The sequence below is a fragment of the Lygodium microphyllum genome, chromosome 1 (assembly GCF_053477565.2).
Source record: "Lygodium microphyllum isolate KBCC chromosome 1, Lygodium_microphyllum_v1.1.10, whole genome shotgun sequence".
In the NCBI taxonomy this organism is placed as follows: Eukaryota; Viridiplantae; Streptophyta; class Polypodiopsida; order Schizaeales; family Lygodiaceae; genus Lygodium; species Lygodium microphyllum.
Window position 1 is genome coordinate 130,222,338 of NC_141135.1, and position 72,089 is coordinate 130,294,426.

Genomic DNA, 72,089 nt, shown 5'->3' on the forward strand with positions numbered 1-72,089 from the left:
AGCCCAGATTCATAGGCATGTCTATTGTGTGCCAAAAGACCAAAGATGTCACTGTATCGCCCCCTATGCTTGCACCAACCTATATATTGGATTTTCCTTTTTAACGGTTTGAAAAATCTATAGTAGCAAGACGCATATCGACTCTCTCACGGATGCATGTGTATGGGCCGCATTATGCATTCAGATGAAAGATTGTTTAAATGGTATTTTTAGTTGCTTTTGAAGTCAGCATCAACGCCCTGAGAGGCACAAGCATCTGGCGTAGGTGGAGGCTCCATGATTTAATAACAACCTGATTACCCATACCTTAAAAAATTTCCTGTGACCTTTTTATTCGAGAGGGCTTCTGCTGCCAGTCGTTGACAAAGAAGCCTCACAACAGCAGCGCAGCCTCTCGCAGCCTCCCATGTCTCCATTTCTTCTGCTAGACATGGACTCATCAAGAAGCATCACACATGCTCATGGCATTGGGAATAATTAACTATGACTAATATTGGAGTGTTATTTTCAGCTCTGATACCAACTGATAAACTGCAAAGCAGAGGGAGACTAGGATGGAGAAGTAGAGGTCTGGAGCTACATGCTCACCTCATATTCATTCACTTATCTTCTTAGAGTCAACTACAAGTGTTACCCTCTAGTGATAGATAGACTCAACTTAGGGACACTTTACACCTGCTTCTAGTTAGATACATACGACCATATGATAAGGCTTAGACTATGCCTTAGCCTTATTTCTCAACAAGAGCTTCTTACCCATTGCTTGCTTGCTCAAACCTTGCTTCTTGTCCTTCACTTCAGCCTTCGAAATCAGCCTCTCTCAGTGGCGTGGCTCTGATACCATGTCAAGAATCGCGTGATTGGGGAACTTGCTTGAGCTACTCTGCCAAACATACACTGTATACACAAGAGGAAGCTCACTCAAGAACACAAGAAGAGAGATGGATGCCAAAACGTTTTCTTGCTAGTTTCTTCTTCTTCTTCTACACACTATACAATGTACACAAAGTATAGATAAGATACAACATAAAGGAAAGTGGCCTACTAAGTCAAACAATGCATAACCGACTACACTAATCGACTGGTGCTATGTCTTTTCGAGTTGTAGGTAGATGTAACAAACTAAATATAATTAGTAATAAGTTAGTGGCCAGGTGAGTATCATAATGACCACCAACGTGCTAAGTGTAGACATGTGGACCCATCTAGCCAGGCGGTCCATCATCAATGTCCGCATGTGTTGAGCTTGCCATCCCAACATCACTGACATATCCATGTCATTGGACATAGAACCATGACTGCATAAGTGTAATGTCCCCGTACCCTATAGGAATCCCCCTTTTTTATTTTTTTCAAAAAATTTCCCACTCCCTCCCCCCCGTCAGTACATCAGGGAGAGAGAGAGAGGGAATGAGTAGGAAAAGGGAGAGGCATGCCGCCCAAGTGGCGGCATACAGCTGCACCCCCCCTATAAGACCACTCTTCCCCCTCGTCGTCCACAAGCCCCCCCCCCCCCCCCGTTTGCTCCAGGCAGCCCCCTAGCCCCTCTGACTGACGCTACAGCCCCCTGCGTACAGGCCCCCCCTCCTCGTTTGGTTGACAACTGCTGGCCCCCATGGACATTGTAAGAAGGAGAAAAGAAGGAGGAAGAAGAGGGAGAAGAGAAGGAGAAGAGAAGAAGGAGAAGAGAAGAAGAGAAGAGGGAGAAGGGAAGGAGAAGAAGAGAAGGAAAAGAAAAGAATAAGAAGTGGAGGAGAGAGAGAAAGAATAGGAGGATAAGAGAAAGGAAGAGGAAGAGAGAGAGAGGGAGCAATAAGGACAGGGAGTGAGAGTTGGTGAGTAGCTGCTTGGAGCCACACCCAAACCACCCTCTTGGCAAAGGGCCCCATCCAGCGGTCTTTCCTAACGGATCCTGTCGTCCCGAAAATCGTTAAGGTCCGGACTTCCCAATCTCCACGAGGTGAATGGCTCCCAAGAAGAAAGTCGCGGGAAGCGTAGGTGCCCAAGCTACCGATAACGCTGGAGAGGTGAGTGGAGCGACCAACGCAACAAACATGAATCAAACCCAGGTTCTAAGCTTTAAAATTATTTAGGTACTAGAGATGAAAGGATTGGGAATGTGCATGGAACAATAACGAGTCTTAGGATTCTATTTACTCTAAGTACTAAGTTGCATGCACGAAATGGTAGAGTTTGGAATTCGCACAAGATTTTAGGCACGAAATGATAGCTTTTACACACATAAAATGATAAGGTTATCGCCTTACTTCACATAAAATGATAGCTTTTTAACTAGTTCAGTGCATGAATAGTCATTTAGAATTCACGTTTCACAATCATGGTTAAAAGAAACACATAAAATGTTAATTTCTGTTCATGAGATACACTTCCATTGTTAGACAAAACCTTAGACTTTCATAGACGCAAGTCACATGTGATCCGGTGCATTAGGAATAAGTATAATTGCCTGCAAATTGTTTTATCAATCTTGCTGTGGACTATCGCAAATGGATACGTTCCTAGCTTAGTTGAAGCTGGTGACCTAACTTAAATGGATTGTTGACCCAAGTTATGCTTGGTTGTTTGAAAAGGTTGTAAATCCCTTGAGCAAGTGTTTTGATACATCCAAGTTAAATTCTGATTGTGCATGCAATGGGATTGCGATGCCTTGAAGCAAGAGGTTGTGCATTTAATTGTTTGTTAATGTGGTTTTGATGATAACCCAAGTGGGGTGTGTTTGATGATTGCATGGCCGGGTCTGAGATGACTTATTTCCATGGAAACAAAAGGGATGTTTTCCCTAGTGATTGCTTTTAAGCTGGGTGCTTCAGCTGTGATTGATTTCCTAAAGGAATAATTAAGGAAGGATGGCGCTAGCTACCCTCGACGAACCGCCAAACCCTAACCAAGGGGGTTGTGAATCCGCGCCGGGAATGTGGACCGAACCCACCACGAGAGGTCTCTCTGTGGAAATTACTTGGCGTACGAGGACGCTTGGGTGCCAGTGGGGGCTCTGGCCGTAAAACCCAATGCCTCAGAACCCTACACAAGTGTTCTACGTGACTCAAGATGGGATCTCGAGGCCTTGATGCTAGTTACGAGGCAGAATCTTGGTAAGATAAACCTTAATTCTCCTATATGGGAAAGAGACAAACATTAATCCGAAGATAAGTTAAGGAAGTGTTTTATCTTGTTTTATCTTGTCTTCGTGTTTGTGCCCTAAATTACGGAAATGAACATGTGACTAACGAGTTAATTAAGGAGGCTGCTTTTATGTGTCAAACATAACGTGGTAGGTAATTAGATAACTAAAACAACCCTCGAGGGAAGCGTGGTGGATGTGACCAATGGGTCTATCCTACAGAAGGGTGGTCTCGGTTAGCCGAGAGCTTTCCTCAAAGGAAATGTTAACAGGAAATTTTAGTAAAAAGTCGGTCTATGACCTTAGACAATGTTGACCAGGAACCTGGACTTTAGGTTGATCCTAGTGGGAATGGTCGAATAAGTTCCGTTGCAGGGAGACTCGAGAGATCCTAGTTGGCAAACCCTGTGTCATTCCTTGGGAGTGCCAGGCGACGTCTTCTAGATATATCTCTCAATGGACTACTAAGACGTGTCCCACGATTTGAGGAGCGAGCACATTACAGTTGGTATCAGAGAAAAACTTCTTAATTATACATGATTGATTAATGTTTGCTTCATGGACATATCCTAAACATAAATAACCTAAGTGGTATGGCTTGATTACTCATATTCTCATCTTAAAATAACAACTTGCCATAACTCATAGGGTTCAATAGGATTTATTCCAAGTACAGGACTCATTACCTTAAGAGGATCTTCCTAGGATATCTAGTCATCCTCAAAGGTTACAACAGGCTCCAAGCATTCATCATTATGTGGTTCATAATATGAGCCAAAAGTGGAGTTTAGACGGCTTCATTTGACAGCACGTTCTTGATTCTCAAGGGCCAACTCAGGGAAATCTGTTTGGATGTGTCCTAGTTTATTGCAGTGGAAACATCGGCGGTTGGGGCATCTCTTACGGATGTGTCCTATCTCTCCGCACTTGTGGCACCTCTTGTCTTGATCCCGTGAGTCATCTTCATCATAGTTGCCTAGTCCCTTGGAATTAATGGCCAATTAATATGTGGTCCCGTAAGAGAATTAGTTGAGCTCCATCCTCTTCTTCTTGGAATCTGCTGATCAAATCCTTCATACCCACTAACCAACTGAGGGGATTAAGAAATAAAAGTGGTAGGAGATGGAAGAGGAATGAGTAAAAGAGGATGAAGAGATGGGTATGCAAAATCATAAAATGAGGAATAAGCTAAAGAAGGATTAGTTGAAATTTTAGGTGAATCAGTTAAGAAAGGTGTTAATTGATAAGCAAGAAAAGTAGAAGGTATATTGATAGATGGGGAAGGACAAGGTAGAGAAGGGGAAAATACTCAATCTTCAATGAAAGAAAAATAGGTAAAGATTGTAATTTGAGGAGCACCCTGAGATTGGAAAAGGATAGGTAAGATGACTACTGAGTTGGATTGATAAAGGGGAAAAAAAAGCATCATAGCGATGGGCCATTTGTTGATAATAAATAAGCTAGGAAAACTGAGGGATCTAAAACAAATCGTCGATGGTAGGCATCAAAGAAGGATGAATCAAAGGGATGGTTCTTTAAAGAGCACCCTGCCACGGCACCATGAGAACCACGAACCGGCCAAGAGAGGTTGCAAATACATTTGCTGGCCATAAAAACCTGCAAGAAAACTCTCCTTCTCACCAAGAACCATGCTCTCCAAACACACAAGAGAGAGGCACACAAGAAATTGAGAGAAAGTCTTCCATCCTCACCCTCTTCCTCTTCCTCACTCTCCATTAAAGATAAGCATGAAGCACAAGAGAAAGAGACAAGAACAAGAAGGCAAGTGTTGTGCCAAATGAGAGAGGGAGAAATGAATCGTGACAAGAGAAGATAAAGGAAGAGAGAGGGTGTAACCACCTCAACCTCCCACCTCCCCAAATCCCACGGATGCAACCACCTCCTTTTCCTTTCTTGAATTATAAAATTCAAATTTGCATACATTGGCTAAGGTCTACGGACCTTTCAATTTTTGGAATGAGACAAAAGGGTTTGACCTTTCCTTTTCCTAATCAATATTTTTAATGCAAGCCTTTTGGACTACACATTTTACATTACTTCATATTTTATTTTTGACAAAGGGGTACATTTACAAAGTGTCGTTTTACAAAAAGTTGTTTCTATGTGAGCACATTTTTGTGCCTATATTTGCACTAATTTCCTGGTTATCATTCTTCCCACGCTTAAGTGTGAAGCGTCCCCGCAAACAAAATTGAAGAAGAACCACGATCAGCTCTTGGAAAAATCTTCATCTTCATCTTCATCTTCGGTTGTCAAGCTTCATTTCTTTTCTTCAATCTTCTTTGAATTGTCATTGGATAGGGAAAAAAAACACACAATAGAAAAACATAACTAGGTCGTAAAGCCTAGGTAGCAAACACCCAAAAAAACAAAAACACAAAGGATAGGGCTTTTCAACAAATTGAATGCAAGGCCAACGTTACTCTCAAGATAAGGAAGAAATAATAACCACACCATGAAGCGCATTAAAAACCCAAAGAAGATATATAAATGAAACACACCCATATAAAAGATATTGCATTAGAATTCACCCACCCAATTAATTTGGAAAAGGAAAGGAAAGGTGAGTTTTATTTACAAACAACAACAAAAATAAAGAGAAATTGACAAAGAACAAAGTTATTGGTATTCTTGTGTGTATTGAGGAGTTTTTAGTTTTGGTTCAAAGGTCATTTTAGAGAGGAACAGGGTGCACGTGAATTGTCTTTAGAGAGGATTAAAGGGTCAATTTAACTTTGTCATTTTAAACGTTTAAAAGTTTAAGATAACATAAAATTCAAGATGTCAAAAGAAGATAAGGTTGAAGAACTGCTTGCACCACGTTGTTGATGAGATAAAGAAGAACACGATATCGCCTATCGTTGACGCTTGTGAAGAATCGAGATGAGAGGAGAAAAGAGGAAGATGTAGCAGATAATTTCAAATGCTTGATGCCGCTCTAACCGGTATGATTTTCTACTGATCAAAAGTGTCATCGTCTTCAGATTGGAAGTGGTGCTATGTATAGCCGACGACTGCAACTGCGATGATGACTAAGCTACCAAGGAGAGTAGCAGAACAAGGCTGGCTTGATAGGAAGATATCAACATCTCTTGTAATGCTCGTCTCACATAGTGCTGATAGGGTTTGTGCTAGAAAAAATTTTCTATGGGAGCCGCCAATCAAAAGTTGCCATGGAGAGGGCAAGATCACAGTCGATAGAGCATGGCTAGTGCTTCATATTATTGCTCTGTTAAGGTAAGCAATAGACAAAGATGATATAAAGACCCCTCAAGCTCGACGTAGACAACATCACTAGGCAAGTTTTGGTGTAGCGTGCTTTGAACTGAGGCACGATCGATAAGGGAGAGGGGTATAGAATTGTTGGCTCCTCTTATGCAAGGAAGCAGCATGAAGCCTTTTGATAGCCTCATCGACTTCATCTCCTTCACTCTCCCTTGACAGCGTAAACAATTGTCTTCACCCTTTTTTATTTTCCTCTCAATTTGTAGCCAATGAAAATAGCATTCCATAGCCAAAATGTAGCTACAAATCCATCTCTTACAAGCTTCATAGCCACCTCTTTCCCGGCCAGTGCACCAAATGAAGAGTACCCTGCCACGACACCATGAGAACCATGAACCGGCCAAGAGAGGCTGCAAATACATTTGCTGGCCATAAAAACCTGCAAGAAAACTCTCCTTCTCACCAAGAACCATGCTCTCCAAACACACAAGAGAGAGGCACACAATAAATTGAGAGAAAGTCTTCCATCCTCACCCTCTTCCTCTTCCTCACTTTCCATCAAAGATAAGCATGAAGCACAAGAGAAAGAGACAAGAACAAGAAGGCAAGTGTTGTGCCAAATGAGAGAGGGAGAAATGAACCGTGACAAGAGAAGATAAAGGAAGAGAGAGGGTGTAACCACCACAACCTCCCACCTCCCCAAATCCCACGGATGCAACCACCTCCTTTTCCTTTCTTGAATTATAAAATTCAAATTTGCATACATTGGCTAAGGTCTAAGGACCTTTCAATTTTTGGAATGAGACAAGGGTTTGACCTTTCCTTTTCCTAATCAATATTTTTAATGTAAGCCTTTTGGACTACACATTTTACATTGCTTCATATTTGATTTTTGACAAAGGGGTACATTTGCAAAGTGTCATTTTACAAAAAGTTGTTTCCATGTGAGCACATTTTTGTGCCTATATTTGCACTGATTTTCTGGTTATCATTCTTGGAGAGATAATCTAAAAGATCCACCCTCAATTGGTTAGTGTTCTACACATGAGTAGAGGTTGTAATTTGTCATTGGTTCAGGACTATAGAATCAATCATTGAATGCCATAAAGTGTCAGGGCAAGCAGCCACTTTAGAAGAATAGGACTGGAACATTTCATCTATCCTCAACTCCAAATGGTTAACATATAAGGCAGCTTGTAAGACCACATCCCCTACATACCAAGGCAGATCTACATCATCTGGAATTAATAGATCACCTTGTAGATACATATAAGACAGCAGCATGGTATCCAAAGTCACAGAATCTTCAAAGACCATACGGAAAACTTCTATCAGCAAATCAGCAGACCAGGCTCCACTCCAACCATCCTCTAGAAGAGATAGATCTATCGTTGAGAGCTTAATATAGAAAGCCAACTTCTGCAGCTGATAGTGGACAAAAAAGGAATGATCGGGAGGAACATACTCTTGAAATTGCTCAAATGTAGACCATAATAAATCCATCCTGGACTACAATCTTTCCACTTTAGCTTGAAACAACAGACATAACATTGCCTGTCTCTGGAGAATTGCCAAGTTCGCAGGGGTTAAAGAATGAACTAGTTGCACAATAGGGCTCTGTGAAGAAGAACGTGACTGGACCAGATGCTTGTTAAGGTGCTGAATTTGGTTTTGGCTCTAGTCTAAGGTGGTATTTGTTATTTTAAGCTCCTTTGTCTAGATGGCTAACAAAGCCTGAAGCTTGTGATATTCTTTCAACAATCTATCTCGTTCCTCAATTAAATTAACCACTTGAGTGTTAGTGTCAGCCAATTGAGTGTGCAACCTAGAAATTTCCATTTTCTGAGCATGATTTTGCAACAATTTAAGGATATCCTCATTCGAGAACAGTTGTCTAGCAGTAGGGAAAGAGTCTCCCCGATAGGCTAACGGCAGAACCTTGCCCAAACTTTTAAGCATCAATTGGACAACGGTTCCTCTGACAGGACTAGATCTCTTACTATAAGAGGCTAGAAACTGATCACAAGTGTCAGTATCCTCTGGGATGAGTGGTAATGAGAGTGCAACGAACTTTGTTAAGCCTGATTTGCCAATAAGTTCGGACTCAAGCAATAAAGAATAATCGTGAGAGACCAATGGGATGTACTGGATTGGAGGAGGAGCTTGAGGCGCCATTCAGATAGATTACACACACACCACACATGCAGACAATCATAGTGAATGCCTGCAAAACAACAGAATATCCATAAAAAAGAAATCGATTAAAATAAGCATACACAAACGTGACTAATTGACCACCCCAAACAATCCACATTCTAGAAAAAATTCAGCATGACCTCTACACATATGCAACCAAAAGCTATGCAACAAACATGCACCCAAGACCCCGTATCAGGCATAAAAGAAAACTACAAACCGCACCCGTAATCGTATCATACAATCAAACCATAATACCTCAATAACCCACTCAAGACATAACCAAAACTTTGGTAAGCAATGACAGCTCAAAAGACTGCACATGCCCATCCTACGAAGTGCATTTATTGAAAAGGGAAAAAAGTGCAGTGAGGGGAATGATTTTAGTGAAGGGTTCATTTTGTTAAATTATCAACAATGGGTGAAATTTAATTAGGTTGTAAACCTTAATAAGAAAACGACAGTTTCTTCTTAAAATGTGAATTACAAATTATTACGGTGAAATGGTACTTTTAACGGATCTCGATCTTCGATACCCAGTCTGGGTGCATATTCATTAATTAAAAATTAAGCGTGTGTTTAGCACTTTTTGTGTAGTGCATGCATTCGTGACGGCCAGTTCATTTTTACTTAGATGTGTTTGTAGCACACAAAGCTCGTGCTAAGTGAACGGCTAGTTTATTTTTAATTGTTTAGAAAAATGTGTGTTTGGCATGAGTGGGCGTGGAAAAGTGGGTGATTTAAATTCATTTTAACCATTAACCGTGGTTAAGGGGTGATTTAAAAAATAAATAAAGCAAGAAATATAAATACCTGACAAGGATGTGTATGCAAGAGATGGAGGGCGCAAGAATGGATCCCGAGATGCAATGAGTCCAACAAAAAAGTAAAAGCCACTATTGAAAAAAAATTAAAATAAAACACCTTATTCTTTAAAAAAAATATGAAGGCGAGGTTAATTGGGTCATATTTGGTTTAGTTAATTTGGATTATAATTTGGGTATTATTATCATTATTATTATTATTTATGTGTTTTTTTTTCGTGGTTTGTGTTTGTGTTTTTTCTTTTTTTAATGTTTTATTTATTATGGTTTCTTTTAAACAAATTTAATAACTAGCTTTCCACAATCAACCCTGAGTGAGAACTCAACCATTAGGCTTCAACAATGGATTTGTATTTTTTAGGAAATTTTCATCCTATTTTTGAAATTTAAAATAAAATATCTATGAATCTAGGTAAAAATTTAACATTTTAGTCTAAGATAATAGGGTGATCATGTGTCAAGACTTTTTTAGCTTATAAAAATATTCCAAAAGTGGTCAAATGCATTGATGGAATTTTTTGTGATTTTTTTGAATTTAATTCTGATTATTCTTGATTTTATTGATTTTTTCTCAATTTTCAATGAATTTTAAAGGATTTTAATTTTTTGCAATTAATTCTCTGTATTATAACTAGAAAGACAAACCAAAAAATTTCCCAATTCAATATGGAATATTTTAGTGATTTTTTTGTTTTTAATTGAATTTTTATGAATTTTTTAGGGTGTTAGGTTCTTTTTGTGTTAATGGGTTTTTTTAAAAATAAAAAATAAAACAAGATACTTGGATTGCGTGTGAATAGCAGCGTGTGCTTGGACGGCATGCACCACCACACGAATAAGTCGAGACGCACGTCCTCGCACGTGAAGACTTACGGATGACTCCCAAACACAATATCAAGATCATGCAATTCTTGACTGCCAAGCAGTGATACCAACCCAACAAGAAGTTGTGGATTATCAAGTGCCCACTATCCATTGGCAAGTTGAATATGCAGGAAGGAAGCATAATGATGTCATATTGGATGGGGGTTTTGGAGTTAATATACTTCTTGAACATACATATATAGCAACCAAGCGGGATGAGTTGCCACCAACTCCATTTCATGTTAGGATGGTAGACCAAAGGAGGTTACAACCTCTGGGAATTCTCAAGAATCAAGAAATTAAAGTAGTTAGTTAGGGTAAGTTTTGTTGTGTTAAGAATATCAGAGGTTGGAGATTCCTATAAGATGCTTTTGGGTAGACCATGGTTTAAGTTGGCTAAATTGAAGTAAAATTGGGGGAATGATTATGTATGTATACCAAGGGGATTGAAAGAGATCAGATTATCGACAGTTAATAAGGTAAACTTGAAGAGTTCTTCTCAACATGTGGTAGCTCAGACTAGTAATTTGGAAAATGAAGTGGAAGATGATGAAAAGGAAATGTTTCTTCAAGCAAATCCTTATGTAGTTCATGTGTTTGAAATTGATGTGGACAATATTATTCAGAAGTATCAAGATTCTTCAATAACTATAGGACATGAAGTTTTGGACCACCAGATTGTTTGAATTGCAGGTAGAAACCAATCAGGGCAACAACCTAAAGGTTTTCCTGAAGGTCAAGAGCAGCCTGATGTTTAGGAGAGATCACAAAATGAGACCCATAAAAGGGTTTAGGACTGGGGCAGCAATTATCCTGAAGAATTTTAGCAATAAACACTTGGAAATTAGCTTACTGATGTGAATAACTGTAGGGACAGTCCATGCAGAGAGTCAAAAAGCAATTATTTAGGCTAAGTTGAGATATGAGCATACCATGAGAACATCTGCAAGGGTTGTCACTTGAATCTTGAAGGGGAGGTTAAACCCATTAAGGTCAGTATCTTTGTGGAAGAAGAGTTCAAGCAAAACCTCATCCAGTTGTGCAAAGAATTTAAGGATATCTTTGCTTGGGACTACACAGATATGAAGGGATTTGATCCAGTTGTTTGTCAACATAGAATAAATCTTAAAAAGGATGCCAAGCCAATTATTCAGAAAAGGTATAAGATAAATCTGAATTATGCCAAGTAGGTCAAGGAAGAAATTGATAAGCTCTTGAGGGTTTGATTCATCAAACAAGTAAATGAGGTCAATTGGTTATCCCCTATAGTGGTGGTGCCTAAAAAGAATGGAAAGATCAGGGTTTGTGTGGATTATAGGAAATTGAATGTAGCCACTATTATTGATCCTTTCCTTATCTCTTTTTCTAATTCTCTTATTGATAATGTGGATGGCCATGAAATGTATAGTTTTTTGAATGATTTTTCAGGCTATAATAAAATAAAGATGCATCCGGAAGATATGGATAAGATAGCCTTCATCACTGAGTGGGGAGCATATGTTAGTACGGTCATGAATTTTGGGTTTAAAAATGGGCCTCCTGAGTTTCAGGGAGTTGCCCGTAAGACATTTAGGCCATATCTAACAACCTTTATTATGAGGGTGTTTATTGATGATTTATGTGTTTTTGGCAGCATGAAAGAGCATCTCCAACACCTTAGGTTATGCTTTTAAAGATGCAAAAAATTTGATATGTCATTAAATCCTTTTAAGTCAGTATTTGCAACAAAGAGAGGTGTGCTCTTAGGCCATATTCTATTTGAGGAAGGTATGAGAATAGATCCAAGAAAGATTGCATATATTTAGAAAGCCAAAGCTCCAACTAATATGCAAGAAGTTATGAGGTTTGTTGGACAAGTGAAGTGGCATAGTAGGTACTTAAGGTATTTGTCACATATTTATGCTCCTCTTACTACTTTAACCAAAAAGGGGATGGAGTTTGTGTGGAGGGGAGATCATGGCAAAGCTTTCAATAACCTCAAGAAAATGCTCATTGTAGCTCCTATTTTGCAACCTCCTGCATGGGATTTGCCTTTCCATATTTTTGTTGATGCTTGTAATCTTGCTATGGGAGTTGTGTTAATGCAGGACAACAAAGTACCTCAATGATATAGACCTATTTACAATGCAAGTCGGAGATTGAGTGCTATTGAAAAAAAATATTTAGTAATTGAACGAGAAGCACTTCGTACGGTGTATTCAGGTTCAGAAATTCGGGCATTATTTGCTTGGGAATCAAGTCATATTTCATGTGAACCATCAAGCACTCTTGTTCTGATCAACAAACCTTAGTTAACAAGAAGATCTTGAACAAGGTACGTTTCTGCTAAAAATTTTGCAAGGCAACATCTTGAAACTTGAAGTTAATGATTTCAGGTTGAAAATTCATTGGTTAATTTAATTTTTTCTATTGGTGCAAACAAAATCATTTTTTGAGGGTTGCATGTGTGAAGGGTCACAATTGCATGATTCTGACATGACAATTGGCACAAAAGAAGGGTCACTCAAAGAAGACTTAGACTTCACTTTTGAAATGGATAAGGAAATAGGGTCTTTTGATGTTTCTTCTCTTTCTGCATCACCGTGGGCTTCGTGCCCTACCGTTGTCACCATGATCCACATGCTTCAAAACTCTGCAAGGAAGTTGGCATTACCAAAACGTGCTCTTGGCTAGAAGAGGAGGAGGAGGAGGAGTATGAAGTGTTTGATGATAAACGACCTACATGACATAAGGATGAAGAATCAACGCCGAAGCAAGTGTTGCAGCTGTCGAGTCCCAACGCTGTGAGTACTCCCGTTGTTGACTCTACATTAGTCCTCGATGTTGAGGACAAGGTCCAGAGTGGTTGGCTACAAAGTATTGGCCTATATGTGTTTGCATGTCTACCATGGTATCGATGGGCAACGAATGTTAATGCATCGACACAATTGGATGTGTTGAGACAAATGTAGGGTATGATTGGAATCCACATAGAATTAACTACAACAATGGTTGCCTAGGTGTTTGCACTCCCCATGAATGAGAATTCGACATTGTGGAGATGTAGTGAAGATCAGACGTGCCAGGCATTCGAGGACCCTGCTAGTCCTAGAAATGCCTATATCTTGAAAGATTTGATGTTGCGAGGAAATTGCAGCTGTGTTGGTTCATGGAATGCTTCATGATGTTTATTAAAACCGACAGCATAGCCAAGGAAACATATGGAGTTATTTACTATGCAAAGAAATGCAAAGAACATTGGCATGCCAAATTGGGAAGGATTGATGCTTGATAGACTCATGACTGAGATTAAGATATCAAGGCCTAAAAAGGTTTTTTAAGAAATCTTGAATGGGGTGTTATTTAGCTGCACTCTATGAATATTACCAGTCACAAAATCTTGATGTTGTTTTGGAGAGTTTGCATGGTTTGAAACCATTGTTTACATCGGGTGATGCAATGCAGGTTGATGGTCAGAATGCAGGTTTTGATTCTATAAAAAAGGATGATAACAGTGATAGACTCTTTGTAGGTGATGAACACAAAAAGGCTATTTACAAGGATTTAATGGAGGTTGGATATGACAAAGAATATCTTTGCTAGGTTGCATTGGGATTCGTTAAAAAAGTTTATCAAGATGTGTCTTTGGATGATGTGGTTACTCATGGGAACTAGGAATATACAGGTACTGTTAAATTTGAGGGCCAGGAGCATTAAAAAAAGAAACAAAAAATTTGCAAAATTTGGCTAAGAAGTATGCATGGATCTGTTGTTAAACAGCAGGGTATTTTTGCAAATACTCAAGTTCCTGCAGAATCTATGGTTGCTGGCGAGCATGTGAGTGTTGAACATTATGATGCATTGATTCATGAAAAGAATGCATTGGTTCATTTGCAGGCTATGAATATGGATCGTACTGCCAAGTTGGAGAATGTATTGGATGAGAAGAGGAAGAGTGATGATTATGCGGCATCTTTATCGCAGCAAAATAATTTTCAGATGATGGAAAAGTGTGGGACCTTTCGCTCAACCGCCAAGACCCACGGACCGCCTATTGTTTCAAGCGTTCCAAGCGAGCTCTAATGGCTATCTCTCACCTAGCCGATGCGTCGTCGATCCTACAAGTGTTGTGAGTTTACCTTGATGCCCGATTGAGTACCCTCCTCTCTCTTGCACTCCGGTAGCTCCATGACTCTTGATGCTAGTTCAAGCATCCTCAAGCCTCCTCCATCTCCAAGCTCCATCCTCCATAGCCGCGCATGCAAGAGAAAAAGAGAGAAGAGAAGAGAAGAAGAGAGGAGATGGTGAAGAGCTTCACTCTCTTGATCCCTCACTCTCACACACACTCACTCCCTCACACTCTCACACTCCCTCTCTCAAGAGCACACACAAGCAAGGAGGAGAGAAGAAGAGAGGAAGAAGAAGACTCTTTTTGCCACACACCAAAGAATGAGCTTCTCATTCACTTTTCAACTTTATATACATGCCCTAATTTCCATGGTCGGTCATCCCCCTTTTTTATATGGCCAGCCATTAGCCTAGGCCCCTTTTCTCATTGTCCTTCTATCTTCCTAGCTTCCTTTCCACCGCCTGTCTACATTTACAAATTGCACAGCGGGTGAGAGCCCGACGCTCTTTTACAAGATTTCAGGGTGTGCCTTTTTATTTTAAAATGTACCTTTTTTCCCTTTTGCATTTGCCTTGGACTTTTAAGGTTGCCCTTGTGCTTTTGGTCTTCTTTCCTCTTCTTTCTTCAGTGGGGCTACCTTTTTTCCGCCTTTGCCCTACGTCTTTCCCACTTTCTTTTGCTTTCTTCGTGCTGGGGTTAACATTACCCCCCTCCTAGATGAGTGCTAGTCGCATGGCACTGCGGTGGGCCATAGTGGCTAATTACGTCGGCCTTTAGGTGGAATAGGTAGGCCAGGGTTGGGAGGATTGAGAGGTGATGGAGGTTGGGGATGATGACCAAGAGAGATTCCGGTGTGCTTTAGGCTCCATGAAGATACTCGACATCTGTCACATGGTTGTGGCACTGGTTACGTAGCCGGTCGTCTGTTGAGTATGAGAAATGATTGAAGCAATAAGCAATCCCTTAGGATGATGGTATTGGAGGGATTTATTCTGAAGAAACCCCTCAAATGCGGTTTGGCTTGCAAACCTGTGGCTTCGATTGAAGATCCTTGTCTTTGAGTTGAAGGTCTTCAGTTTTCAGTTGAAGGTCTTCAGGCTTGTGGAACCAATAAGCGATCCATGGATCTTGAGGCATTGGGCATGGATCATTGGACGAGGCGGTTCCAAGATCTATGCCAATGGCAGCTCTGCCTTGACGTGATTCACTCAGAGTGGCCATCAGCAAGCAGGTGGCCAGATGCCGATACAGGAAAAGAAGTGTTGATCATTAAGGGAAGCCGTGGGCGATCCTCCTCCACGGGTAGCCCTGTCTTGAAGTGCAAAAATAACCTGCAAGAAAAGTTGTGCACTCCCTAAGGGGTGTGTCTATCTTGCTGTGTAGTGCATGGTGCGTGTGGTAGTGGAACCGGGAGATGGGTCTGACCTTGGGTAAGCCCTTGGTAATGTCCCACACTTGTGGACCCAGTTCGTGCTTTTTTGGCGGTGCAGTGCAAGTCTTAGGGTGACAAGTCTGAACGTCCTGCCCTTGATGTGCCCTAAGTGTGAAGTGGGGGGGGGGGGGGGGGGCTAGGGAGGATCCTAGGTGCAGTGATTGTGGTGCGTCTTTCCGTCTCCTCTCTTTTTTTTCTCTTTTTTTTTTAAATTTTTAAATAATAGCACGAGGAGGTGTATACATGGAGGCAAGTGGTACAAGGGCATGACAAGAGTTTACTCCTCATCATCTGAATGGTGGGTAGGGGTTGGCGGAGGCAAGGAATTTTTGACTCAACAAGTAGCCTTTGATGTGGAGGCGGGTTTTGAGGGTGGTGGTAGAAAGGAAGGGGTGGTTGCACTAGGTGAATTTGCTGTCGTTTATGTCTTCAAGTAGTGCACCACAGAAAGATGGCAAAAGAGAAGCACACATCATGAGGCGAGTCATGGTGTTGCTGTCTATGGCGTTGGGGTCAAAATAGAGGGGTGGGAGGTGGCATTCTTGGGGAGCGGGTTCTTGGTGGACTAGGATCCTAATTAACCTAAGATAATTACAAGTGGTGATAAATGTGGGGTCGGGACAAGAGGTGAACTCGCTAAGAAATTTATCTATAGAGCTATACAAGTCAGGGAGGGTGAAGAGAAGGGCGTCCCTATGGGAGGTGCTATTGGTATTATAGATAATGGGGAAATTGAACCTGCCGTGGATGGACGGATTGAAGTCTACCCCTACCCTTCGAGGATACGGCATAAAAGTGGGGTCGTTTCTCTCCGAAGGGAGGGTGTTGCAAAATGCCATCCATGCTTCCAGGTTGACGTCAAAAATGTGTCTCCTCCAGGTGGGTTGGCAATTATAGCCTTCCACTGATCTAGGCACCTAGAGGACTTTATCTTGCCAAAACTCGCAGTCCTCGACTCCCCAAGTAGTTGGGTTAGCCTCACGCTCCGCTAACCACTTGGCTTTGAGCCTTGCCCCCATGGCAATGACATCCTCTACCAGTTGAATGGGCAGTACCCTATTCAAGGCAGTGGGAAACTCAAAGCACAAGTCGAAGGGGTCGCGGTTATACTCCTGCTGTTCCCAGATAATCAATTTGGCACGGAATTCAGCAGGGGAATCTTGGGTGCGCAGTAGGAGAGGGGCAGGCTGGTCTGGCATTTAGCTTCCTTCTTGCCTTCTCCACCATCTCTTTCCTGCGGTTGGTTTGGGCCGCTCTTCTCTCGGCAGATGTATCAGGGGGCTGCACTTCGGCTTGTTGTGGCTGAGGGGGTGGTGGGACATATTCCTCCTCCTAAGGTCCCAGATCGAACTCCGGTTCACCCCCTCTTGCTTGCTCGTCTTCTTGTGTTCGTGCCTCTGTGAAACCGAGGTCATCTATCTCCTACGCCGTCAGGCCTACCTGTGTAAGATATCTCCTCTGCTCCTCTAGGCTCTGCGGCGGACCTCCTAGCTGCAGCGGCACGTGCAGGCCTGTTGTGAGAGCTCTGCGCGCAATGGTTAGTTTCCTTTGATCATTGGCTTCATCTCCTTCTAGTCTGGTAGCGTGGAGCAACGTATTGAGAAAGGTGTACTGCTGGGCTATCATGGAGAGTTGGGCTGCCTCTGTCTGATTCTCAGCCACCAGCACCCTGCCTCCTTCGGCCTTGGCTAGCCGACATACTAAGTCCCGTACTCTCTGCTCATTGTGATCGGCCCATTCTTTTGCCCTTCTTTCCATATCTTTCAGGCTCTCCCCCTGATGGAGGGTCATTGCCATGAGTTGTTGCTGCTGGGCCTTGAGCTCACGGTGCAGGCGAGACTGCTCCTGGCGTTCATCTGCGATCTGCGCATTGAGATGGTGCAGCTTCACCTGCATCCTTTGCACCTGTTCTGCCCTTAATTGGTCCAGCTCTGCAGCCTCCTGTCTGATTTTGTCAAGCTGGCTTTGCGCTTCCAGGTTGACTGCAGATAACTGATCATTTTTGCGCCGAAGGTGGGCATTCGTTTCCCTCTCCCCGTTGAGACGCTCCATCAAGATTTTTCTTCTTCCCTCCCAGGCAGCGTCATGTTCCTTCATGGCTTTTAATTCTTCCGCCTCCATAGTGATGGCTTCCTCCCTAAGCACAATGATTTCCCTTTGATATTATGTTATTTGCTTTGTTCTTTCTAGTTGGAGGGCGGCTTGTGATTCTCATTCCGTTGCCAGCTCCTCCACGGCTATCCTCCTTTCTTCCCTGGCCCTTTTCAACTGTGAGAGCAGTTCCTTCACATACTCGTCGTATTGGCCTACTGGAGGTGGGGTGTGGAGCATGGTCGTAGTGGTGGCGACATCTTCTATTTTTTGCTTTTTCAGTTCCGACCTTGGCTCCAGTTTAGTCGTGGCTGCCCTTTTGGCTCCTGAAGCTGGGGTGGCCACGGCCGCTTCCCTTGCCAGCTCCCTTTCCACCAAAAACTGTAGCCAGGTGACCATATTGCTCTCGTCGACTTTTGGGGTGGGCCCTTGGGTGGCGGTGGCAAGGGGTGTCATCATGATAGGAGTGGCTTGCCTGGACGGTATGAGGAGGGGGGAAGCTAGCCTGATCAGGTCCTTTCCTTTTCCTTCTGCAGGGGGCAGGGGCATGATTTTCGGCACACCGATACTGGGAGTGGGTACCTTAGGTTGGTGCGGACCCTCTGCTCCTTCCTCGTCTCTTCTGTGCTATTCCTCGATGGAGCGACAGGTTGCTAGCTCCAATTCTTCCTCTTCCTTCCTTCTCAGCTCCTCCTCGGCCTTCTTTTTTCTTTCCTCCTCATCCCTTACCGACTCCCTTCGGGCCCTTTCTAGATCTTCCTTCTCTTTCTTCTTTCGCTCCTCCTCTCTTTTTCCATGTAGGGCCTTGGTTCATTGTTTCGCATGCCTTTGTGGTGTAGCCTGGGATTCTCCCTCCTCATCGGTGTCCATTTCTGTCTCATCAGACGACCTCTGTTGCTCTTCCGTGTGAGGCGGGGACTGTAACAGTGATTCTCCACTTTCCTCGTCACCTCTCTCTTTGTCTTCTCCTGCTTGTCCCTGCCCTATCGCTTCTTGGATGATTGCCGTAAGGACACCTCCAAACCCTATGGTGGAGGCCTTGGAGGATGATGCCTTGTGGGTCGATCGGGATGACGGGGACTCTCCTGCCACAGCTCTTCCTCCTGTTGCTAGGGCCTTTGCCGAAGCCTCAATTGTCTTTCTCACGAACCCATTAAGGTTCACCTCATCCAGCGATTGCGCCGCAATGTTGTCGAGCAGAGGTACATTGATTCGGGTCATAATGATGTTGTACCTCTGGCTTGAGAACAAGGCGTGCACCATCTTTGCTTGCAGCTGAATTTCTTGGTTGGGGATGTCCGCCAAGCTAATTCCGTCATTGGTGGGAACCTTCACTTTATCCATCCCCAACATGGCATAGATGTCTCTTTTTGGCTTCCTTTCCACCTTATTTGGCAGCCCTAATGCCCTTTCCACCAACTCGGGGGTTAGCTCGAAGTGCACCTATCTAGTAGCTTCCTTGTCACGCACCATGATGGTGCCCCTATTTTTGTTGAAGGTACGCAAGAAATCAGCGCACAGGGTGTAGTCTATCCTCTGGCCCACTGCGTCCAAGTACTTCTGTAGGTGGCACTACTCTATGATTTGACATACCACCGGTTCTTCGATGACTACGTCTTCCAGGTTGAAGACGTGGTGGAACTTTAACTGGTTGAAAGCTCTTGTTTCCATCGTGAGGCCATACTTTACTTGTTCCTCCTCCGAGAAGGGAAGCTTGCCTGCTTTGTCCTAGCTTGCCATGGTCACCACCTTCACATTTAGCCATTTCCATTTTTAGTATTTTTTGGCAACTAATTTGCTTGAAAAACAAAAGCATAGCAGATTTTATTGAACATAGCCTTAACTTTGCCTTTCAGACTTCTATCACCACCTTTTATATTTGCATTTCAATTTTAAGCGTTTCACACTTGGTTTACTTTTTAGATTTTGTTTCGTTTATCCCCTTACTGCCCCTTCCCCCCTTTGGAAAAGAAGAATCCGTCCCAGGATTGGAGGTTGTGGGGCCAAGGCATTCATCTTTATTTGTGTAGGAGCCAAGCATAGAAGTTGGGGTTATATTCCAGTTGCACCGCGTAGTCCAGATCAAAGGGTCGAATTCCTACATGTGTGATGTACGTGAGGACATCTGTGAGGAAATCACCAGAGTCGACCCGACTTGCGATGTGGAGCTCTTCCTCTGTTAAGAGGCGGTCAAGATAGGGGTGCCCTGTGATATGTTCGTCCATGGGTCGACCCCAAAGAGTGGTTAACACTCTATACAAGGTAGGCACGACATACGTGGGATCATACTCGGCCGTTTTGATGGCTCGGCGTTGTTCGGCGTTGGTCATTATGCGACATCCGTCGACTTCCCATTGCAACCTACGAGCGTACCACTGCCTCAAGAAGGGTGATCAAGGTGGGATAACCTTGCGATCTCTTGGTCGGTGATGGCAAACGTTGTCCGTGGGTTAAATGATGTGATGAGGCGTTGCTTAATGGCTTGCTCTTTGGAGACCTCGCTAGCGAGCAACTCAACGGTGGTAGAGCGAGAAGCCTATGCAAAGGCGAATTCAAAAGTCTCCCAAGAGCAAGGCATATTGCGCACGTCTCTTGCAAAGGGTTCTGCTAATAGACCCATGTCCAAGCGGTCATAGCTGAGGGCCAGTGCAACAAAGGTGGCATCGAGCTATTTGATGTAGTCTAACACATAATCTCCAGTGTCCTCTGCAAGGTCAGCGGCGGCCAGCATTAGAAATGACTTTCATTCATAGGAGGGCTTAAGGCCAACGGGTGGTTGAGGTCTGCTGGAACTGGAGGTTCTGACAGTACAGAGTTGCGGGCTGGGGGTCCATTTGAGTCGGCAACCTAGCTGTTGGCAAGATGGATGGATCGAGTTTGGTCACAACAGCTAGGCTGCGGAGCGGCGAGTTGACTTGGTCGGATGATGCCACTTGTGGTGGTGGCCTTTGTTTGGGCTGATGGGTGTGTGCGACTCTCTTGGGCTGATGCGTAGAGGGTTCGGATGACTGGGGTTCTGGAGAGCACTACGGCCCATGGTCTTGAGGCGTTGGGGGACATGGGCTGATCATAGGACTAGTTCTTTTGGCAGTAGGGACCTTAGGGATCCACAGCGAGGCATTCCCCTCATAGTAGCCTTGCACATGCAGGAGGATTTTAGGGACCCATATTTGTTTAATCACGTGGCTCTTGCGGTGATGGCGTCTTGGTTTCCTAGATTTAGATTTGTAGGTCTTATGCAGACATGCGCATCTAGTCCTAGGCGGTTCGCAAGGCTGTTTAGGTACCCATTGCAAGCAAGGCTATTGGGGTTTTGCTTTGGTTGCTGCGGCCTATGGTTTATGGGGATCTGGGAGAGGCAGATATGCATTACCCCCTCCTTAGTCTTACCTACGGCTGTTTCTATCGGTGGCCCTATGAACGATGATGGTGTTACGAGGCCCTTGTTGAAAGCTGTGACAATGCGCACATTGCCGATCGCTAAGTGGATGCGCTGCGACTCATAATCAACATTGAAATGAGTCTGATTTTTAAAGGTTCGCCCCAGCAATGACTCTATGCCTGCATCCGTGGTACTTGGCAATACATAAAATAGCATGGGGACAGTTTCAGACTCGATAGAAACGGCGACTCTGCATGTGCCGAGAAGCGCGTAGGATTGAGCCCCGTATGGGCTTAATTTGGCCGTTGTGGGATGAAGTAGTGGTTTGTCGAGCTAGATCCAATGCTTGTGCGTTAAGACATTGAAATCTGCCCCCTCATCAATCAAGGCATTGAAGGAGTATGTTTGCTTGGCAGTGATCGTGACACGGAGGTAGGCAGGTTCTATAGGCTCCTCCTCATTCTCGTGGATTTCAGTAATTGTGGCTACTCGTATTTTGACAGGCGGTTCTACCATTGGTGGCTCATGCAAAGGATGAGTGGGAGGGTAGTACTTCTTGACACGACTGCCATTGAAGAAGCCTATTCCTTCACCATCTAGTGTCTCAAGCTCGACATTACCAGTTTGGCTGATTGCCCAAACCTTGAAGGGTGCGAGACCTCTAAATTTCATCTTTTGCTTATGTCCTTTAACTGAGTAGAGGAGCACTAGGTCACCCTGCTCAAAATCCCATTGCTTGACATGTTTGTCAAACCAGCTCTTGCGTCAGGCTTTCTCGCAGATAAGTGCGTGGGTGGCTAGAAAACGAGTCTCTGATAGGCGTTCCAGCTCGACCAAGTGTTGCATCCATGCTTCCTTCCCTTCCCATCATTCTTGAAGCGCTATTCTCAAGCTAGGGACGAAGAATTCTAATGGGAGGATGGCTTCAGTCCCATAGGTCAGCCTAAAAGGTGACTGACGGCCATTTTATAAGTTGTTCGGTAGGCCCACAAGGCTGCCATCAACTTGTTATCCCAGTCGCTTCGTGAGGCTGAGACTACTTTAGTCAGGACGTTGATGAGAATTTTGTTGGTTGATTCCACCTGGCCATTAGTCTGAGGGGAGTATGGTGAGGATTTGCGATGGATGATAAGAAAGGTGGATAGAAAATGGGCTATCACTTCGTTAATGAAGTGCGTTCCTTGGTAGCTAACTAGTTCGATGGGGCAACCAAAGCACGAGATTACTTGCTCCCATAAGAACTTGGCAGTCATCCTAGCATCGTTTTTTCGTGTGGCTCTCACCTCTGCCCATTTCGTGAGGTAATCCATGGCCACCACAATGTACTTGGCTTGTGAGTATTGCGCCCCGGGGCTGATGGGTCCTATGAAGTCAATCCCCCATTTTTCGAAGGGTTGGTGAGCAATAACAGGGGTTAACTCCATCTGATCCTTACAAATCGGGATTTTTGTTGGTTGGCACTCGTTACAATGCTTGACGAATTGCTTAGCATCGCGAAAAAGTGTGGGCCACCATAGCTGGGACTGCAGCACCTTCCGTGCTATCGTGTCTCTGCTAAAGTGTCCTCCTGCAATGCCGTTGTGCGCCTCTGAGAGCACATCGTGCATCTCATGCTCACACACGCATCTACGCAGCAATCCGTCTTGCCCAGCCTATAGAGTTGGCCTACAATCAGCTGGTAGGGCTGGATTTTCAGGATCAAGCACCTAAGCTGTGCCCGTTCTATTGGTCATTCGGTAGTCCATGCTCGAGTACTTGGACTATGTCGTCTGCCCAATATGGTGTCTGATCGGCCCTGAATAGGTCTCCTTCGCTGGACAGATGGAATAAGTGGCTGTCAGGTAACTCATCCATGATGCCTTGTCTAGCAACTTCTCCTGTGGGTATACGGGACATATGATCAGCCATGTAATGTTGTTTTCCCTTCCGTACCACCACGGAGAAATCGAACTCTAGAAGCAGGAGGAGCCATTTAGCTATATGTCCTGTAGCACAAGGTTTGTTCACTAAATAGAGCAGGGCTTGATGGTCCACGAAGAAGGTGAAGGGGGTGGCCAACAGGTAATGTCAGAACTTCTTCACGGCAAACACCATGGCTAATCCCTCCCTTTTTGTTGTCGAATAATTCATCTCCGTCTCAATGAGTTGCCTACTAGCAAAACTCACTGGGTAATCTAGGTTATGCTCACCAGGTTGTCACAACACTGCCCCCATGGAAAACTTAGAGGCGTCAATGTGTACGTGGAAGGTAATGATCCAATTTGGGGCTCGTAGAATCGGTGCCGTTGTTAGAGCCTTTTTCAATTCTTCGTACGCCCATTGGCATGCTTCGGTCCACTCGAAGACAATTAGCAGCTTGTACAATGGCCTAGCGATCAGCGCGCAGTTCAGTACAAACCGCCAATAGTATCCTGTGTGACCTAAGAAGCATTGAACTCCCTTGTAATTACTTGGGGGCGGAAGGTCAATGATAACCCTGACCTTCGAGAAGTCCGTGGCAATGCCATTCTTCGACATCACGTGTCCTAAGATGCATCCGTGCTTCACCCAAAACTGACATTTCAAGGGGTTCATGGAGAGACGATATAAGCAACATCGTTCAAAGACCGCGTGGAGTTTGTCTAGGTGTTCAATCCAGGTCAAATGGACACACAGGTCATCGACAAAGACCTCTAACTCCTTGCAAAGCATGTCCTTTAATATGGTGCACATGAGGCGTTGAAAGGTGACGGGGGCATTGGTCAACCCAAAGGGCATGACTATGTACACAAAGACGCCCCACTCAGTGGCAAAGGCGGTCTTGTGCCTGTCTGCAAGATGCACTTGCACTTGGTTGTACCCTGAGAAGCCATCCAGAAAACTGTAGGCTTCCTTGCCTGCCACTCTCTTAAGCATGTGCTCGGTGTACGACAAGGGATAATTGTCTCTCTTTGTAGCAGCGTTCACATTTTTGTAATTGACGCACACTCGGATCTTGCCGCCCTTCTTCATCACAATGACTATGGGTGATACCCAGTCCGTGTGCTCAATTTCGTAAATGAATCCAACTCTCATTAGATTGTCAATTTCCTCCTTGACAGCATGGGCGTATTTTGGATTCATGGGGTACGGTCGCTGCTTGACCGGCATTGCGTCCGATGTCATGGGTATATTGTGAGTCACCACACTCGGATCTACCCCCCGTAGCTCTTCTAAGCACCAGGAAAATACGTCCATGTACTCCCGCAAGAGAGCGACAAGACTCAACTCTTCCTTACCAGTTAAGTCATCGGCAATGAACACTGTTCGGGGTGTCTCCCCTTCTAGGTCTAGGTTAACCTCCTTGACCTTGGCTGGTCCTTCGATCAGTTCGTTTGTCTGCCCTTGACGCTTGGCACCTAGCAGAACCACTACCCTATCCCCTTTTTTGAATTTAGTGAATCGCTTAGGGAGGTCCTGCGGCTTCCGTTGCTCTTCTGATCGTGTATCTTTAGGGTGCTTTGCCCTATCCTGGTGTGACCGTCTGCGTCTCAGGTGGATGGGTAAGTCCCCCTTGGTACGTCTAGTCATGGGCGGCCTAGGGATCTCTGGGTCACTATCCGAAGTAACTTCCGATTCGGAGTCAAACCCTCCATCTTCGCTGAAAGAGGCGGTGTCCCCTGGTGAAAGCAATTCGGATGGCAATTCGGTTCTAAGTATTGATGTTGTTCCTGCTTGGGCTAGGCCTGCTTGCTCCAGGTCTATGGCCCCCATACATTCCCACCATGCACGATCACATTCCATGCGCATGACCCCTTGCTCTAGTCTAAGGGCCTGCCTTTTCTGTGGCTTGGTGTCTGCTCGTATCTGCTCAATTTTGCGTCCATCCGTGTTGTACTCTATGGTATCCACTTCACCCTCGCTCTCACCACTGAAAGATTGGTAGTCTTCGTATTCATCCCAGGAATCTTTGTCGTTCAACTGCCCATCGTCTCCTAGGGCTTGAAATGCCCCGTCTCATTGGTCTGAAATCAGGGCCCATTTATACATGAGGTTCAGCTCGTGCACTCTGGTCCATTCCACTTAGGATCCTCTAAAATATCCTGGAGCAGTTTGAAGTTAGCAGCCAGGTTACCCACTAGCTGGTCTACTAGATATTCCAGTATCCCCTGGAGTTCCCTTTTGTTGGATGGTACTTGGAAGGTGACAGGCTTAGGCCCTTCATGGAGGCTTGCTGCCATCATGTAGATGGGTGTAGAGAGTGCTTCATTTGTCTTGCCAATTGTTTTGATAGCCTGCTCGTATGCCTCATGGTCTGAGAATGGCAGGTCAAGTGTAGCGAGAACATGCATCCAATCCCGCTCGTCCTTTGGGCATGGGATATACTTAGTTAAGGACCCATAGGGTTCCTTGACCTGAGTGTTCCCCTTGAGCATAGCAGAGATGGCGTCTAGGTCGACTGGTGAGGTCTTCCAAGTGTCCATCTCTATTCTTACGGTGTCAGTTCGATTGCCAAGGAAGATCAGGTTGTTACCCCAATCTTCGATGACTCTAGCATTGCGCATCTAGGGTCAACCCAATAGGATATCATAGTCCACTCCCTTCATGATTATAAAGTCAACAGAGAACTGGACTCCTGCAATCTTTACTGGCCAATTCTTCAAGACCCCGAATGGCTTAACTCTCATACCGTTTGCTAGCGTGACATTAAACCGAGCAGCTTCGACAGGCAGGTTTTCCCAAGTCTGCAGCACTGCGTGACTAAGCACACTAACCCCGGCTCCCATGTCTACAATTCCATTCCTTGTTGTGTCACTCAGGGCTAGGATCGGCAGGACTGCTTGCATCTCAGAGCCCTCCCAAAAGGCGTTGACGTGCAAGGATTTAGGCACAGAGTGTAGCGTCAGACTTGGCAATTGTGTTTTTGCATCCTGGACTTGAGGATCTGCCGGTGGCCTGCTCTTGCGATCCCTCGACCCACTGCTTGAGGTCTTGCCATAGGGCAGGGTGCTGCTTAAGCAGGTCCCCCAGGCTAAGTGTTACAGGCGTGGTCACCAACGTGGTCAAGAGGTTGTTGGACACTCGTCCTTCTCTTAGCCTACACTGTCCTGGCCACTGTCTACAGCTGTTCTGCGGTTCTGTTGCGTCTAGACATGGTCTCAGCGGCACTGCTGGTGGCGCAGTGGCTTCGGCCGACTTAGGTTGAGGTGGCGACATTGGTGCGCTCATGGTGGAGAGACCATCGATCTCGTCCTCTATGATGGGTTCAGCATCCTTAAGATGCTGCTAAGTCTCCCTCACCCATTCCTTCACCTTTTCTATGGCCTCTAATTGCCGCTTGGGGTGCAGGTATTCCCCTATCTTAGCGCTTCCCTTTTGGGATATTTTAGGGGCTGAAGTCTCTGCCTCTGCATCTGAGACTTTCTTCCCATTAGGTAAGGTCGTAATACTGTTGGTTTTTAGTGCAACCTTAGCTTTCGATCTCTTCTTTCTCCGCCTATGGCTTTTCTTTCCTACTGAGGTCATGTCAAGATTACTAGGTCCTGGCAGAGAGATGTCGGCCTGCTTCATTTGGGCTTGAGTCATAACTCGCAAGGGAATAGGTGTGGCCTTCCCATCGGGGTTTTCAACACCAAACAGCCCCAATGGGACGGATGGAAAATTAGCTGAACCGGAGGACAACTTCTGCTTTGGGCAGTCTATGAAAAGATGGGTGATTCCGCATTCTACGCACCTTTGGTCAGCTTTGTCCCTGTTTTGCTGCTCTCTTTCAGGGCAGCGCGATGAGACATGACCGGAATGTCCGCAAGTCCAACAAGTGACCGGATCCTGTGGCTACCCTCCTAGTCCTCTACCCCGTCCTCGTCCTAACGCCATCACCGGCACGGGTCGATAATCCATGAGGATCGCGTTGCCCTCGTCGTCATGCAAGACGTAAGGGTATATGTAGGTCTCTTCGTCACTGGGCTCCTCCACGTAGTGTACGGGAGCGTCGCTCGGTGGGTAGGTCACATAGGGACCAGGCGGTCTAGGAATGCCGGTAGGATTTATGTCCATTCTAGGGACAGCTTGTTTCATATCGTTAGGCGTAGGTAGGGCTAATGGGGCTCCCCGTCCGAAGAATGGCTGTGGCATGTTAGCCGGATAAGGCTGGCCGTAGAGTTGCGCGTATGGTAGTCTGCAGTGTGCGGCATTGTGGCCGAACCTACCGCAGTTAGCGCAAGGTCTTGACCTAGGGTCTTGACACTCAGCTGGTAGGTGGTTTCCGCCACAGTACACACACTGGATGTGCGAGCGCGTTGGTCATCTCAACATGTCTTGTATTTTGGCTAATTCCATCTTGACCTCAGCCAAGCGTTTCAGTGGTCTTCCCCTTATCTTGGGATGATGGGTTTGACCACTCACTAGAGGTTGATGTTCGATCTACGCTTCGCGGGTTAGTCTCTTCCAGAGTTGAGCTCCTAGAGCTTCGCTCTTTCAGCTAGTCATCGACTCTGATGGCTTCCTCAAAAACTCTAGCCACCACGTCTCGCTGCAAGCTTGAATTGTCTGCCAATGCCTTATATAACTCCTCATCTCTAATTCCGCCGATGAATACAGTGGAAACTGCTCTGTCTGTCGGTCGCTCGCCCAAGGGGATTCTCTTAAAGAGACTTCTCACATGGGTCACATAGTCACGGATGTCCTCCTTCTCCTTCTGTTTGACATTCATCAAGTGTATTAGCAGGTTATCGAAGTATCCGGGCTCGACGAACCTCTTGACGAAGAGATCCTTGAGATTATTGAAGTTGGCTCGTTCCACGGCATCCAGGCTTGTATACCATGTCCTACCCTTGTCGCTTAAGCAAAGTCCGAATGCTTGCGAGAGTTGAGCCTGGTCATTGAGGCCGTTGGCTTCGCAGACTTGCTCAAACTGCTCAACAAAGCTATACGGATCGTCATGCGGTTGGTACTTGTCGAGTTGCTTGGTGACAATTGGTATTTTGGCCTGGCTCTTTGAGCCCTGGTTTGCCCCTAATCCTGCAAGCAAAGATGTCACTAGTGTAGTGGCACTCTGCTCTACTGCGGTGTTATCGAGCAGCCGTTTCATGAGGAGCTCGCTCAGCATCAGGTCTTCCTCTAGTGCTCTCTTATGGTCTGTTCGGTTCCGGCCAGCCAAGTTTAGCACTCGCTGCACCTCATGCAACTCCATGCTTTGCCTTAGGCTCCTAGCTTGTTGATCCCTATTATACTCAGCTATGCCTTGCAATGCCCTACAGGCTAGCCTTCTCTCCTCCTTTAGGTCTACAATGATTGCATCTGCCGTCCTACCACGGTGCTCGTACCGGGCATGTGCATCGTAACTGCTCACCATTTACTGTATAGCATCTGGGAATACACTCACATCGAGCTCCTCGGTAGACCGATGGTCTGATCTATCTTCCGTCACATGGTTGAATTCTTGCGCCTTGCTGTGCCCTCGATCAGGTTAACTAGTCATGACAGATCCTTGTCGTTGACGCTCCTTGCTTGGTTCTATCCTGCGCTTCCCGCGTTTGCCTATGTCTTGGGTCCTCTCCTATTGGTGGGTTTTTTGAGCAATTTATCTGAGTGAGTTCCTTTAATTACTGAATACAGTTCTCAACTTATGGTCACTCGTGAGTGTGTTGTTCCTCGTGCACTTGTGCTCAATCAGACTTTCAGTTTTCCTAAGTGTACTTCAAGTGTGAAAATTCAACATGAGTGCTACAAGCAATTTCCCAGCATCTTACTCACTCTTGCTCGTTTCGGGCCTGATAGGCTTTGTTACTCAAGTCCTGGCCGTTCTAATGGGTTCTAGGGTCTGTGTTGCTTCTCGTTGTTCACTAGGGGGTAGGTTGCTGGGGAATGCTCCAGTGTGTCCCTTGGTGGATTAAGTTTGGATGTTTTCTCCCTTTTTCTTTTTCGACTCTGGGAATCGAACGTCCGATTTACCAGTGGTCCGATTCTGGGAATTGGACCAGGTGTGTCAGGGTTGAGTGGCAGTCTCAGAGTCCGAGTGTCCGATTCTCAAAAATCAGATGGACAAGTGTTCGATGAATCGGACAAGGGTGGTCCGATTCTGGGCTGGTCCGATTCGTCTGAATGGTTCGAATGGACAAGGTGGTCTGATTTCTAAAATCAGACGGGCTGGTCCGAGTGTCCGATTCTAGTGGTCCGATTATGGGCGGGTCCAATTCTGGGAATCGGACCGAGCAAGTGGTCCGATTGCTGACGTACCCTAATTCGTCCAATCGGATAGGGTGGGTCTGAGTCTGAGCGTCCGAGCGTCCGAATCGGACGGAGTGGTCCGATCGGACGGGTTGTCTGAGTGTCTGAATCGGATGGGGTGGTCCGATCGGACGGTTGTCCGAGTGTCTGATTCTGGGAATCAGACACTGGGTCGGACGTCCGATTCTGCCAGCCTGACAAACTTGCGAGCACGGATTCGCCCAAATATCTCCAGATACCTATTACTATTGACCACAAAATTCACCAGCGATGGAGTTGGAGTGGTGAGGGAGAGATCGGTTTACCTGGGGATCGCTGAATGCAATGTCACTCCGTGCCCTGGTCGATCGAGCTCGCTCTCTCTCTCACTCTCAGCTGGTTGCAAATGAGGATTCTCTTGCCCTTCCAGAACTTATACCCTGCTGGTGGTCCTTCCCTGAACACTACAGATCACTCTCCTAGCGTTTCCTACACATTTACATGCGCACTTCCTCCATTTTCCCCCTATTTTCCTCGATTTTCTCCCTGTATCACAGCAGCAACCCTTTGCCTCTCGAGTGTGATTTCCTACTGTTAACCTACCCTAAACACAACATAAATCGAAAGCAAAACACTGAACTAATTTCTCCATGTTTCCCAATCATCAAGCAACCAGAATATCCCAAAATACTTACCTGTTTTGAAGATCAAAAACACCCAACTTCCTACCTATCTCAAGCTCCGTTTCGTGGATGAATACCCTACTTCAATGCTCGATATGAGGCGCGCAAGTGCTCAAGCTTGAATCCCTGGTCCTGGCAACGGAACCAAAATGTGGGAGCTTTCGCTCAACTGCCAAGACCCATGGACCACCTATTGTTTCAAGCATTCCAAGCGAGCTCTAATGGCTATCTCTCACCTAGCCGATGCGCCGTCGATACTACAAGTGTTGTGAGTTTACCTTGATGCCCGATCGAGTACCCTCCTCTCTCTTGCACTCCGGTAGCTCCACGACTCTTGATGCTAGCTCAAGCATCCTCAAGCCTCCTCCATCTCCAAGCTCCATCCTCCATAGCCGCACGTGCAAGAGAAAAAGAGAGAAGAGAAGAGAAGAAGAGGAGAGGAGATGGTGAAGAGCTTCAACCTCTTGATCCCTCACTCTCACACACACTCACTCCCTCACACTCTCACACTCCCTCTCTCAAGAGCACACACAAGGAGGAGAGAAGAAGAGAGGAAGAAGAAGACTCTTTTTGCCACACACCAAAGAATGAGCTTCTCATTCACTTTTCAACTTTATATACATGCCCTAATTTCCATGGGCAGTCATCCCCCTTTTTTACATGGCCGGCCATTAGCCTAGGCCCCTTTTCTCATTGTCCTTCTATCTTCCTAGCTTCCTTTCCGTCGCCTGTCTACATTTACAAATTGCACAGGGTGAGAGCCCGGTGCTCTTTTACAAGATTTCAAGGTGCGCCTTTTTATTTTAAAATGCGCCTTTTTTCCCTTTTGCATTTGCCTTGGACTTTTAAGGTTGTCCTTGCACTTTTGGTCTTCTTTCCTCTTCTTTCTTCAGTAGGGCTACCTTTTTTCCACCTTTGCCCTGTGCCTTTCCCACTTTCTTTTGCTTTCTTCGTGCTGGGGTTAACAACAAGGATGCTATGTTGCAGGAAGTTATTCATGAAGTGCATGAGAAAATTAATGCTATGGGTCATCAAATTGTTGAGGATCATGTTGTTGATGGTTTTGTGTGTCGGATGCCTACTTGCAGAGACATCATTCTTTACACTCCTAGTTCTTTTCACTAGTTGCCTTTGATGTACTTCTTCTTTTTTGATCATGATATGCTGAAGTGCACTTTTTTTACTCTTTTTGATCATGAATATCCTAGAGGGGTTCTATTCACTACTGCTCAGTATGGCTTGTTAAGGGGTGCAAGGCCTTTGGCAAGGCATAACTGTGTTCTCTAAGTTACTCATTATCATACTTAGTTTCTATGCTTACAGTTAGATAGTTGCATGCTTGTGGGTTCTGTCCTAGTCATCCACCAGGTTGTGCTAGGTGTTGAGGCTCGAATTGCACTTATTATTAGTACTTTTATACCTTAGTACTAGTACTATCTTCTTCAAGATAGTACGAGATTTTGGTTGATCATATTTGGTTCTATTATTGTGTATTTGTGTCCTAAATATTTACGATGTCTTTGATCAGGAGTGGTCGTGATGATAGAGAATTGTGTGATAGTTTTTAGGATAGTAGTTCTGTGTTGATGTATGTAATACGTAGTTTGTGTTTGCATGGTGTTATTGAAGAATAAATGTATGAAATTGCTTTAAATCACGTTAGGGAGTTTCCTGTAGTAACATAGTTGTTTCGGGCAGTTTGATGTTTCTTGTATTTTCTGTTATGGTCTTGACATGCCATAACTATGACATTGGAAGATTTTTTCCCTTCCCATTACTGCACGATTGCAACCATGGGTAGCCTTGGCTTGCCCACTAGATTTCCCTTGACGACGATCTTTGCTAAGTTTGGGACACTCTCTTTTCAAGTGCCTAGGTTCTTTATAGTAAAAACATTGCAAATTCTGGTCGTTTCTTTGTGTGGGGACAAAGTCGCTAACCTATCTTAACCCATGACCAATATTCAAAGCCAAAGGGTAACAAGAAGAAGTGCAAGTATCTCTCACCCTTTGAGATACAAAAGTACAAAGAGGAAGGAAGGTGATTTCTTTGTGGTGAGTTAGGGCATATGAAGCCTAATTGTCCTCACAAAAGGAAGGAAGCAAATGTGGTTAAAGATTCTCCCCCGCCATCCTCAAATTCTATTCTGGATGTGCAAGCTAACACTCATTCAAATGAGAAGAAAAGACAACTCTTAAAGGGTTGGGGGACACTTAACAATCAATGAGTTTTGATACTCTTTGATCCAGGGTCCACATATAATTTTGTGTCAGCAAATATTGTTGAAAGGCTACACATTCCACAGGATCGATTGGGAACACCTATTGGATCAAGTTCGACATTTGAAGGACTTACAACCAATTCTACTCCTATCCATGGGAAGTTGAATCTTAGAATTGGGGATTACCACAACTAAGAATCTTTTCTACTTTCACCCATTCGTAATTGTGATGCTATCTTAGGCATGCGTTGGCATTACAAGATTATACCTCTTTCCAATTTTGTTAAGATGACCCTTGCATTTCAATTCAAGGGTTGAAACATAGTATGCATTGATGATGCTGGAGATTGGCATGTGCCAATGGTTAGTCATGTTAGCATTTCTAAAGAAATGAAGAAAGCTATTTTTGCGTACATGATTTTTGTGAGAGTCAAAAGAAGCTAATGATTCAAGGGCACTTGATGCCTCTAATGAACACACAATACCAACTAATGCTTCTAAGTCTCAGACTTTAAAAGAACCCCTCTCTTTAATTGATCAAGCTAGACATGATTTTGCTAAAAAATATGAAGATTGTTTTAGTGATTCACTCCTAGGAGAGTAACCTCTAAGCGCTCGAAAGATCACATAATTGATCTTATCCCAAGCAGTTCACCACCTAACCAACCGCCTTACCGAGTAAATGCAAGTCATCAATAGGAGATCCTAAAACAAGTAAATGAACTGTTGGAAAAAGGGTTGGTTCAACCTAGCTCCTCTCCGTACTGCTCTCTAGTCTTACTTGTTCAAAAGAAAGATGGTTCTTTCCATATGTGCATAGACTACAAATCTTTGAACAATATCACAATCAAGAATCGTTTTCCCATCCCAAGGATAGATGATATCTTGGATAAGTTGCAAGGGGCTAGTATCTTTAGTCGCATTGATCTCAAGAGCGGCTATCACCAGATTGCAATGGGCTAGTATCTTTAGTCACATTGATCTCAAGAGCGGCTATCACCAGATTGCAAGGGGCTAGTATCTTTAGTCGCATTGATCTCAAGAGCGGCTATCACCAAATAGCCATACGGATAGAACTTGAAGATGTTCATATGACAAATTTTTGTACAACATTTGGACTATACGAGTTTTTAGTCATGCCATTTGGTTTGACTAATGCACTCGCCACATTCAAAGAATTTTTAGACCTCACTCAAAGTTCACAGGTGTCTTCTTTGATGACATTCTAATATTTTCATGGTCTGAAGAAGAGCATAGAAAACATCTATCTATTGTTTTTCAAGAGCTTCACAAGCGTAGACTACGGGTCAATGCTAAGAAGAGTGAATTCTTCCTTTCGGAAACTCATTACTTGGGCCATATTGTTTCTCAAAATTTGGTGAGAATGGATCTTGAGAAGATTCGAGCCATTGTTGATTGGCCTACACCTACTTCTGTACATGAAGATTAGAAGTTTCTTGGGCCTATGTTCATTCTATAGGAGGTTCATACGAGATTTTTCGTATGTTGCATCTCCTCTACATGACATTACTAAGAAGCGAGTGCCTTTTCACTGGGGATCAAGGAAACTACAAGTCTTTGAAAGAATTAAGTTTCTTGTGACTCAAGAACCAATTATCATAGTTTCATATCTTCAAAAACCTTTTGAAGTTCATTGCGATGGTTCTGGGGATTGCATTGGAGTTGTGCTTAACCAAGAGCATCATGTAGTAGCATTTGAGAGTCAACGCCTCAAGGATCATGAGCTACATGCTCGAGTATATGAGAAAGAGCTTATGGCAGTGGTACATGCTCTTCAAGTATGGAAACACTATTTACTTTGTGCATTTTTTGTTATTAAAATAGATCACCAAAGTCTAAGATACTTCCTCGCTCAAAATAAGCTCTCACAGAAAAAGATGCGCTAGGAAAATTTCTTATCTATGTTTCATTTTTAAATCCTTCATACATCTATAACTAAGAATGTGATAGTAGATGCTCTATCACATCGACCTCAAGTGAATGTAGTCACAACTATTTACCATAACGAGTTCATGGATTTACCCAAAATGTATGCAACTGATCCTGACTTCTCAATCATATGGGATCAGCTTAACTCAAGTCAGTCGATTACACCTTACTTGATTCGAGATGGTTATTTGTATCATCACCAAGTAATTTGTGTAGCATTACCATTGCAACATAAGGTAATGGATGAAGCACATGCATCTCTATATGCTAGACATAAGGGTATTCTACCCACTACTCAAGCATTGGAAAGATATTTCTTTTGGCCCACTCTTAGAGCTAACATTGAAAGATATATCCATGAGTACAAGATATGCCAAAAAGTAAAGTATGATAGGCATAAACCACATGGTCTACTGAAGCCATTACCTATTCCCAATGAGCCTTGGGAAATTATAACCATGGACTTTATCATGGAGCTTCCTCACACACAGGCAGGCAATGATGCAATTTGGACTATCATTGATAGATTCAATAAGCAAACTTACTTTATACCTCTGTGAAATACAATCAAAGCTCATCATATGGCTAAGCTATTCATTGCTCATATTTTCAAGCATCATGGCATGCCTAAGTCCATTATAAATTATTGAGATCCCCACATGACCAGCCTCTTTTGAAAAGCTCTCTTCAAGAACCTCGGGACAAAGTTAAAGTTTTCATCCTCTTATCATCCTCAAATGGATGGGTAGAGTGAAAGTGCTAATTATACTATTCTGGACCTTTTGAAATCCTATGTCTCTAATAATCAAAGAGAATGGAAAAAGTATTTTCCTTTAGTAGAGTTTGCATACAATAATATGGTGCACTCTAGTATTGGTAAAGCACCCTTTGAGATCATCTATGATAAGCCTCATTTACCGCCCATTCTTCTTAGGAAGGATAAGATCTTTGTAGTAAATTAGTTTGTTAGAGACATTAATATAACTTTCACTCAAGTAAAAGCTGCTATCCAAAGGACACAAGAGAAGCATAAATGCAAAGCTGATCACACCTTTGATAATTTTCCACTGCTTAGTCACACATAGACTAAATGTGCATTGAGAAAAGGTAGTAAATCATATTTAGTATGGATGAATGAAATTGAAGCTAAGGAAACTCAGATGCATCCTAGGCATGCACAATTTCTTTCACAATTTAAAGATTGTTTTGTTGTTGATTTACCACTTGGTTTACCACCTACACATCCTAAAGACCATAAAATAGATTTAATCCTAGGTTCTCAACCACCATGTAAAGCACCTTATAGACACAATCATGTTGAACAAAAAGAAATCCAAGCACAAGTTGAAGAACTGTTGAACTGAGGACTCATTAGGCCTAGTAGTTCTCCTTTTGGTGCATGTGTCCTATTAGCTAAGAAGAAAAATAATACCTATAGGATGTGCATTGATTATCGTGTCCTAAACCAAATCACTGTTAAGAATAGATATATGATCCCTAGGGTAAGCAACCTCATGGATAATTTACAAGGGACCACTGTTTTTAGTAGGATAGATCTCAAATCTAGATATCATCAAGTACGCTTGGATACACCTAACATTTTTAAGATTACATTTAGAACTCAGTTTGGTCATTATGAATTTCTTGTTATGCCTTTCGGTTTGACCAGTGCACCAGCTACATTATGTCGTATGATGAATCATATATTTTTGAAGTATCAAAATTGTGTGATTGTTTTCTTTGATGATATTTTGGTTTTCAGTCATGCACGGACCAAACACATAGAGGTCCATTACCATTTCATTCGAGAGTGGCTTCTACTAGGCGATATTGACTTGGTTTATGTCAGCACACAGTTTATCAAGATGAAAATATTTTCATTAAATCCTTGGGAATTGAGAAGCTTCAATGCTTCAAGGCTATGCTTGGAGTTCACAAGCTCATGCTAATCTACTTGAAGAGGAGTGTTGAGATGTTGAGCTTTACATGAGCTGACATCCACTACCTGCCTTAGTGATGTGGCATGATATTATTCACTAGTGTGTTAGGTGACCAACATGAGGAGAAGCTAGTGATTGTACAGTTGGACTATACCCATGTAGTCCATCCTTGGTTATGGAACACTTATTGTGTCATCTTTTCTTTCCTATAAGATTTTCACTTAGTAACCACATGTACATATGTTGTTGTAATTTTATATTGGTATTTTATCATGTCGTAGACAAAGTTCTTTGTGAGGAACAACTATAGCTCTAATCATGCTCTTAATTTCTAGCTATAAAACACATAAATTTGATGTCTATGCAAAAGTTATGGCTAAAACACGACACTGTTGTCAAGTCACCATAGCTATCGACAACTTCCAAGGCATAGTTTGTATCTACTCAATTTAGATAAAATGATTTCTTCCTAGCCCAACAAGCATTTAAGAAGGCTCAAGTAAACGCTGAGAAGCTTCTCGACAAGTCGAGAGAAAGCTGGAACAAGCCAGGAGAAGGAAAGACTCAATCCATATCTTGGGAGGAAGAAATAATGGATGCCATGAAACATTGAGTTGAAGCTTTGAATCTAGGCTAAAGCCAAGGATGAAGAAGCTCCTCAAATGGTTGGCACAAATTTCAGTTGAAAGGTAGAGCCCTAGTGGAAGCAATAGCAAAGCAAGAGTTATGGCGAATAAAGTAAGAGAGCAAGAGAGAGAGAGAGAGAGAGAGAGAGAGAGAGAGAGAGAGAGATTGTATGTGGAAACTCCAACGGTCATGATGTGTGACCAGCCTTTCCTTATTTAAATGTCACTAAAATAATAAAGAATAAAGTGATAGCGAGTGATGGGTATTCACCACTTGCAATATATATGTGTGTGGGTATTGTCAGTGTAATGAATACATAGGTGGTTAGACAGAGGCGCCACTAATCCCAACAAGGAATGCACAAATCCCTTTGTCTATTAAGATAAACAAGGGCATTCAATCCTTACAAATTACCAACCAATTCCCATCATGATGCTAGGGTGAGGCCATAGGCAAGAGATAGCCTCCACCAGAGATCCTATTGCATGCTAGACTTGTGGTGGACAACTAGGACATATGTCATCATGGTGCCCACAAAGCCAAGAGTAAGCAAAAGGAAATGATGCAATGTCTCCTAGAATATGAAATTACACATATGTATTTTAATTATCCATCATGTAAGTCAAATAGAGCAAGGCCATTGTGCCATCTGTTCCCCTAAGCTTATTCCCTATAGAGAGGATCAGATATGAACAAACTATCCCCATTCTTGTACATCTCATCACTCATGCTCATAGCAAAGTCAAATAAATTATTCTTATAGGGCCAATAACCCTAAATGGATCGATTATTGGCAAGAAAAGTTCCAAGAAACAAAGAATTCAAGCCGAACTCAAATTAAAGAGCAGAGACATATGCTCAATACCACCTACTACCATTGTCTCTAATGCCAAAACTACCACTATATCAACAACTACAAAAAAAAGGATGCTAGCAAAAGACCACGCTGAGCCAAAACTAGTCTAGCAATTGGCTACTATTGGAAAAATTAAGGAATGGATCAAGAATGCTCAAGATGAGCTAAAGAAATCACACGCTGATGAGGTGATTAACCTCCCTAGCTATCTTATATATCTAACACATCCAACCAACAATCTTAGGTGTGACAACCTAATGAGTGCCTCACCATTGAACCATTGAGTGAGCCACCACCTTGAAACAAGAGATCTCTCTTAATGAAAGTTGATTGCAATATCTTTAAGAGCACATTAAACCTACGATAATCACCTCACTCGTATTGACACATGTCAAGATTCCACTTGAAACTCTACTAAAAGGTAGCCCAACTATTTGGCAAGGATTGAAGGTTTAGATAATAGAGGGTCTTAATGATCTAACCACATTTCGAATAACAACCATGTTATAAAGATGAGAGAGAGATAGGGGCAACAGAGAGTAGATAGCTCTCAATGTTCTTCTTCTTCATTATTCATCACACTTTCTCTAACTGAGTAACACAAAATACAATGTACTACTACCTAAGTCAACTAGTGTAAAGAGACTTAGTATAAATGTACTAGTTAAGTTGGTCGTACTACAACCTAAGTCAAGTAGTGTAAAGAGACTTAGTCTAAGTGTACCAGCTAAGTTTGACAAACTATACTACACACAATTGTTGGATAGAGATGGTAGGTAGTAGGTAGACTGAGCTTTCATATCTCAACACTCCCCCTCAAGCTCAAGTCACTTCTTGTATCCCAAGCAACAATCTAAAATGAGTGAACTTATCTCTACTAAGGAATTTGGTAAAGATATCTACCACTTGGTCTTCAATCTTCACATGTATGAGGTCTATCCTACCTCCAAGCACCATTTCTCTGATGAGATGGTAATATATCTCTATGTGCTTTGACCTGGCATGATAAGCTAGAAGCACACTCCTCATATCATCACAATATAGCTTGATTGGTTTATCCACACAAATCCCCAAGTCATCCATCAACTTAACCAACCATATAGCCTCACACACAGCCAATGCTACATCCCTGTATTCCACTTCTGTACTTGAGAGAGCCACAGTAGGTTGTTTTTTACTACTCCAACTGACCATGCTGCTTCCAAGACCAAATGCATATCGACTAGTTGATCTCTTGTCATACATATAGCCAACCCAATCTGCATCATAATAACTTGTAATCTCAACAAGCTTACCATGCTCATAGAATAGTCCATAAGACAATGTACCCTTCACATATCTCAAAATCCTCCTCACAGCATCTAGGTGAGGTTTCCTTGTTTGCTGCTTAATTTGGCTTATCAAACCAACTACATAACTCAAGTCCAATCTAGTGATAGCTAGATAGATTAGACTACCAACCATCTATCTATACATAGTCACATTCTCTATCACATTTCATGTATCAATAGCCACCTTTACATTTTGCTCCAGTGGTGTTTTTATGTCTTTGCATTCTAGCATGCCATACTTCTCCAACATATTCTGTGCATACTATCTTTGTATCATCAATATCTCATGAGGTGTATGCATAACTTCAATGCCTAAGAAAAGTTTCAGCTCTAGCAAGTAGGTAATTTGAGATTCTTTCTGCAACATATCTTTTATTCATCAATTCCCTGTATGTCATCACCTGAGATCACCAAATCATCTACATAGAGCACCAAAATCACATATCTTGTCTCTATTTTCTTGGTAAATAGGCTGTGATTAGGCTTTGCCTAGCTAAAATCCAAGTGTCTACAAGTATAGGAAGTAATCCTAACATTTTAGGCTTAGTAGCTTCCTTCAAGCCATACAAATATTTCTTCAAGTTGCATACATACAATGGATAGTTGAGATACACATAGCCCTCTAGCCTGATCCATATAAACCTCTTCTTCCAAATCACCATTTAAGAAAGCATTTTTAACGTCCATCTGATAACAATTCTAGCCTTTGGATGCAACCAATGCTACAACAATTTGTACATTTTCCATCTTAGCAACCGGACTAAAGGTTTCCTCATAATCTAGCCCATACTACTAGGTATATTGTTTCACTACTAATCTAGCTTTGTACCCCTCTAGTGAGCCATCAAACTAACATTTTACTTTATAGACCCACTTCTATCCAGTAGGCACTTTTCCCTCAGGCAACTCAACCAAATCCCATGTTATATCTGGTTGAATCGCCCTCATGCAATTCAACCAAATCCCATGTTCTATTTTTTAGCAAAGCCTCATATTCATCATCCATGACCTTACACCAATTCTCATCCTTAATTGCTTCTACAAAAGATGTAGGCTCTTTGTATTTCAACACTTCTGTCATGTATGCATAATGTCTCACCGAGTATCCACTGTAGGTAAACCTATCCACAAGCTTCCTTTCTCTTTGCAATCTCCAAAATGGAGGTGAAGTAGATTCCACTCTCTCATGAGGCTGTATATATCTTTGCTTAACTCCAAGTGTAACCATTGCAGCTATGCCAAACTTGCTACCAAGATTCTCACTAGAGTCATATCCTAAAGTTAATGGACCTATAACAACATCAGAAACCTTCTCTTTTCTTTATCTCTCCCCCTCACTAACATATCCATGTTATTGGATGGAGACCCACGGCTACGTAGCCTACATGTCCAAGGACTTACACTGCTAGATGTATCCCGAATAGGTCCACTGATAGTAGAAGTACCTTACTGTCCATTTTTAGCATATGTATCTTGTGAAGTGTCATCACATACTACAACCTGCTTAGTACCATACCAAGATGCTAACTCATCAAATACAAAATCACGACTAAGTAATATCTCTCATGTAGTTGGAACAATGCACTTATATGCTTTTCTTTCATGTAAGTATCTAATGAAAACACGCTTCATTACTTTAGGGTCAAGTTTCTTCTATTTGTCGTCAGGAACATGAACATAGGCAATACTACCGAATACTTTCAAATATCATATGTCAGGCTTGTAGCCATATAGTTGCTCCTAAGGTGTCTTTTCATGTATTGCTATTGGTAGGTGTTCTATTCATAACATAGATAGTCATACGTGCTACCTCATCCCAATAAGACAAAGGCATATCCTTCTCACTTAAGATGGCCCTGGCTGCCTCCATAATCACCCTATTCTTTCTTTTAGCAACTCCCTTTTTTCGGAGTATAGCTACAAGTCAATTGCCTCTTGATTCCATGCTTTTTGAAGTATTTGTCAAACTCCTTTGAGACATACTCTCCACCAATATCAGATCGTAAGCATGAGACATAATAGTTAAGCTCTTTTTCAACATGAGCAAACATAGCAACATTCAACTTAGGTATGTTTGCATCCAGTGTAAGCATCCTGCCATATCTTTGGCCTTTAGCAACCAATCTACATCCTATGCTATACTCTATGAAGCAGCCATCTCTATTATATCGTACCTACAAGTTCTGCTCAACCATTTGACCTACAGGCAATAGATTCTTGGTAATTGATGGTACATGCAATACATCATGCAAGTGCTTTTTTTTGCCATCAACCATAACCAAAGGAACAATCCTTGTGTGTGCTACACCATGTTCGAAATCATCTCCAGTACATACGTAGCAATTAGCACCTGATTTCAACTCAACAAACCACTCGCCATGTGATGTCATGTGGTGAGAGTGGAATTTTGATGCCAAGAAGTGCTTAAAAATAGCTAAAAATTATGAATATCAAGGGAAAACTATTCAACGTCGAAGGCGGCGGCTCGATCTAGGACGATTTTAAGCGTCAAAGTGCTTTAAAGGCGCTCGAGCGACAGTTGTTGATTTTTCGTAATTTTTCAGACTATCGTGCAGGTTGACAAGGGTTACCCGCCAATGCGGGATGCTGAGCTGGATGCCCACGATTTTTCAGAGCTGAATTCGGAGTCCGACCGGGGAAATGGCCAAGAAACCGGTCAAGATTTGAAGAGGTGGATATGAGTTGGGCCAAATGGTAAGTGACCTTTGGGGGGGGGCCCTTGGGGCATTTTATGCCACATGAAATCGTGGCATTAAAGGAGAGCATGAAATGTGGGGAGAGGGCACCATCAGAGAGCGCCGAAATTTGCGCTAAGGGGATGGGAGATGGATCATGCTACCTGAATACAACCCCCCCAATCGATCATTGCCCTTTAATCCCCTCTGGATGCTGATCATATCGCCGTGCTTCACTCCTCCAATGGCGGTCTCTATGAAGATCTCTGATTTTAGTCTTTCTCTCTCCTCCCTCTCTCTCTTCTAAGGGCAGATTCATGTGGTGAAGAAGAAGAAGAAGAATGGATGACGGATGCTTGTCCAATGAAGACCGGATTGCTCCGTGGTTCAAGAGGAATGAAGATTGCTGATTGTGGACTGTCATGGACATTAATGGCTGCTGGAAATCAGTCCCGAGACATGGCAAATAAAAACCCGCAACCCGCAAAGAACGGTAATTTCATTTTTACAAAGGAAATTGATGTTTTATGCAATTTGCTTCATGAATATTTATTCCCATGGGATGATTATGCATAATGATGTTGGTTGCTATGATTTTGATCAGTTTATGCTCAGGAAATCAAAAAATCATAAGTGTTGTGACTAAAATTAACAGTGTAAAACCCATAAAACACGCAAAATATAGGGAAATTTGGTGTTTTTGATATATAAATGGGAAATGTAATAAGACACACCAACTAAATTTGTGTTTTTGCTACAAATGAGCCTAAGGGCCATAGCCCACAACTCACTTTGTATTTTCAGTTATTTAATATTGAAAAAAATACAAGAAAAATAGGAAAAATGTGAAAAAATAAGGAAAAAATAGATTTTGAATGCCGAAAATTAAGGAAAAATAAGAATTATGTTTGTGTATGTATAGGGGGTTTGAACTATGAGGTTTAGCCTCAGTTCAGCCCTACCTTTATGTTTTAGTGAGTTTTTATTGCTTTTCATACAACAAAAAACATGGAAATGAACCCTAAACCGATCAATAATGCAAAACCTAAACGAGTGAGGGGGTAGAGTGTATAAAAGGTGTTTAAATGCTGAATGAAATGATGAAAAGCTTGCTGACTTTTATGCATACCATTTAGGTTGGTCGATAATTAAAGAATTAAGAACCTAGTAGCACGAGGGTTTCTCGGTGCTAGGTTCATGCAACGCCGCATACGAGCGATAGTCAAAATCATTGAAAGAATGCATCAAAAGAATGCTTTTGCACTAAGCACAATGCTGATTTTTCTTTGTTTGAGCACGTGGACATTCATAATTTGCATGAAGCATAAAATGATAAAAGGTATCCGACAATACCTCCTGGATGCATAGCACCTGTATTCTCTAGATCGTGACCAACGTTGAGTGAGAGACAGGTTTTCCAAGCTATAGGCTAGGCGATGGGTCCTAGGGGAAAGAAAGTAAGGAAAATGGTATATTCCTGGATACGATCAATTGGTACCTTAAGCGAAAATATGTGCGATATTGTGTTATATATGTTTAGCGAGGCATCAAGGAGCTAATCCCCAAGGTGTAGGAGAGTTGCAATGAGGTAGCGGCAATCAGGCATGGGAGGACCTCCTATGTTTGTACTTCATGCCATTTTGGCAATGTGTTGGGACTCCCTCTGAGGAGTGTTAATTGGGTTAGAGTTGGACTACAAGACGTGATACAAACGCAAGATGATTAGGAAGGCAATGTATGATGTATGTGTCATCCACGCTCCTCGCCGCGAGGCCGTGGGGTCGTTGAGCGCATGATAGAGGTCTGGCTAGTGCATGAGCCAGTGCCGGCCTGTTTAGGTCCCATCAATGGTGTGTCTGTCGAGAGCCACTTATAAGTGGTGGTTTTCGGATTTGGGGTTTTTAGGGACCAAAAGGAAGTTGGTTTATATCCTCTGACAAGGACCGTCAAGCCGAAATTCAAAAAGCCAAACGTGCTGAGAGGGCTAGACGGTGGTTAGAGATCGTAAGCCGTTATTCTCCTCAAAGGAGTAGTCCAGTACGTATACGAAGCAGTGGCCTTAGTCATTTAACTACTCCACCTATTCCATTAGGTGCAGGAGGAAGTGTAAGATCTTCCTCTCCTCCACCAAGTTTACCCACTTCAAGTGGGGGTGTGGATCCGTCACTTCAAGCTCCTATTGCTAATCCGATAGTCACCATGGCACAGCCTATTGCGATTCTTGCAGGGATGCCGGATTTACCAGTCTTAGGAGTTCCCTTGCCCATTTTTAATGGGTTAGCAGAAGAGGATGTAGAATTTCACATTTGTGAATTTCAAAGATTGATGTTCAATTATCGCATCCAAGACGAGGGACATCTCATGATGTTCTTCAATATGACGTTAAAAGGAAGGGTTGTGGTTTGGTATCACAAAATTGAGTCTAGAACCATAACCACCATTGATCAATTCTATGCAGCTTTTCGAGTGGAATATGCCCCTAAAAGAGGTGGTCAATATTGGTTGTGGGTCTTGAATGTGACACGTCAAGATCCTCATGAGAATGTAAAAGCATATGCCAAGAAGTTGAAGGAAGTATTCTGTAAACTGCAAACTTACAATCCCATTCCACCAGCTGCCCAATTGCAATACTTTTTGCTAGACTTTAATATCCAAGTACAATTGAGCAGTGTGGCCTTAGCAGATATAGATATCGCTATTACGCGGGCAAAGGGAGTAGAAGCACGATTACAAATGGCTTACTCCTCTCGAATGAATGTCAATGGGGGTTTAGTACCTGGCGGCAATCCATCATTGACGAATGGAAGTCAAGGGATGCTTATGACTAACCCTGTTGGGAGGGGGAGTGTGGTTTCGAATGTACCTTTACTACCAACTCCTCCCAGTGTGACTATGCCTATGGCAAGTCGGTTGGCTCCATCAAATGTTGGAGGCCAAGTTTCAAATTCAAATGTTGTTCCTGTAGGTCAACAGCCAATGCCAAATTAGATTGTTAGGCCAATGGAACGACGGGTTGATGATCGAGGCTACGAGTCGAGTGCATCTAATGTCCTTGGTGAAGTCAAGGACATGATGAAGCATTATACAGATATGATTTCCGAGAAATATCAACAAATAGCCGTCAATGTTAATTTCTTAAAGAAGCAACAAAATTTGATAGGGAGTCGACGCCCTGAAGAGGGTGGACCCTCTAGATTCAGTTGTAAATGGTGTGGTGGACAGCACTTCCCCAGAAACTGTCCAAATGTGAAATGTGATATTTGTGGGAAGTCAGGTCATTTAGCTGCTACCTGTTGGAGTAAGATTAGTTCTCTCCAACAAGGCAGTAAACAACCGGGCCCAGTGAATCATAGAGCGCAAGGAAATAACTTGCAGCAGAATGATGCAACAAGACAAATATTGCAGAGGGGAAAAACAAATATAGAAGAGTTGCCACAAGGCAATGGAGTTAGCCTTATTGAGGCTGTATGAGTCCATGATGCTGAAACCTCTAACTTAAGAGCCGTGACAAGAGGCCAAAAGGCTAAAAAGGTTGACAAAGATAATACAAAACCGGTTGAGGCAAACCCTAAACAAGGGGATAAAAGGACGCAAGTCCAGAATTCTAGCATAGAAGGGGGACCGCTAAGGCCAGTTGACAAGAAAGTTGACCCTAAGAAGGATGAAGAAGTGCCAAGAAAGAAGGAAAGAGCCAAGAAAGAAGCACCAAAACCGGTCCAAAGACCAAAAGAGAGAATGGTTTGGCGAGAAAATAGAGCTTTGGCTACTTATCATGACTTTGATTTAGCGAGTTCTCTTTGCAAAGTCAAACCAAATGTGAATCTCTTGCAATTGATCAAATTATCTCTAGGAGTACGCAATGAATTTAAGAAGATCTTGCGTATCGGGTACATTGTGGAACCTCTGGGCATAGCACGAGTAGGGAATGATTGGTTTGACCATACTGAAAAGAACTGCCCTAGGGTTCCAGCTTATGTAGATGGAATATTAGTGGAACATGCCATTGTAGACACTGGATTCTCCGTCAATATCATGAGTTCAGAATTGATGGAGAGGCTGGGTCTAGGCATCCAAAAGGACAGCTCCACCCTTTTGAGAATGGTTGATGATAGTTTAAGACAACCAGAAGGTTGTGTTACCAAGGTTCATGTTACAGTTGCAAGTGTAGAATGCTTCTTGGACTTTAGGGTGATTAGATTTGCAGGACGTCCTAGCTATCGGGTTTTGCTAGGTAGGCCTTGGATCTTACGAATAGGCTGTCAAGTCGATATACCCGCCGGTCGAGTGGTTCTAGGTAGAGGTGCTAATCGAGTAATAGTTGATGCTTATCTTGAGTCTCCTCAAAGTGAGAAAGCTCCTTTATCTTCTACGGAATTAGAGATAGTAGATGATCCATCCGGTAGTGAGACATCATCCAGCGATGAATCTAAAGAGGGGTCCACTACAGAGGATATCTATCAGATAACTCTAAATGAGCCGATGGAGCCGCAAGATAGGATAAGAGACGCGGATGTGATTGAGACCTTGGCACGCCGAATGATTCCCGGCCAATTAAATTAGGTTTTATGCTCAGTTCAGTAGAAAGGGAGGACTATGTGTCCTTAATTCAAGAATTCCGTGATATCTTTGCTTGGAGTTATGATGAGCTAAGAGGTATTCCTCCCAGCCTGGCTGTTCATACTATTCCTGTAAAAGAAGGTAATCGTCATGTGCGTCAAAAGGTAAGGCGTATGCCTTTTGAATTGAGGGACGGGCTGTTTGAAGAGTTGCAGAAGTTAAGGAAAGCTGGTTTGATCTTCCCTGTTCAACACATAGAATGGTGTTCACCAGTTGTTATTAGGAAGAAGAAAAACAACCAGATCTGACTATGTGTAGATTTTAGAGAGCTAAATAAGCAGACAATTAAGGATTACTACCTGTTGCCGTTTATTGACCAAATTTTGGATCAATTAGCGGGTAGGGAGATATATTCGTTCATGGATTACTTTGCAGGATATAACCAGATGGCAATTGCAGAAGAAGACAAGTTGAAAACAAATTTTATTACTGTCTTTGGTACTTTTGTGTACCATGTGATAGCCTTTGGTTTATGCAATGCACCTGGATCGTGGCAACGAACAGCAGACAAGACCTTTGGTGACATTTTCCCAGATGAGTTGAAAGTATTTATTAATGACCTGGGGGCAGCCACTGTAAGGAAAAGGATGTTGGTTATTTTGAGAAAGTGCTTTGAGTGCTGCAGACAATTTTGTATCACTCTTAACCCACGAAAGTGTGTCTTTGGAGTACCTTATGGGCTATTTCTAGGCCATGTGGTCAATTCAGTAGGAATAGCAACTGACCCTGAAAAGATCAAGGTTATAGTTGCTATGAGTCCGCCACGTACTCCAAAAGAGGTTCATAGCTTTCTGTCGTCGATAGGGTATTATCGAAGATTTATAAATGAAATGGCAGAAAGAACGTTGCCATTAACGAATTTATTATCATTTAGCTGTTCATTTGAATGGAGCGACCCTTGTAAGGTAGCTTTTGAGGATGTGAAGCAGGAGCTAGTAAAAGCACCCGTTTTAAAAGCACCTAAAAGAGGAGAGCTGTTCTATATATTTTCAGCAAAGCCACTATGTATAGCATCATCTCTTGTTTAGCACAAATTTGGGAGGAAAAGTGGTATCATTCGATAGCTTTTTCTAATCGAAAATTGGGCATTTCAGAGATCAATTATACCTACATGGAGAAGTTGTGTCTTGCGATGGTCTTTGGGACTAAGAAATTCAGGCACTACATCCAGAAGGACTTAGATTGCTTATGAACAAGCTGCAACCGCTTGATCATTTGGCAAAGTGGTTAATCACTTTGCAAGAGTTTGATTATGAGATTAAGAGTAAGCCACCAAGGTTGCAGGGTATTGTGGAATGCCTTGTGGATTTCGGGGAGCCGAAAGAGACTTTGGTTGACGGAAGCAATATTGAGGAAATGTTTAAAATTGATACAGCTTCTATTCCATCTTGGTATGCTACTATTACGCATTATCTATCAACAGGAGAGACGGGAGCTGGTTTGTCAAAGTCTGAAAAGAGAAAAATCAAACAACAGGCTTTGAAGTTTTCCTTGATCGTCGCAGGGACACTATATCGGCAGGGTGTTGATGTTATTTATCGCCAATGTGTGATGCCTGACTAGGTTCCTTTTATCTTGGAGGAGTGCCATGACTATGCATGTGGAGGGCACTTCGCGGGACGGTTGACGACGCAGAAAGATTTAAGAGCCAGATATTGGTGGCCGTCCATCTTCCAAGATTCTTTTGAGTATGTAAAGAAATGTGATACATGTCAAACGCATGACAGCAGAGAGAATAGGAAACGTCCACTTACGCCCATCATGGCTATCCTTCCATTTGAGAAGTGGGGCATTGATTTTGTGGGTCCTATTACTCCATCATCTACTACCCAAAAGAGGTATATTCTAGTAGCCATTGATTATTTTACAAAATGGTCAGAAGCGCGGGCGACGAGGCAAGACAATGCAAAAGAGACTGCAAGTTTCCTGTTAGAGCAGATTATCTGTCGTTTCGGTCCCCCAAAAGAATTAGTGTCGGACCGTGGAACCCATTTTCTGAATAAGGTGATCAAAAGCTTGACAAAAGCTTGGCAGATCAAGCATAATAAAACAACTCCTTATAATCCGCAAGTAAACGGGCAAGTGGAAAGTACTAATAAACAGCTTGTGGGGATCTTGTCTAAGATAGTCTCTGAGAAGAAACGAGACTGGGACAAGAAGCTGTATGTGGCAGTATGGGCGTATAATACCACGTTCAAGTGAGCTACCGGCCATACTCCATTCAAATTGGTTTATGGGGAAGAGTGTGTGCTACCCCTTGAGATTGAATTGCCGACCATACAGTTTGCAATTAACCATTCTTTGGGAGATAAGGATTCCCTGTTTGAACGTTTCACGACTATAGCCCATCTGGATGAGCTGAAGTTGCAGAGCTTATTACACCAGGAGCTAGCTAAGCGTCGGATGAAGCAGTTGCATGACCTTAGAGCGAAGAAATATACCTTTAAAAAATGGCAATTAGTTCTCTATTATGATGCGCGTAGGGAGTTGTTTCCAGGGAAGCTGGAACCTAAATGGGATGGCCCTTACAAGATTGTCAGGTTAGGGAAGAATAGGTCTACGGCTCTATTAGGTGATCTACAGGGAGTAGAGTTTAAGAATAAGGTTAATCTTAATAAGATTAAACCTTATTCTTTCTAAGTATGCTAATATAGAGAAATGCATTGCAGGTCCATGCTAGGGATGATTTGAGACTTGCAAAAGAGCTTAAAGTTGATTGATGGGTCGGTTAATTCCTTATTTGGAGCACCCATATCTGGAGCAAAGATACCATCAGGGGAAAATTATCTGGTGGAGCAAAGGATACAAAGTGATTGAGCAAGAAGACGGAACCTTTGTGTGGGAGATTAAAGTATTGTGCAATCATTGCTTACGACTGTTGGTGAGTATCCCTGTTGAGTTCAATGAAGGTGGGATGGAGCCATCAGTTCATCCTCTCAACATGCTAAACTTTGATTACCATAATTACGAATAGAGGAGTTCGTGATGGCCGGTTGTGTGAACCCATTGTGGACATACACATTATATTTTGATGGAGCGTCGAGGGGCCCTAATAAAAAAGGGAGTGTTGGAGTAGTAATGCGAGATCCCCGACGTAGAGTGACAATGAAGTTAGCTGCTTATCTCGGGGTAGGATTCACTAACAATATGGCGGAGTATAAAGCCTTGATTATGGGATTGCATATTGCCAAACAAGGTAGTATTCGTCAGTTGTTAGTAAAAGGGGATTCCCAGTTGATCCTGAATCAGCTAGATGGGACATACACAGTGCGGAATCCCATTCTTTGTATGTATCATCGGACTGCGATGACCCTACTTGAAGAGTTTGAGAGAGTGTCTCTTCAGTTGATTCCACGTTACTGGAATCAGTTTGCGGATTCTTTGGCAAATCTTGCTTATGAGGAAGACCTTTTCTTTAATTGTGGTACTAGTCTGGATATTGTGATCAATGATGAAACAGGACCCGGTCGCTTGTGGGGAATGTTATCATAGCATGGCATATATGGCAGACGATGGTTGATATGGGTGATGCAAAGAGTAGCCGACACCAATCTACCGTTATTATCCTGGACCCATAGGTTAATTAGACAACATGTTATGCGTACGCCTCTTGCTATCTATGCAGGAGGGATGGGTCATAACCTTATGCATTTAGTTTAGGGCTACGAGCCTATTTTTCCTTCTTAGAAAGGAGTCTATTATTGTATATCTGGATTCTTTCAGGGAGGGATGTGTAGGTGCTATTTTGTTTGATCTCATTAGGCCAAGAGGGCCTGTTTTGCAAGGTTTTGAGTGTTTTATTTCATTACGCCAAGAGGGCCAGTTGTCTGTTTAGTGTAGATGTAGTTAATGGTTTTTTTGTTTTAGTCCTGTGCTAGACAAGTTTGGAAGAAGAACTTGGAAGGAGCCTTTTGTTGCGTGGAAGCTTCTCGTGGCCCTATCCAGGTGATATCCTTCCTTTATGAGTACTGTGGTTTTTATGCTATATGTGTTCATGTACTTGTTAAGGGGGGTTTTTTGTTTCTTATTGGGGATCGGCGTCCAAGGCATGAAGTCCCAGGTTTAGGTTCAGTATGTTTGAGGGAGGTCTGAGTAGTCATTGCCTCCTATAAAGCCATTGTCAGGCATCAAAAGACCTGTTTTAGAAGGTAGTCCTAGTGACCCTGTTCTGCTAGCCTGCTAGGCAGCCGTTCTAGGAACTCTTGTTAGTTGTGAGGCCATTAGGAAAGCCTGCAGAAGGAAAAATAATGATGACGGAAAGGGGAAAAACCCTGAATATCTTAAAGATAGGAAATATATACGAAAATGTGTAAAAAGGGGTTCTAACCCATATCAAAATAGAAAAGAAAAGAAAAGGGAAAAATCTTAGAAGCAATTGATCATTACCTTGCAAGGGCCTGGTAGGTTCCTAGGGATGAGTCAGATCCGGGGCTAATGCCTTGTCTTCCTAGGGGTGGCATCTTGCTAGAAAAGAAGAAATTAAGGAAGTTTGGAGTGAAAATAAAAGTGAGCATCAGAAAATGATTAAGTGTCACCTTGCGAGGACTTGGTAGGTTCTTGGGTACCGAGACAGGTCCTCAGGCCGATGCCCTATTCTCCTTGGGTCACTACGCTCAGCTCCCTCCTTTTTACATGCCCGAGTATGAAACATAAGACCCTAAAAGAAGAAATGTGCTAAAAGAAAATATTTTTTGATCAGGCTATAGGAGTCCTCACCTAGTAGGAGCTCCTAGTTGTGTTGTCCTTAGTTAGGTAGGCAGTTCAAACCACCACTTAGGGCAACCTCTTTGATAGTTCTTTTTAGTTTGGCCATGTTGGAGCAATCGGTTAGTGACTAGCTTCGGACCTTTTATCAGATTATGCTAGGCCTACTCCTTGTGGATGTCATGCCTTGGTTTTGTCAAGGGGTAGGGTGAGCATTGTGCTGTGTTTAATATGTATCTCTTTTGTATCAGCTTGATGCTTCCTTTGGTTGTTTTGTGCAGATCTGGTGTGGGATTCGATGCGTTGAGTCGCCCTATCCCGTGGTCACCAATGAGAGAAAAATTTTGATGCCGATAAGTGCTTAAAAATAGCTAAAAATTATGAATATCAAGGGGAAAATATTCAACGTCGAAGGCGACAGCTCGATCTAGGACGATTTTAAGCGTCAAAGTGCTTTAAAGGCGCCCGAGCGACACTTGTTGATTTTTCATAATTTCTTAGACTGTCATGCGGGTTGACAAGGGTTACCCGCCAATGCGGGATGCCGAGCCGGATGCCCATGATTTTTCAGAGCTCAATTCGGAGTCCGGACAGGGAAATGGCCAGTCAAGATTTGAAGAGGTGGACATGAGGCCAAATGGTAAGTGACCTTTGGGGGGGGGGGGGGGGCTTGGGGCATTTTATGCCACATGAAATCATGGCATCAAAGGAGAGCATGAAACGTGGGGAGAGGGCGCCATCAGAGAGTGACGAAATTTGTGCTAAGGGGATGGGAGATGGATCATGCTACCTGAATACAACCCCCCCAATCGATCATTGCCCTTCAATCCCCTCTGGATGCTGATCATATCACCGTGCTTTGCTCCTCCAATGGCGGTCTCTATGAAGATCTCTGATTTTAGTCTTTCTCTCTCCTCCCTCTCTCTCTTCTAAGGGCAGATTTATGTGGTGAAGAAGAAGAAGAAGAATGGATGACGGATGCTTGTCCAATGAAGACCGGATTGCTCTGTGGTTGAAGAGGAATGAAGATTGTTGATTGTGGACTGTCATGGACATTAATGGCTACTGGAAATCAGTCCCAAGACATGGCAAATAAAAACCCGCAACCCGCAAAGAACGGTAATTTCATTTTTACAAAGGAAATTGATGTTTTATGCAATTTGCTTCATGAATATTTGTTCCCATGGGATGATTATGCATAATGATGTTGGTTGCTATGAGTTTGATCAGTTTATGCTCAGGAAATCAAAAAATCATAAGTGTTGTGACTAAAATTAATAGTGTAAAACTCGTAAAACACGCAAAATATGGAAAAATTTGGTGTTTTTGATATATAAATGGGAAATGTAATAAGACACACCAACTAAATTTGTGTTTTTGCTGCAAATGAACCTAAGGGCCATAGCCCACAACTCACTTTGTATTTTCAATTATTTAATATTGTAAAAAAAACAAGAAAAGTAGGAAAAATGGGAAAAAATGGATTTTGAGTGCTGAAAATTAAGGAAAAATAAGAACAATGTTTGTGTATATATGGGGGGTCTGAATTATGAGGTTTAGCCTCAGTTCAGCCCTACCTTTATGTTTTAGTGAGTTTTTATTGCTTTTCATACAACAAAAAACATGGAAATGAACCCTAAACCGATCAATAATGCACAACCTAAACGGGTGAGGGGGTAGAGCGTATAAAAGGTGTTTAAATGCTGAATGAAATGATGAAAAGCTTGCTGGCTTTTATGCATACCATTTAGATTGGTCAATAATTAAAAAATTAAGAACCTAGTAGCACGAGGGTTTCTCGGTGCTAGGTTCATGCAACGCCGCATACAAGCGATAGTCAAAATCATTGAAAGAATGCATCGAAAGAATGCTTTTGCACTAAGCACAATGCTGATTTTTCTTTGTTTGAGCACATGGACATTCACAATTTGTATGAAGCATAAAATGATAAAAGGTATCCGACAATACCTCCTGGATGCATAGCACCTGTATTCTCTAGATCGTGACCAACGTTGAGTGAGAGACAGGTTGTCCAAGCTGTAGGCTAGGCGATGGGTCCTAGGGGAAAGAAAGTAAGGAAAATGGTATATTCCTGGATACGATCAATTGGTACCTTGAGCGGAAATATGTGTGATATTGTGTTATATATGTTTAGCGATGCATCGAGGGGCCAATCCCCAAGGTGTAGGAGAGTCGCAGTGAGGTAGCGGCAGTCAGCCGTGGGAGGACCTCCTATGTTTGTACTTCGTGCCATTTTGACAATGTGTTGGGACTCCCTCTGAGGAGTGTTAATTGGGTTAGAGTTGGACTACGAGACGTGATACAAACGCAAGATGATTAGGAAGGCAACGTATGATGTATGTGTCATCCACGCTCCTGGCCGCGAGGCTGTGGGGTTGTTGAGCGCATGATAGAGGTCTAGCTAGTGCATGAGTGAGTGCCGGCCCATTTTAGGTCCCATCATGTGATTTGATGCACCAGAATCTATATACGAGACATCATCAGACTCTCATTGCTCCTTGCCCTTGTTGCATACATGAGTCATAGCAAAGAGTCTTTCACCAGTCTCAGGCTCTACATGACTAGAATATGCATAGTGACCTTGCTGTCTACCCTTTTGGTTAGTTTACTTTTTCCGGCACTCTTTTGCAATGTGGCCATGCTTACCACCTCAGTAGTAGCAATCTTTATCCTTATTAGCATTTTCATGAGTAGACTGAGTATACCATGCTCCTCTACCCCTAGATTTAGATCTCCCCCTCACATGAAGTATCCACCATCTCTACTAGCAATTCCTTGCTGGCTTGTCCATGTTGAGATGCATGTTGCTAAGTTCCCCTACCATGGCTAGAACCTCTTCCATGATACCCATAGCCTCTTTAATAAGAGTAAAGGGCTGCATCTTTGCTTTTAGAGCTACTTGAGCTCATAACCAAATCCAATTTCACTTCTTCATGGATAAGCAAGGATACAAGCTCATTAAAGTCAGGCATTTTAGCCTTGACTGAAATTGACATATCAAAGGACTTGTATTCATGCCCCCTAGACCATTCAGGGTCCTAACCACCAAATCCTCATCACCTACCTTTGTCCCAGTGGATGCTAATTGATCCATAATAGTCTTTATCTTAGTCACATAGTCTTGAATGGACCATCCTTTCCTATCCATCATGTTAAACTTCTACTTCAGCTATATTTTTTTGGCGCTAGTGGTAGTACCATAGTATCTCATTAGAATATCCCATGCATTCTTTAGTGAGCTTCAATTCATTATTTGCATAATGATACAAATAAAATACATAGGGATAGCCAATGCAACACCCTATGAGCTCTCTTAGTCCATGCTCAATGTGCCCTAAGCTGATTAGGAGTTGCATTCTTGTCGGGGAGTTTGGTCTCAGCCTCCACACATGTAACCAGGTCCAAGTAGCCCTTGCCAATGAGAAAGTTCTCCATCCTAAACTTCTAGTTAGCATAGTTTTTGTTGTCTAATTTGTCATCCACTATTTGAGCTATATTATCAATTCTTTCAACATTTTCCATCTCTACGACTCTATATATTCAATGGAGTATACAACTTGTAAATGCACGACTCTCTATAGTTCAAGATTAGACTTCATACAGTTTCATGATCACAAACTCCCTACAGTTCCAAGAATAGTTTTCTTACAATTTTAGGACAGTTTTTTTGTTGCGTCAGAAATAAGTTGTGAGTAAGCAACAATGTAAAACATAGTCAAATGAGCATAGACCAAGCTCAAATTAGCTCAAAACATTCTATAGAATTGGTAAAACATCTAGACATGATAGCATATTCATGCAGACTTCATCTCCTACATATCTTGTATGCAACCAAGCTATGTATAATAGTACACAAACAAGTAGTCTATAATGACTAGCACTCAATTCATAGTGCAAATTGAGGTATTCTCAGCCCAAAACATCCTCAAGACATCATGGACATGCCCAAATATATCAAGGATTCAATATGATCAGACAAGCATCAATGCTTGCACTGTATGCAAGTAGCAATGCCAAATATTCTTCCTAGAGGCTATTTACAACTAGTCCACTATTATAGCCAGTAATATTTTAATCCAAACCAGAGCATTTAATGCTTATTTACATCCACAAAACATCTTACATTCATGGTGAGAGCTGGATTTTGGGACCCATTTTTGAAGCGTTTGAGCCCGTTCTTGGAGCATAAAACTGGCTATGAGGTGTTAAGGACCAATTTTTCATGCAAAATGAAATGGTTGTGGATTGATGAGCTAGAGTTTTCCTAGATAGAGTTTGATGCCAGGAAGCCAACACAAGGTTTAGCGGTCTAAAGCTGTTATGTGATTCGGAAGCCAAAAAATGTGCAAGGGGTCAAGGCTTATAGATTTCAACATCACGAAACCAGTCGTCTAGTTAGATCGCAATTCTGAGTTCGTTTTCCCCTCCAAACATGCCCAAAACCCTCACGGAGCAATGTAAAAGTGGTTTTTTTTAACATTTAATAAATGACATGAAATGAAATGTAAATGAAAAAACATAGAAATTCTTGCTCAACAAGAGGAGGGGGACATTTTTTGTTTTGTGCTCCATTTTTGGATAGATTTGTGGCTCTTCAATACACCCCGATCAAGAGAGAGAGAGAGATGGAAGCTTGATCTACATGCCAAGAGCAAGATTTTGACTGTAAGCATGTAACATATGATCAAGGAAACGAAATTATGATTTCTTAGTCTTTCTCTCTCCTCTGTCCTCTCTTCTCTTGCTACCCATTCATATTCTTAATTCTGGGGTTTGATGGAAGATGCTGATAGAGTGATGGTGCTGGAGTGTAAAGGATCATTATAGATCGACGGGCTGTGGAAGAGTGTCAGTAGTCAAGAAAGAGCATAAGCGGCCTCCCAACCTTGAAACATGAGTCTCAAAAAGAGTATTTTTATGTGTAAGCAATTGTTCTACTTGTTTTATGATAGAGAATAATAATTTATACATAAACCCGCAAAACCCGCGACTACACGGTTTTAAGGAAAATGGCCAATTTTGGGGTTTTTATGGTGTTAATGGGGTTTGTGTGGAATAACAAATGATATAAAATTAATTCTTAGTACACGTGATCAGTCCAAACCAAAAAATATTGAATTATTATAATATTGGTACAACAACGATCCTAAGAAGAATGAGTTTTGATACTTTCAAAATGGAATATCTCCCTCTGTGTAGTGGTTTGAAAGCCGAATTCAGAGATGTTGAAAAGAAGGAAGTAGAGGAGATGTTGGCCAGAGAATCCCCCATAGACTAAAACCCCTCTCTGATTCTATCTTGTTGAGCACTGAACAACTGGTTGGATCCAAGCCCCTAATGAACGACGCAATCAAGAGGCAAGCATTAGAACGAGTCCAGAGGTACATGAAAAGAGAGAGGGCAAGAATCAAGATTGAGAAGCAGAAGCCTCCTTTGACGCCCTAAAAGCACTCTTTATAGAAGTCCCCATGGTGACTCAATGTCCCCTTCAGATTTGTCCTGGAAATATTGATGAGACAGGCCAGCAAATGTAGTCCCATTGCTAGTTTTTAAGGGAGAGTACAATGAAGACCCTGATCTTCCTGTAGCAGAATTTATGGTAGCATGTGTGGCTAACAATGTTAGAATCCATACACTAATCTCTAGGGTTCCAAGATCTAGGAAGGCATTAGCCACATCTACATCAACCTACACAATGGCTTATCAGATTGGCAGACCAAAGCAGAATTAAACCGTTGGGCATCCTCCCATACGTAAAAACAACTCTTGCAGGGAGAAACTATTGGCTGACTTATCTGGTGGCTAAACCAAATTCTTATGGGACCTCATACCCTCTGCTGTTGGGAAGACCTTGGCTTTTTGAAGCAAGAGCCAGGACAGACTGTTTCAAAGGAACCCTAACCCTAGGCAGAGGACCCAACAAAGTGATGTTGAAATTGTATGGATCGCAAAAAGGCAATGGATCCACATCCATCGAAGTCATAACTGACTCCTCCAACGAGATAACATATGGTACATCGGGAAATGAAGAGACTGTCAAACAAATCTTTCCCAAGAAAACAGAGGCATAGTCCCTAATAGTGGGCACTGTAAGCCAACTACCAAGGGAAGCAAAGTCCTTGTCCAATGAAGTAGAAACATGGATGTACTGTTTTCCCTGTTATATGTCAATCCCAGAGACAGTCACAGAGTCACTCATAGAGACAGTAACAGAGACAGAGCTAGAGGCAGAAGCAGAAGAAGACGAAGAGGCAGAAGATCTGTTCTTCTCTTACAAAGCCTCTACAGAAGCAAAGATAGAGCCTCCAGAGGAAGAGGGTAAAAATGATGAGGAAGAAAAAGAAGCAGGTTATGAAAGTGCAGTTGAAGAAGATCCTCTGATAGTGGATGATCTTGTTGATGTCCCTACAGAGACCTTAGAGACCGAAGATCTCAGGGTGTTGGAGGGAATGACCATGGTTCCATTTGGGTTGACCAATGGACCAAAAAGTATGTAGAATTTGCATAAGCAATGGATCAAAAGCATAAAAATTAAGTTCACCAGTGGCTCCTGTCGCCCTAACTGTTCAGCCCAGAGAAAAGATGATGATGATGCCCCCTGCCAATAGAAGCCAGAGCTATCAAAGCCTCGGCTTCTAGAAGGTCCGTGCTATGTGACATTCTTGGACGCATCCTCTGAAGATGAATCCCTAAGTCTAGAAGAAATCACTACTCACACAGAAGCAAACAAAGCTCTGATACCCTTCCAGCAACCTCAACAGACAAATGAGTCATCTGTTCAGAAGGAGGATACTAGTTCTAGTGGAACATTAGACGAGGACACTACTCCCTTGAAAGAGTCATACCTCTATCCAGAAGCAATCTATGGGACATTTATCCGCGAAGTGAAAGGTGAAAGGAAAGTAACATTTTTGGATACTGACCGTACCGAACGTTACCTGGAAGTGGGCCTCAATCTTCTAGAAGAAGAACTAGTAGTCCTGCGAGATCTACTAAGGGAGAACTTAGACGTGTTTGCTTGGTCATATAAAGACCTAAAGGGGATTGATCTCACAGTATGCCAACATCACATTGACCTAGAGCCTGATGCCAAACCTGTAAGGCAAAGACTTTGAGTATGAATCCTAATTATTCTACTCTCTGAAGGCTGAATTATTGAAAATTGTTGAAGTAGAGTTCATTTTCCCATGGCTAACAGTGAATGGGTTTCGCCCATTGTGGTAGTACCCAAGAAGAATGGGAAACTTCGAATATGTGTAGACTTTTGAAAGCTCAATTCGAAGACGAAGAAGGATTTATTCCCTATCTCTTTTATAGAACAACTGTTGGACATAGTGGTAGGTCATGAGTTGTATTCCCTCTTGGATGGATTTAGCAGATATAAGCAAGTCCAAATCGCAGAAGAGGACCAATCCAAAACAACCTTCACCACAAAATGGGGAACCTATGCCTATAGAGTGATGCCATTTGGGCTCTGTAATGCTCTTGCCACCTTCCAACGAGTAATGATGGCTGCCTTCCAGAATCATTTGCATGATTTCATTGAGGTGTATCTTGATGACTTTTGTGTCTATAGCTTAATTCGTGAGCACTGGGGACACCTAGAGCAGTGTTTTGATAGATGCCGAGAGTATGGGATTTCTCTCAACCCCAACAAATGTATCTTTGGCGTCTCATCAGGAGTTCTTTTGGGCCATATTGTCTCTGCACAAGGGATTGCAATAGACCCAACAAAGATTGAGAAGATTGTCACCTTGACAGCACCAATAAACCTCAAGCAATTGAGAGGATTTCTTCGCCATGTGGGCTACTACAGAAGATTTATTGCACACTTTGCAACCAAGCAGCCCCTCTGCACAAGCTCCTAAGGAAAGATGTTGATTTTCTTTGGACCGATGACTGTGAAGAAGCCTTTAATACCCTAAAACAGTGCCTTATCAAAGCACCTATCTTGCAGCCCCCTAACTGGACAAAGGAGTTTCACGTGAACACAAATGCATCAGTTGAAGGGCTAGGTGTTGTTCTATGTCAAAAGGGCCCCTCTAAATTAGATCAACCAATATATTATGCAAGCGAGAAGGTCACTGATAGGGAGCGGATGTACACAGTGACAAAGCTTGAGTACTTGGCAATGGTATTTGCACTAGAGAAGTTTAGACACTATCTACTGTCAACACATTTCAAGTTCTATGTGGATCATGAAGCATTGTCCTTCTTGATGAACAAAGCAAATGTTAAAGGATGACTAATGAGATGGTTGCTCCTATTCCAAGAGTTCGATTTTGAAGTGGTCACTAAGCCTGGCTGTTCCCATGTCCTAGCCGATCATCTATCACGGATTCCTCAAACTATAGAAGAGGAACAGGATGATCTAGACCTTCCTAATGCTTCCTTATTTCTAGTTGAAATAGTTACTCCCTGGTATGCAAACATAGCCAACCTCTTGGAAACTCAACAGTATCCTCCTGGCATCTCAAGCCATGAGAAGAAGAAGCTTCTGTTAGAATCAACCCCCTACACCTTGCTAGGCAGTGCACTGTACAAGAGAGGCAAAGATGAAGTGCTGCGAATATATGTTGTAGGGGATGAAATCAGCATAGTATTGAAAGCATGCCATGACGAACCATGTGGTGGAAACTTCGCAGGAGAAGCGGCAGCCAGGAAGGCTCTATTAGTAGGATACTGGTGGCCGACCCTCCACAAGGATGCATATGACTATTGTAAGAGATGTGTTGCTTGTTAGTGAATGGGGAAACCCACCAAAACAAGTGCCATGCCAGTGCAACCCATTCTTCCCCTAAAGCCGTTCGAGAATTGGTGGATTGATTTTGTGGGTCCCATTAATCCACCCACTAGACGGAAGTAGAACAAATACATCTTAGTATGTACGGATTATGTCACAAAGTGGTGTGAAGCTAAAGCTCTGGAGTGGGACGATGGTAACAGTGTAGCCCTGTCATCACCCGTTTTGGCGGTCCCCTCGAGCTGGTAAGTGACATAGGTACTCATTTCCTTAACAAAATTATGGAGGAGCTCACAGAGCTGTATAAGATCCGCCATCACAAGTCCACTCCTTATTACCCCAGAGCCAATGGCCAAGTAGAAGTCACCAATCGCATCCTCTGCTCGATCCTGACAAGAACAATTGCCACACATCGTCGCGACTAGGACCATTGACTTACAGAGGCCCTCTGGGCATATAGAACCTCCCATAAGGTAGCTACAAGACAGACCCCTTTCTAGCTAGTGTATAGTACAGAAGCCATCTTCCCTGTTGAATTGGAATTGCCCTCTTTGCGAGTGGCAGTTAAAGAACACTTGGGAGATGATGAGTCACTACAATGCTGCCTCCTGCACTTGGAATGTTTGGATGAGATATGGCAGATGGCCCTATAGTGTATGGAAACCACTCAAGCGCGACATAAGGCCTATCATGATAGTTTTATCAAGCACGAGGAGTTTAAAGAATGTGATATTGTCCTAGCCTATGATTCGAGATTTGGCAAGTTTTCTGGCAAGCTTCAATAATGGTGGATGGGCCCATACAAGATACTTGTTGTCAATCCTAATGCCTCTAATGATCCTTTCCTGATCAATGGCTATTGTCTGAAGAAGTACTTCCCTTCATGGGGATCTTCACAATCACAATCGACCTACCCTCTCCCTTTTGGGCATCGCACTGTCCTTCTCTTTGCGCTTCTGATAGCCCTTATGATTCTCCTCATGAGGCGGTCTCGTTCTGCTAGCCCCTCACAGATACCTCTCAACCCAACCTTGTTCTCTTCTCGTCTGATCCAACAACGGTGGCGAGGTTGGTCCTGACACATGGTATTTCTACCATTCTCTTTCTTAATGGAAAAAAAGAAGAAGAAAAGAAAAAGAAAAGAAAAAGAAAAAAAAAACAAAACTGTTATGGGAGAAAATGAAGAAATTCCCTGTCATAACAGATCTCATTCCAAGAAAAGGTGGAAACACCCTTGGGCGGGAAGTTGACTGCGGAAAAGGTGGTAACACCCCACAGTTCAGGATAGCTGACTCACTAGCAGAACCTTTCTGGAAGCAATTTGAAGCTACCTCCCTTGGTGCACTCTCTATGCAATATCAGTCTGCCTACCCTTCTTAACAGACGACCTTTCTTACAATTCATTGAAGTCCGAGACTTGTTGGCTACCTCCCTGGGTATGCCTCGTCTTCAAGATCCTGATGACAACAACAGCCGATATGATTTTCATCGCCAACCCCTTGAGTGATGTGAGCTTTCATCCTAACAGGATGGGGACGTGAGTATGGGCTGCCCTCTGTATCTATCAAAGCGTGAGACTGAGGGTGGGGTGAGTGACCAATTTTTCCCTGCAAATCATATGAGAGGTGAGATATGTGAATGGAGTGTTGCACGCATGGGATGGGCCTCTCAATCCGCAGCGCATGATCTATTCATGTGCACTGCACCATAAGGCTCCTGACCTTCCTTCTTGCACTGTATGCCAGCACACGGCAGGATGCACTGTTGCACCATCAAATGCGCACAAGGCATACAACCTCTGGACAAGTGGCAGTGAGGATTACATCAATGGGTTTCAGGAATGGGCTGCCCTCTGTATCTTTCAACAAAGAGTGAGACAAAGGGTGGGTTGAGTGTGATTGGTGTTTCTTCAATCAATTATTGAGAGGTGAGGATTGAGGGACGTTACGACAATTGGAGTCAGGTACGTTCTCGTTTTCCTCTGCACCCATAGGATGGGTCTCTCCTATCAGCACATGACACGTCACTCTGTTATGTACACTGCACTATAAGGCTCCCTGGCCTTCCTCCTTGCACTTATGCCAGATGGGGTTGGACGCACTAATGCACCATCAATTGTGCACCGTGGCATACTCCCTCTGCACCATCCCCTTGTTGATTTCTAAACTTGGGTTTCATCATTATTCACTCGAGTGATGTTAGTAATAGGGCGAGTGACTGTTCTTTCATTCCATTTGAGTGATCGTGAGTTGAGTGCAATATCCCTCGTCATCGGTGAATTTTCTGTGATTTCTTGAACTAGCTACCTCCCTGGGTCTTGTCGAGTGGTCCTTGCCACGAAGGACGTGTGCTGTGAAGACACCTTGGTCCCTCCTGCAGAGCCGACAACGACACAAGACGCAACCTCGATAGTCGACATTACTCCTCGATAATATGGGCCAAGTTTTTCTAACCCTACACCTCCTGTTTCTCAGTGACAGTCATATCTTCCATGAGGGAATGTTTGTGGTTAGTCTAATGTGTGGTACTAGGTCCTTGTTGTTCGGTTTACCCTTCTTGGTAAGGTCTTAAGCGTGGGGACGCGTCCTTGCGCATCAGTTCTGCATCTCCTCATGGAAATACATCTATCCACCTCCAAATGCGGAAATTCATTTTTTGTGCTCTAATGGGGTCCCTTCCCCACTCCATTCTATTTCACCCTGTCCGCGGGACTATTCCCTGACCATTTGCCTTTATCCTCTGTTTTACCATTTTTCTAGGTGCGAACGCACCGTACGTTCACTGAGACTCACATCCAACCTCACAGCCCTGTTTGTCCCTTTGAAGTGTCCATTTTTCCTTTTTACCAACCCTTGTTTTGATAGTTGGTTCTTGAGTTATTAATTTTTGAAGCAATTCTCGTAAATTGGACGTTTTTCCATGTGAACGCACCGTTATTGCTTAGGAACACTGATCTGATGTGCCAGCCCTGCCCTACCCATTTTTCCTGACATTTCTCATTTTTACTCCTTGTCATTCCGATGCACGGTTGGTCCGCTATTAATTTTTGCTGGTTTTCGGGTCCTTTTCGTACCTATTTTTTACATTTTTCAATGTGAACATGCCCTATTTTCATTGGAATTCCAGTTTCATTTGATAGCCGTGTCTCGCCAGCATTTCCCTCACTTTTTCCTTTTTTTATCCCCCCTCTTCTGACTACTGGATTTTTAGTTATTAATTTTTCCGAGTGTTTTTTGGTGTCGTTTTTGGGGTTTTTCCCATGTGAACCCCTCCTAATTCCCCCCAAACTGAGTTTGATGCGCCAGACCTATGAATCCCCTTCCATTAGACATTTTTCCTGATTATCTCACTTCGTTCCGGGAATTGATTCTTCCCGTATTAATTTTTTAGTTCATTCTCGGGTCCGTTTTTGGGGTTTCTCCCATGTGAACACATCCTATCTTGGTTGAAACCATGTGTTGACATGACAGGATTGTTGGACACATTATTCTGCACATTTTTCCTTATTTTCACACTTCGTTTCGATGAGCGGATCTGATATTAACACACGTATGTGTTTTTAGGTCTATTTTTTGTGTTTTTCCCATGTGAACATCCTAATTTTGCCCCGAAACTCGTGTTGCATTTTTCTATCATCTTTCCCTTGTCTCCCGGCACATTTTTCCTTTTTACAATTTTTTGATCCGATGTACGGTTTGGGTTTTATTAATTTTTCTTCCTTTTTGTCGTTTGGTCATGTCTCTCGTGTCGCGTGTGAACGCGGCTGTTTTTGGTTTTACGTGTCTCGGGACGCCCCCGTGGCCTTTGTGACTCGTGTGTTGCCGTCCCTACCCCGTTTGCTCCTGCCACTGCAAATTTTTTTACTCTCGCCCCACGCATGCGCGCAGGATGCATGTGCGCTCACTTTTTAATGAAAAAACACAAACCACACACAAATTTTAAAAACCAATAATAATAATAATAATGACAACAAAAAAACACTAAAAACCAATAAAAACCACGACTTTTTAAAAAAACCCAAAAAAAACAAAAATCGCATATAAATTTTTTAAAAACCCCAACACCAACTAACCATATCTCACTCAATTTTTTTAAAACAAAAAACATTAAAAAACAATTTTTAAAAAAACCAATCAACCACCACATCCAAAAAACTAAAAAATAAAAACCAAACACATACAAAACTAAATAATAAAACACAATCATCATAACACCCCCAAAATAAAAAGAAAAAGAAAAAAAGAAAGAAAATAAAACAACAAACGATGAAAGGAAAAAAAAACGAAACGACTTACCTGTCTTGCCCCGCGACCTCCCCCTCCTGCGCGCAAGCTTCGCGTCCCCATGCTCCTCCACGCCTCCCATTGCCTTCTTCTCCCTCACCCCGTGCTCATCGCCGCTCCTCGCCTTCTTCTCCTCCCCGGCCGACACTCCCGCCAATGCCGTTGGTCGTCCTCCCTCACCACGTGCTCGTCCTTCTTCTCCCTCACCACATGCTCGTCTACGCCCCTCGCCTTCTTCTCCTCCCCAGCCGACGCCTGGCCCGTCCTCCTCAACCTCCTCGCCTCCCTCCAACCTCCTTGCCTCCCCCCAACTTCCTCGCCCTCGCCCTCCTCCCCCCTTTGCACCTTCCCTCCTCCTCGTGGTCTCCCCCTCCCTGCGCCTCACCACCCTCCCTGCTCCTCCTTGCGCCTCGCCTCCCATGCCATCCTCCCTGCGCCTCATCACCCTCGCTGCTTCTCCCGTGGCCTCGCCTCCCATGACACCCGTGTGCCCGCCCACCTCCTTGGGCACTACCCCTACCCACCCGTCTTCTTACCCTTTTATTTTCCACCCTCCTTGGGTCCCCTTGCCTGTCCACTTTCTTACCCCCCCACCCACCCTTCTTACCCGCCCGCCCATTTTCTTACCACCCCCTACCCACTTTCTTACCCGCTCGCCCATTTTCTTACTCCCCCCACTTTCTTACCCGCCCGCCCATTTTCTTAAAACCCCCCCCCCCCCCCCCCCCCACCTTTCTTACCCCCCCACCCACTTTCTTACCCGCCCGCCCATTTTCTTAAACCCCCCCCCCCCCCCCCCCACCTTTCTTACCCCCCCACCCACTTTCTTACCCGCCCGCCCACCTCCTTGGGCACTCACCCGCCCGCCCACCTTTTTAGCTCTCCCTTTTCCCACCCTCCTTGGGCACCCCCCTTGGGCACTCCCCCCCTCACCTTCTTTTACCCCCCCAACCCCTATCCCCCCCACCCCCTCTCCAAATTTCCCCCACTACCACTGTTACCCCCCCTCCACCACTTTACCCTACCCCCACATTTCACCCCCCTTCCCTCTATTTACCCCACCCTCCCTTACCCAATGTTCTGGTGCTCATGACTTTGCGTGTGCGCATGTTCGTGTGGCCTCACGCAGGAGCCCTCTCGTGTTGCGTGCCTGGTTTGTGCACGAGTCTGTGGGCATTTTCCAATGGGTGTTCACGTGCAAGGACGCGCGTTGGGTCTTCTCCGTCTGCGATGGTGCATGCCGTCCCTGAGAGCACACTCAGCTGTTCACACGTAGCCATGTATGTCTTTTGATTTTCCACAAACCGCTAAAAATACCTTAAAAATACCTAACAACACTTAAAAATATTTTAAAAATCATAAAAATTCAATTAAAACATTAAAAAAAGTACAAAAAATTTCCTTGCTGAATTAGGTTTTTTTTTGTTAATCTTACTTATTATAATATATAAAATTAATTGCAAAAAAGTTAATAATATTTAAAATCCTTTTAAAATTCACTACAAATTGAGAAAATTTCATTAAAAATCCTAAAAATCAGAATTAAATTCAAAACAATCACAAAAATTTCTATTAATGCATTTGACTGCTTTTGGAATATTTTAAAATAAAAAATATACCAAAAAGAAAAGAAAATAATAATAATAAAGAAAAATCAATTGAAAAAAATAAAAAATAAAATACACAATCAAAACACGCCTAAATTACGATAAATAAATTTTAAAAAATAATAATAACAATCTCACCCAAACACTAATGAACATTACATAAACCAAATGTGATCCCCTAATATTGCTTTGATATTTATTTTAATTAAAAAAAACTAAGGTGCTTTATTTTTTCCAGTCAATGGTTTTTGCTTTTTTTGATTGAATTCCTTGCATTTGGGACTACTCAGTGCGCCCTCAGACTTTTGTATACACACCCCTATCATGTATCTATTTTCTATGCTTTATTTATTTTTTGTCATCCCTTAACCACATTTAATTGTTAAAATGAACTTTATTCACCCACTTTTTCACACGCGCTCACACTAAACACGCAATTTTCTAATAACTTAAAATCAACTGGCTGTTCACTTTGCACACGCTATGTGCCCTTTAGAGGCACTTTAATTTTTTAATAAAAACGAACAAGCCGTCACAAAAATGCACGCGCTGCTAAAAAAGAAGAGCGCTTCAGACACATTAAATTTTTAATTAATGAATATGCATTAAGAGACCTAAGTCTGGGGATTGCAGTTCGGGTTTCGTTAAAAGCACCATTTCACATCAATAAATTGTAACTAACAATTTAAAAATGAACCGCCGTTTTTTTAATTAAGGTTTAGAACCTAATAAAATTTCAACCATTGTTAATAATTTATTAAAATAAACCCTCCCTTAAAATCATTCTCCTCACTGCACTTTTTTTTCCATTTTTTAATAAATACTTTTCATAGGATGGGCACGTATAGTCCTCTTAGCTGAAATTGGTTATGTCCTAATTAGGTTTTTGAGGTATAATGGTTTGCTTGTGTAATACGATTATGGATGCGGTTTGTAGTTTTTCTCTTTTTTGCTTGATACAGGGTCTTGGGTGCCTGCTTATTGCATAGCATGAAGCTTTTGGTCGCATATATGTAGAGGTCATACCGAATTTTTTCTAGGATGTGGGTTGTTTGGGGTGGTAAATTGGTTAATTACATCTGTGTGTGTGCTTCTTTTCATCGATTTCTTTTCAATAGCTATTTTGTTGTTTTGCAGGCATTCTCTGTGATTGTCTGTGTTTGTGATGTGTGTGTGTATATTCCATCTAAATGGCGCCTCAAGCTCCTCCTCATGTTTAGAGCCTATCACGAAATCAGACCTTGCAACTTTTATGGCTACTTCACTCCCTTTGATTCCAAACGATTCATCCCTATGTGATGAGTTTCTTGCATCATACAGTAAGAAATTGGGCTTGGTTTGTGGTATTTCCATGGTCCTGACACCTAGAGGTTTAGGGAAGGCTTTGTCTCTTCCCTACAAAGGAGAACCCTTTGTTACAACCAGACAATTATTCTCAAATGATGAGATTCTCAAGCTGTTACAGAAGTAGACCAAAGAGGTCCTTGATGTCAAGAAGGTGATTAACACTTCAGGAGTTTCTTTTTCAATGATCATTGATCCTCTCTGAAAGCTAGTCTGCCAATTTCTCCAAGACAGGTTCATGCCTGCCAAGACACCATCTCACTATTTGTCCAAGGAGCTCTTCACAGCCTCCAAGATGGTATTAAAAGGGGTTGCCATTGACTGGAGTACTTACCTTCTTACTAAGATGGACCAACACTTCGTCAAAGTGACCAGAGGGAATGTTACCAATGTCACCTATGGTTCATATTTATATGTTTTCTTGACATATTCAGGCCTTAAGAAGAGTGTGCTTCCTCCTCCTCCCTCTGATCCAGTACCTCCCCCTCCACCTTCAGAGGATTCAGAACCCATTGACATAGAGGATCTTGATTCCCCTCCTCCATTGGTCATTCAGCGGAAGCGTTTGAAGCGTGTAGCAAAGAAAGTTCCACCAGTCATTCCTTCAGTTTTAGTTCCTGCTACCTCTGGAAGTGACCTCCCTGCCTATCTCACATGCAACAATTTATTCAGGACACATTGAGAGGGTTCTTTGGAAATATCAGTTCCTTCCATGAACAGTTTAGTGTCAGGGGATGCCATTCCATTCCTTTGTAACGACATCCAGAGTTCTTTTGAACTCTCAGTAACATCTTGTGTTCAACAATTATATACTTCTTTCTATGAAGAATTGATGCAATCCAAAGACCAGTTGCATAAGGCAACAACAAAGTTAGCCTCTACTAAAGACACTCTTGCTAATCTGTTTAAGCAGATGGAGCAGCAGACACAAATGATTGAGACCCAGAGAGAAGAAATATCTTCTTTGAAAATTCAGTTAACAGAGGCTCGGTTAGAGGCCACTAGAGTTTCGGAGGAGAAATATCTTCTTTGAAAATTCAGTTAGCAGAGGCTCGGTTATTAGAGGCCACTAGAGTTTTGGAGGAGAAATAGAAAATGTCCAAAGAAGCTCAAGAGTTTAAGACTCTTTTAGATACGAAATTGTCAATTTTGCAGACTACTCACCATACATTGGAATCCCAAGCTTCCCAAATTAAGCGGTTGTATGACCAACTGGGGCAGTCACAGTCCATTCCTCCAAGTCCCAGTGTTTGTGTGATTCCTTCTATATCTTAGCAGGACTTGGCAATTCTCCAGAAATAGGCCACATTATGTCCGTTGTTTCAAGATAAAGTGGAAAAGATTGCAGTCCAGGATGGATTTGTTATGGTCTACATTTGAGCACTTTCAGGAGTATGTTCCTCTAGACCTCTGGTCTACATTTGAGCACTTTCAGGAGTATGTTCCTCTGGACCATTCCTTTTTTGTCCACTATCAGTTGTAGAAGTTGGCCTTCTATATGAAGCTCTCAATGATGGATCTCCCTCTTCCAAAGGATAGTTGGAGTGGGGCTTGGTCTTCTGATTTGGTGACAGAAGTTGTCCGTATGGTCTTTGAAGATTATGTGACGACGGATACCATGTTGCTGTCTTATATGTATCTGCGAGGTGATATGTTAATTTCAGATGATGTAGATCTGCCTTGGTATGTGGGAGATGTGGTTTTACAAGCTGCCTTATATGTCAACTATTTGGAGTTGAGGATAGATGACATGTTCCAATGCTATTCTTCTAAAGTGGCTACTTGCCCTCACACTTCATGGCATTCAATGATTCATTTTGTAGTCTTGAACCAATGTCAGAATACAGCTTCTACTTATGTGTAGAGCACTAACCAACTGAGGGTGGATCTCCTGGCTTTTCTTTCCAAGAACCATCCATTTGATTCATCCTTCTTTGATGCCTACCATAGATGATCTATTTTAGGTCCCTCTGTTACTATCCTATTGTACTATCAACAAATGACCCATCGCTATGATGCTTATTTTTCCCTTTATCAATCTAACTCAGCAGCTATCTTACCTCTCCTTTTCCAACCTCAAGGTTTTCCTCAAATTCCTATATTTACCTATTGTTCTTTCATTGAAGATCGAGTCTTTTCCCCTTCTCCGCCATGTCCTTCTCCATCTATCCATATACCTTTTACTTTTCCTGCTTATCAATTGACACCTTTCCTAACTGATTCACTTAAATTTTCAGCCACTCCTTCTTTAGCTTATTCCTCATTTTATGATTTTGTCTACCCATCTCTTCATCCTCTTTTCCTTATTCCACTTCCATCTCCTGCCACTTCTATTTCTCAACCCCCTCAGTTTGTTAGTGGGTATGAAGGATTTGATCAACAGATTCCAAGAAGAAGAGGATGGAGCTCAATTGATTCTCTCATGGGACCACAGATTAATTGGCCATTAATTCCAAGGGACTGGACAACTACTAGTCAAGCATACCAAAATTACCTCCATTTTTCTCAACAATATTCACAATCTCTAGATGCTTCAGTGAGATTGACAGCCCATTTTTCTTGGTACCTAGCATATATGCATAGGCATTCCCATAACGATCAAAAGGCCATTCCAAAGATTTGTATAAATGTCAATGTGAACATTGATTCCCAACAGTTGGATGTCCTATATTTTCATGCCCTATGTCTACCTAGCAGATACCTTGTTTTGCTAGAACGGATGTGCTGCCTTCAGTTCTTTCAAAATTCTCCCAAGACATTTGTGGATGAGTCCTTATCCATGGATCATTTTTGTAATCACCAAGCCTTCAAAAGGGATTGCCTTCATTGATGCTTGTGCAATGTATTTTGGATGATTCTTAATGATATATATCTCTCTTTTTGGAGGTGTCATTCAGATGGTTGTGTTTAGTGTTTGTGTTGTAGATTAATTTTATGTGATGAGATCATGGTGATTGCCTATTCAATTTGCTTTCGAGAGATACATTTTTGGAGAATTGCAGTGATGGTGATGCTGGTTGGATAGTTCGAGATGATGAAGAAGAAACAAATCCTCATAAATCATAATAAAACCATAATAAAAATATATCATAAATCCTACAAAAGGTCATCAGAGAACATCAAATATAGAGGTCATCATGAGTAGACAAAAGGTTTACGGAGGTCATCATGAGTAGATACATTTTTATTATGATATAGAGGCCTCCGTAAACCTTTTGTAGAGCCTCTATATCTGTTTTGTCTCTACTCTGTTCCTGTTCTGTAGATCTTCTATAAGTGTTCTGTAGAATGTATGTGTGACTTTGGAAAAGTTTTCTCACTTTTGGAAAGGATGAATCTAAGTTCAAAAGAGCTAAAACAAATAGAAGAAGCAGCTACTGAAAATTGAAGAGAAGACTGGAGTGATAGTGACAGTAGTGAGCTATGAAGAGACACTGTAGCGGCTCTGATGCTTCTTCACATTAGACATACCTCTTGGGAGGTGTACCCACGGCCTAAGAAGGATTATTAAGAGTCATTATTGAGTACTGTAGTGAGGAGATGATGTACTATTGAGAGAGAGAGAGAGAGAGAGAGAGAGAGAGAGAATTCTATCAAAATAGTGTAAATGTATATGAGAGATTGAGAGAGAAAACTATGAAGACATTGAAGATGAATACTATGTGATTGATTTCCAATCAAAAATGGCATATTCCTTTATGTTCATTGTTCTATTGATGAATTCTATGAAGATGTTGAAGATTATGGTTGATTCTATCAAATCCGTGGGAGATATCTACTATGATGCTGCGTGAAGAATTGCTATTTTCTTTGTTTTAGTCATCAAAAGAATGAAATTAAATCTTGTTGATGTTACAAGATAGATTTTCTTGCAGTAGAATCCCTTTTTCCTTGGTGTTCCTCTTGGGGCTCCACTCCTCCCAGTGTGGCCATGCCAATGCCTAGTTAGATGGTTACACTAAATAATGGAAGTCAAATGGTAAACCCTAATGTAGTTCCAATTAATGATCAGCCAACCCCTAATTAGGTGGTTAGGCCAATGGAACAACAAGTGGATGATGGTGGCTATGATTCTAGTGCATTGAATGTCCTTAGCAAAGTTAAAGATATGATGAAGCACTATATCAACATGATCACCGAACAATATAGGCAAATAGCTATTGATGTCAATTTTCTTTAAAAACATCAGAATTTGATAGGGAATCGATGCCTTGAAGAGGGTGCCCCTCAAGATCCAAATGCAAGTGGTGTGGTGGCCAACATTTCCCTAGGAATATCCCTAATGTTAAATGCGGCATATGTGGAAAGTCCGGCCATCTAGCTAGTACATATTAGAGTAAGATTAGTTCTCTCCAGCAAGGGAGTAGGCAACCAAGTCGAGTCAATCATTGAGCCCAAGGGAATATGAGTCTGCCACATACTCCTCCTAAAGAAGTGCATAGCTTTCTGTCATCATCAATGGGATATTATTGATGATTTATTAATGCATTGGCAAAAATAATGCTACTATTGACGAATCTATTTCGTAAACTTTGTTGAGCGGGGCTCATACACAAAGTGGATTCTTTGTGCGAGAAGTTGATGGGGACGCCTATCCTTTTTGGGCATTTCATTAATTTAGTGTGTACATGGGTGATTCCATAGCGGGTGATTTTGTAAAATACATATTAAATTAATAAATGTTTATGAGTTTAGAGTGCACACCCGTGATAAATTAAGGTTAGGATTGATTTCTAACCAGTTGATTTATTTATGTAGCTGAAGACTGCTAGGTATTCACTTTTGTCAGTTTAATTGTATTATTTTACTAACGATTGTGAATGCTTCAGTTGATGTGTAGAGATAACAGCAGTGGTGGAGGAAAGCATTGGAGGATAGCGTGTATTCGAGTTATCACTTATATTTTGATGGGCACATACCTTAGGCATGGCGCCTATATTTTGTTGCGCCTATTTATTAAGGCGTTGGATATTTATTTATTATTTTATATGTGCATGGGTGCACGATTATGATAT